Genomic DNA, 70,215 nt, shown 5'->3' with positions numbered 1-70,215 from the left:
TTCGGCGTCCTTGTATCTGCTTGCGATATCGACTACGGTCAAAGCGTACCTATAGGTCTTCTTTCTCACCTTATCGTGTGGTAAGAAAAGCAAATCCGCCTGATGAACTTCATTGGGGACATTTACGGTAAAGCTGGGTCTGGGGATGTACTTGGGCACGGGAAGATAAACCTGCCAGAGGGTTTGTTTTTTTAACCAGTTCTTAGCCGTTTCATCTGATACCCTGGCCGCGGTCGCGAGTTTCTTGATGGCCGACGCTCCTTTCCAATAGCCTTCAGGCCCATAGTAAATCCTTTTAAGTTTGTCCTCTACGCGACCCATTATATGAATAGAATCGCGCTTCGCTTGATTCAAGCGAAGGATAGGACAAGATTGATCTTACGTCCGTTAAAATCCACCGTCTTTCCGTCCACTTTAATGGTGATGTTTATGCTTTCTACTAAATTAGATAAGTCATAGCTTAAAGAAATTGGAGTGTATTCTACTGGGTCAAATGGATTACCTTTGGGTAGAAACTTGGACATAAGAGAAGACTTTTCTCCATTGTTGTAACTATGGACCAAGTCGCAATAGACTTCATAAGAGGATGCGACTTTCCATTTCACATCATATGTACTGCCGCTATTTATCGTGGTACTAGTAAGGCCCAGGAGTTCTACCAATGAACTGTCCTTTAGATTGGCGCTCCCATTATTTTTCTTGAATGTCATTTCATGGGGCAATCCTGTGGTAAGAGTATATCCATGCTTTGCTAGCTCCTTAGCCAGTGTTATGGGGGTGTAATGGGAATCTGGTATTTTTGGTTTGGTGCCGGAAGTCACGACGACAAAGCCATTAATTAAATTATACCAAGAATTATACAAAGAGCAACTAACCAACCGAACCTTACAGGCTTTGATGGGAGGATTCAAATACGTGGTAAAGTCATTCTTGTCGCTTTCCAAAAAGACGATCATTATATTAGATACGCCAAAGCCACGCCTCCGGCCAGCCCTGCGACTCCTACAAAGACCAATTCATTGTCTTTTTGTTTCTTAGAAGGCTGGTAGTAATTCTTGAACTGAGGCTTTTTCATTCTAAGGGGCACCGACCCCGTCGATGCCGCGGGGTGTGCTTGCGCATAAAGTTTGAAGGCGTAGTCTGTGTTTTCGAAGTTCTTGTCTGCCTGCATTTTGTCTTGGTAGTTCTTATCCAACCAATCCCTGTAAGCTTGTCTTTTTTCATTCCAAGCTGCCACGTCCCTTTGATATTTCTCCAGCGCTAAGTCGTGTCTCTTCCTTTCGGCGGCACCGCTTTTGTCGCCTCTAACTAATCTATCCAAATATTGACCACCATAATTAGCCCCTGTAAATGCTAAAGCTGCAATGACTCCACCTGCGACTAAGCTAACCATTATACATTAGGTAGGTACTTTTCCTTCCGTAGATAATCCTTTACCATGATAGCCCCGCCAACGGCAGCGGTCATCTTAGCAAAATTAGCGAAGCTCTTGCTTGGGTCTTCAGTAAAGTCTTCTTTGAGCACTTTCTTACCTACCCAACCAATACCCGCAACAATAGAAGTAATAATAGCTGCTTCTTCAACAGTTTTCAACAACGCGGTCGACATTATATTACAAAGCGAGAAGGTTATTATTCCATTTCAGGGATTTTGCTTTTTCTAACCTCCACAGGTGCGTGATATGTTGGGGCCTCCCACTTTACTTCTGGCTTCATATTCCGCCATTGTAAGTAAAAGCTGCCTGCTGCTATGGCGACTCCTAACGCGCCGATGACGTAGCCGGGATTCCAAAAGGATTCGCTTTCGTCCTCCACCTTTTCTTCTTTTTTGGCTTTATTCTTTCTGTTCATCTCCGCGAGCTTCTTTCCCGCGGCAACTCTGCCTGCAGATTTAGGCTTGGTAATCTTCTGCTCCTCCTGAAGTTGTTCTTCGGTGCCACTCATCTTATATCTAAGGACTTGAAGGACTTGATAATAACTTGACGGCGACTTGACAATGACTTGACAATGACTTAATTAAGTACTTAAGATGACTTGACTAAGTACTTAAGGATGACTTAATTAAGTACTTAAGATGACTTGACTAAGTACTTAAGGACGACTTGACTAAGTACTTGAGAATGACTTAAGGACGACTTGACTAAGTACTTGAGGTGACTTGACAACGACTTGACTAGGTACTTGAGGCGACTTGATCAGGTACCTCAGTAAGTGCTGCCTGAAAGACCTTTTCAACGTCTCTGTTCTTCTTGAAGTCCTTCCAAGAGGCCGTAAGTTCCTTCAAGTCGACGTGCTGAGCTACGTGAAGTGCCGCAGAGGCGACTGCCATTAACTTACCGCACTTCAAAGACAACCAGCCGCAGGTTATCTTAAGTTCTTGGGATATGACATAGTCATCTCTTATGTCCTTCCGCAGTTGCTCCACGTCGTCTATGGGCAGCGCAAGTCCAAGTAATTTAGTTGCAAGTCGGATAGCGGAGTCTGCTACGGCGTCCGTGGTCTTACTTGCGAGGGCGGCCTCGTACCTCTTATGGAACTTCTTAACCTCCTCTTCTGACAACTTATTAACCTGCTCATGGGTGAGTTCCTTGCCTATCATTTCCTTGCACTTCCCAGAAGACACAAGAATGTTAAGTTGTTCCTTGAGGTTACTTTCATCTAGCTGTGTGGGGACTTCATCTAAGAGCTGCTCAATCTCCATATACATTAACGTCATAAGGAAACCTCAAAGAGAAAATCATCTTGGAATGTTGGTGCGTTTTTAAATGCCGCATGTATTCGTGCAGCTGTTCCTTGGATATCTCACCGCCGTAGTCGCTTAAGATGGTTTCCAGGTCAGACTTGCTCGGAGTATAAAATACTACGAGAGAGCCTATGTTTTCCCTAAAGGGTTTAGAGACACTGGTAAGCTGCTGGGAAAGCAACCAAACGCTAATGTTGTCATGTCTGCCGCTGAAAGCGAGCTTCACTAATTCGGAGGTGCGCCTTTTTACGTCGTCCCCACAGGCAATGTCATCCAATATGAGCAAGGTTTGCGTATCTTTAGGGAATTGCTTATGCCAGAACTTCAAATGGCTGGATAACTCGTTGGGGTCCAATATGTCTACGAAGAAGTCGTCATCTTTCACTCCTATGCCCGTCCAGGTGCGGTTATTCACGTAGGTGGGACAAAGCAGCACTATGTAGTCGAAGCGGTATCTAAAGGGTCCTAATAGCTGCTCTACCACGAACTGGGTCTTTCCGCAGCCGGTGGGTCCTACTATCAGAGCATTGCAGGGAATATGATTCGGATCCATTATATATACAATGGACCCAGTGGACGCAGTAAGAAGAATTGCCGGCGACGCAAAGGATAAAAGAGACACCATAGAAATGCAAAGGGAAGAGATAGACCGGTTAAAAGAGCGCGTACAGGAATTGTACGATGAAATGTGTGGTCTGAAGCGTGCAGAACGGTTTGGCGCGCTTTTGACAATGGCGGGCTGGGCTAAGGAGTCCATTAAGGACTTCATTCGATATCCCCCATAGATATATGGACTGCATTACGTGCGAACTACCTGCTGACTGCATCATCGTTACCCCTCCGACGCCTCGTAAGAAACACAGCTGCTGTCACTGTAATAAGGTATTCTCTGAAGAAGACTTCGTTGGACATTGGTGTCCCGCGGATACTAAAGCACAAAGGACTTTAGACGACGTTCGAGAAGAGTAAGAGGTCGCAAAGAAGATCTTACTAAGCCCCAGCAAGAGGAATTAGCATAGGTCTTTCTTTTTTATTGTTATTTTGTTAAATGCTGCAAAGAGGTCTCAAGTAAGGGTCTATTTTTTATTGTTATTTTGTTAAATCATCACGATCGAAGAATGGTTAACATGATTATCTTTTTGCTGGTTTCAACAATGAGAAAGAATGATACCTCATCTTTTAATGGGGGCTTAACAAAACAACAAGAAATAATAGACCCTATCCTAAAACCCTCTTACAGGGTTTAACAAAATAACAATAAAAAATAAGGTATATATAATGAAGTGCATGCAATGTGATAGAACTTTCAGCTCCAAGCAACGATTACAATACCATCTTTCCAAGAAAGTCTGTCAAAAGACCATCAGCACTGTTTGCGGTGACTGCGGTAAGGAACTGTCCACTGTACAGGCCCTACGATATCACCGCGAGAACAGAGTCTGCCTCAAAGGCCATTGCCACCGATGCGATGAACCCCTCTTTGAAGAGAACTGGCATAAATACCGCTGCCGGCGTTACCACCTCGAAGAAGTTGTCTGTGAAACCCACGGCGATTTAGCAGGGCGATGTTGCCCCCTTGAAACCAGCCGGGCGCTTACGCGACGTAAGAAGGAAATAGACCAAGATTTCGTATGCTTTGACGACTACGAAGGAGTAAAATGGGAGAATAGGGAACACTGGGACGGCATCTGCGATAAATGTGGTTGTCAACGCAGCGGTCAGCATATTTGGTGTTGCCTGTATGACGGTCCCAAGCCTTTAGACCATTACCTGGCGATACGAAAGGCTTGGAAAAATGAGAAAGATATATGATTCCTCAAATCGCAGCGTTCATAGGAGGAGCCTTGATTACCGTATCCGCTTACCAGATAACAGAAAAAATGAGGTCCGACGTAGCAGACCAATACTTAACCGCCCATGAGGATGACTTCTAATCGCACAGAGGATTAGCTTCCGGGCGACGTTCGATGTCAAACTTCCATCGGCCGTTAACCTTACCATAGGTACGCAGGTGTGTATATTCTTCACCTTGCAGTACGTACCTTACACAGTCAGGTGCCCAAAGACTGTACTCTTGGCTGCCGTCTAAGAGGACCAACCTTAAACGGTTAATGTCCTCGAAGACGACGTAATTTTTTATTTTGTATGAAATGCCATGTAGCAAGTCGCGCCAGTGAGTTTGTTCAAGAATCATTATATCTATGGAATATCTTTTTGTGCGTTCGTAAGGTCTCATGCGATTTGAAAGCCTTAATGCACCAAGGACAAGGAATGCGAATGCCAGCAACATATTCATCTATTTCCCTGCAAAGTAGATCATAATCATTGCTTACGATGGTTAAATATCCATTTTCTTCATATCGTTCCAACATTACCTTTTGTTTCTCGGACAATACGCCGGTGCCTTTGGGTGTCTTCAATTCTATGCATAATCCATTGTATTTATTATGGTCGTTAAGGATCAGCAGATCAGGTTGACCTGCCTGGTAGCCTTTCCGCCAGCTTTTAATGCGCTTACTTGCGGTGTCCTGCAGTTCTCCAAGACCTGGAACTATGATTACGTGCGGGTGAAACCTACGCACCCTGTGTACGGTTCTGTCGTGTATATCTGTCTCCGTTTCTATCTTGAATGTCATTGGATTTGAACCATTGAATCGCTTCTCCATATCGTATTTACCTGTCTTCCTTAGCGTAGGTAGAACGTCACCCAACACCCATTTCCTGAACTTTTTTGCTTCAGCCTTTTCAGATCCGAATATCAATTCGTAAAGACCTTCCTCCGTCAAATACACGGCATTGGGTTGTGCGTTAAGGGTGTCACGCTGAGTTACACCCTTTAAAGACTTCAAAGTTACCTTGTTTTCCTCTGATACGTGATCAGACGCCGCTTTTCTGGAATTTACGTAACCCAACGCCAACGCCACCTCCTTCGCTTTGAAGTAAAGTTTATCGCCTTGCACTATGCATTGCAGTTTGGTTTCGTTGTTTTCGAATACGCGAAGCATTATATACCTAAGGAATATTTTTATCTTTTTTCAATATGCAATGCTCTTTATTTGATTCATTTCTACGCTCAACTGGGCGTCAGACACCACGAAGATGTATGCGTTGATCTTGTCTGAGTCGCCTGCGCTAGCGTTTAAGTCACGCTTGATTTCCAGGGTAATGCCGTCCTGGGTATTTACCAAACGCAATCCCTGTCCATGTAAATCCTCGTCGTTGGTGGTTCGCATGTCAATCCACAGTGCATACTTATCGGTAAAGAACTCGCCGGGTGCAACTTGATCCCCAAACTTTCTTTTTATTTCCCTGTAGATGTCTGAGGGCTTCATTCCCTGCGAATACACCTTATTTGGAACTCCATTGATGCTAATCCCGACGTTGGTGATGTTGGGGTTATGAAAGGCTTCAGAGTCGCGCTTACCGGCTTCATAAGGTTTGATAAATACCAACATCAGCCCTGTAAGACTACGACGTGGTAAATTAATGCTCTGAGTAATTACCGCGTCTGTCTTATCCAGGAAACTAAAGGTTTTGTACATTACCGCGTGGTCGTACAAGAAAGCCTTTCCAGCACTGTATTCCATGCCAGCGCTACGTGCTAGATCTTCGGAGTGTATGGTTTCATACTGCAATTCCAGGTTGGTAATGGCGTATGGATGAATACTTCCCGACAACGCAGTGCTTAACCCGCCAATGATGTTAGTCATGTTGGCTAAGGTCACTTCAAACTGCAACTCACTCAACTGTCTAGGATAATAAACCCCGTGGCTGGTAATAGCCTCAAAGTCCAATGGTATTACGTATTTAGTACCATAGGCTGTCTTGATGGCCTTTGCATCTGCCACGTCAGTTGCGTCGCCAGAATCGGTAGGTTGTGTCTTGGTGGGAGTCCTAACCTTACGTAATATTGCGCTACCGATACCCTGCTCTATTTTTTGTGCCCTTTCGAATGCAGTCAGCCACAGATCTTTGTAGGTGGTGTACAGGTCATAGTTGTTTAAGTCTAAGAGGGATTCCCCGGCGAACTTTACGCGCATCTTAGAAACAATGTTGCGACCAAGGTTGTTAACGATAATCCTTTCATCTGTGGTGGTAGGTTGCACCGCTAGGTCGAACCTTAAAGCCAGGGTACCAGGAACCAATACTAGGTTATCCGTTAGGCGGGGCACGCCTACGTACAGCGTCTCACCTGGCTTAGCGCTAGAAGGCGTGAATGTAACCCGGTGAAAGGTGCGTTCTGCTTTCAGTCCGCCAACCTGCTTAGGTAATACGTTGGGGTTTAACTTTGAGCTTATCATATATAATGGAAGTAGAAGGAACGGATTTCGATCCCCTTACCGAAGAAGGTCAAGTCGACATTAACGACGAAGAATACGACGCATGGACTAAAGGCGCGGAAACCGACCCCCTAATCTACGACATGGCCCTAGAAAACACGTACGGCAGTAGGTGGAAAAGCTTCAAGACCTCCTTGAATCGCATGTGGCACGAAAAGAACCCGGGTAAGTCCGCCCCCGAGTACATAGAACTTCGAAACATGGGTGAGCAGGGAGCAACCGCGCGGGAAACCGTAGAGTGGGCAACGCAAGAGCTAACGCAGCGCTATTCCCACTTCGATGCTGACGACGTAAGGCTCACAGAACGCGGAAACAAAGTCCTCATAAGCGTTCAAGACCTGAGATTTCCTGATAAAGACCGCTGGACGAAACCGCAACCCCTTTTTGATGAAGATGGTGAAGTTAGGGGTGACGTAGCAAGATTAAAAGGCTTCCAGCGTGCCACTAGAAGCATGTTAGAAAGATTGGAAAACATAAATGAAAGGGTCGCACTAGAAAAACGCGTCGAGGGGCTACAAGAAACGTTGGAAGAAATGGAAGCAGATTTCATGAGACAAAACCAACTACTTCTCGATGCTCAAAAGAGAGAACTTAACGACAAGAATCAACGCATACTCGAATTGAGGGAGGAAAGAGACGACGCCAAGCGCCGAATGAACCAGGCTGAAAAGGCCTTCGATCTTGCCCTGCAAGAGTTGGATATGAGCAAGGAAGAAGCTAGGAACTTACATATCACCATAACCGGCTCTTTGGAGGAACGGCGGCAGTTGGTTGCACAAATCAACACCATGGAAGAACAAATCCGGCAAATGCGTCAGGCTATTGAAGACCTGGAAAAAAACGTATCCGAAAAGCAGGAAATAATCAATGACCAAACTCGCACTGAAGAGGAAAGGGAAGAAGCTCAAAAGGAAGTAGAAACCCTTCAGGAAAGACGGGCGGAATTACAAACGCAAATAGAAGGTAAGAAAAGAGAATTGGGGCTTACCACCAAGGAAAAGGTAAAAAGAGCCCTTTTGAAGTATGGCATTCCGCTGGCATTTGCGGTCGCTATTTCAAGCGTAGTAGGAGTTATCCTATCCGCGCTTAAGGCTACAGGTGCAGGCGTAAAGAAATTAGGCAATGGGCTGACGGACTTGGGAAAAAAGATGGCAGCCGGCTTGCCTGGGCTGCTGGGTTCGGTCGTTTCCTTGGCACTTAGGGCCGGCGGAGAACTGTTGAAGTTCGTGGGGAATAACATTTGGATCTTGGTTGTCGCTATTGGGGTGGTCCTCCTGAAGAAGATGAAGGCTTGATCTTATCCTTCTCATCGGGCGGTGCCCTGCTTTGAGGATAATGAAAGACAGTATTAGCACCACCCTGGTAATTTGGAACCAACGGCAACACACTCATGGTAGAAATGGGCTTATGGCTCCAGGCCGCATTAGCGGGCCTGCGACCTATGCGATTTATCCCAAACTTGCCGTCATCAGAAGTGACTTGCAACTTAGCATATTTACAATTGGCTAGCATATGAAAAGTTACTGGCGTTAGGTCTTCAGAGGACCTAGTGTAGGGCTCCATCGAAAAATGGGTAACTTTCCTGGTGTTCGTTGAAGTTCGATAAGGAAGCAGGGGCTTATTATTCTCATCGATAAACCTAAACCCCACATTCGCATGCGTATTTGCATTAATGCTAATAGTGCAAATGACCAATGCAGTGCCCCCAACCTCAACCCACAGTCCAACGTCATGCCAAGCGCCGTTGTCATATCCCTCTTCATCTAAGCGGTGGGTATAACGCGTTTCCCTCACGTATGGATTCATATATTACAGGGAACAAGTTCCCTTCTAGAGGCTCATTACCGTCAAAGTGCTGATGGTCATGTGGTTATAGACAGTATTCCTTTGATTTTCTATGCTATTTATGCAAACACTCCCGGTGTCATCTACGCGTATTTGCAGCTTTACTTTCCCATGGCAGTCAGCAACCATGTGGAAAGTCCAAACGGAAAGATTCTCAGAGCTATTCGTTGGCGGCTCTACTGAGAAATGCGTAGGCTCCCTGTTGTTTGTCTTCGCGCGCATGGGCTGTAATACTCCATTGTCGTCACAGAAACGAAATCCTACATTCGCACTGCTAACGGCCCCCAAAGAAATGCTGCATAATATCAATTTCTTTCCGGAGTAGTTCAAATCCACGGACATCCCCGTGACATCAACCCAAGCTGCCTGGGTGTATTTTTTCTCGCCTGTGTAAGTCGTATAAACACAATCTACTCCAGCTATGTAGGGGTTGTTCATCGCCATATATAATAGCTCAGACCAATGCTTGCAGCTGCTAGACCGGCTTTTAATAAGTTATGGTCATATTCCTCAGGTATCGCAGGTAGGACCTTCTTTGATGGTTTCTTAACTACGGGTAGCTTCGTTTCGTGTGACTTTTTTGGCTTCTCTACGAAGTGAGGAATGTTCCTAAGAGTGTCAGAGTTCACGTCATTCACCCCAAACTTCATATCCTTAGTAGCTCGCTGCAGTTTATTGTTGTATCCTACTACAGAACCAGTATTTATAGATAAATTACTAGGCATTAACCAACAACCCGGGGCTACTGCATAGTCCAGTCGGGCCTTAGAATTTTGTATAGCTAGTTGGTAACGCTGTACGCCCTTGCTAATGTCGCCCTCCAAGATCGAACTTTCGAATAAGACCAAGGCTTCGGCTCGCGTCTCTTCTGCGGCGCCGGTATTTCCAATTATACTCGATCGGGTATTTACCTGAGCTCCAAGGATAGAATACACGTAAGCTTCTATGCTGCGGTTCAAACGGGCAAGGCCAGCTCTAGTTAGTCCTTTACCTTCTGGGGGTATGAAATTAAGATATTGCTTCGTTTGCTCGTCGTTGGTAATCTTAATAATCAGCGGGTTAGCTCCACCATACTTACCGCCCTCGTCTTTGAACAGAGGTCCGTCTCTGACTTCCTTAGTGGTCTTAGCGTTTGGTTCAAAGAAGGTGCTACTGTCGTGAGTTTCTTTGTGATACCCAGTGTCCCACTGCAACCGCAGCGTATGCACTTCCTTATCACTTAGCACATGCCCACCAATCCCCCAATAAGCCCAAATATGCCCCAAACCATTGTTAGCACCGGTAGTGCATCTAAAATCCTTCCCTACAACACCGAACTCCTTACAAAGCCTGTTATAGGCTGGAACGTCGTATTTGTTATCTCTAGGATAAAACGCAGCATCTCCCGGCAGCGCAGTAACACCCATCTCATGTAGTATTCTTCTAACCGTGAAGTGAAAATGAAACATAAATATCGAATTATTCATCAAGTTCGCACTCACACCACAGCCGCTAGTGGCACACCAAACCGCAAAGTTCAACTGCTGCGGCCAATAACGCATATTAGGACCACTTAACCATTCATGAGATTCCTTAGCGGTGGTATGAACAATGGGAACGTTTTTGAAGATATCTCGCACCTTTAACGGAAAGGAATGCTTGTTAGAGATCCGCATGTTCAGCGTTAGGTCCAAGCTTGGGTGTTTATCAAATGAAACTGCGGGTATCGGATAAGTACTGGTACCCAGCAATAATTCCTTTGACCAACCTTGTACCGGCTTATGCTGTACAGTAGGCGTGGGATGCTGTATGGTAGGTGTTGGATGCTTCAGCTGATCGTCTATTTGCTTCACCAGCGTTGGCTGTAAGTCCGCATTGCTGTACATTCTGGAGCCGTTATAGTAAATCCCATCGGGTCTCCTTTCGAACTTACTAGCATCCGCGTGCGGAAACATCTTCCTAAAGGCCCTCCAGTTCCAGTAATCCCGGTTGTCGTGATGTGGCTGCTCCTCTACGTTATTTCCAAAAGCGTCGTACATTAGTATATATAATGGATGTTATACCATCAGCACCTAAGTTGTACCCAGATGTTCCCTATACTACACCTAACGAACTAAACGCCGAAAACTTTCGTCTGAATAAAGCAAATCTAATCCTGGCTTACTTGGAAGGGCAGACAAAACACTATGAAAAAGTTAGAAAAAAGTACGTCAGAGCCCGGAGTACGCTACATAAGATTGCGATAACTTCAGGATCCATATCTGTTGTGTTAACGGGCTCCGGCGTTGCTACTTCGCTTACTGGACCGGGAATAATCGTTGGAGTTCCTTTGGCCGGCGTTGGGGCAGCCTGTGGTATTATCTCGGTTGTTGCTACGGGCATCATGAAACAGTTGTCAAGCAAAATATCAAAACACGATACAACAATAGCTCTGTCAAGGGCTAAAGTAAATACGATCACTGACCTTGTCTCAAAGGCTTTGCGTGACAGAAAGATAGACGACGTAGAATTCTCGCTTATCTTAGCCGAAGAGGAAAAGTACGAGAAATTAAAGACTGACATAAGGAATAAAAAAACAGTCGTAAGAGATCTTTCCGAGGAATCTCGCAAAAAGATCTATCAAGAAGCGAAAGAAGAGCTTCAAAGAAAGCTTGCTCAGTAAACATCTGCTTTGAAAAAATCGTGACAGGATTTCGTTTACATATCGAACGACAGTCTGGAAATTACGCGTAAGATTTATGCTAATTTCTCATCTTATGGCATAAGATCCACTATCTTCTTGGAATCCATTCTAACAGTGGGTGGTTGGGGTCAATTTCGTAAAATATTTCGTAGATTACGTCAGGGTAATAAGGAATATCCTTATCCAGCCGACAAAACATCCACTCGGCTTTTGTCATATCAGAAACCTCGGGAATAGACTTACCGGTAATTTCAGACAAAAGATAGGGAATAGCTTTGTAATATTTCCCTAGCTTTAATTTTTTCAACGTTTTCCGTAGACTTTGTGGGGTTGGCTCTTCTAAATGGTCTATGATTTTCTTCCTTACTTCGTCGCTTAAATATATCGGATGTAAACCTTGGATATGACTCATCCAGTCTCGGAAGTATTTTATTCTTTTGTATGGGGTCTTCTTACGACCTCCATTGGCGTAATATTGCTCTTTGGTAGCATTTGGTACGGCATTACGAATATTCTTACCACATTCGTAACACTGTGCTGACGTGTCGTCTTCTATTTGCATTTTCTTGTCACAACAAATATACTTATTTGGTTTAGTAGGTACAAACTTGGGTTTCAAGCACTTTACACAGAAATCATAAACAAACTCTTTACATTCTTCGCACTCCATATATAGACTAACATATTTGCGCTGTTGCCCCCAACCACACTTGAGTGGGGTTGTTTCCGTAGGTGGATTTTTGACACGGGTCTTGCCCGTGTTGAGATTGCGCTGGAACCCCCATTCCCTATACTACTATTTCAGACGGGGCTGGTCTGCGTGGTTCAGTTGACAATTAGCCATGCGTTAATTTTTTGTGCTACGGCGTTCGATATTACACATGTTTGGAGCTACATCTGCCTGATCAGGCTTCTCTTCGACGCTTGCCACATTTGTGTGGAGTAATTCAATGGCATACTCAGCACCACCATATTTGCATAGTGTGTCATCATCGAGGATCAATTCTCGCTTCGCAGAGCGCAGAGTACCAAGTACATCTATGTCAAGGTTTTCACCAATTACTCCATGAAACTTGAAATCTCTGTTGTCTTTAGTGAAGATAAACCGCGTCTCTCCATCGTTTGGTGTACAGACTGGGTACTTAATCAATAATTAATCAATAATTAATCAATAATTAATCAATCAATAATCAATCAATAATCAATGATCCGAAGCGGTTTGACGATAGAATGAAGTATTAAATTACCAGTTGCACCGCTGTCGATGGTAACTTGGATAACGTGGTTACCGTGGAATATATCTATGTATTGGGACTGGCGTGACTAGCTTGACTAGATCGACTTTTTCATCCTTCTTGGGGTCGTGAATTCTACTTCCAATTCTCAAAGTTATTGATGCCGGTTTTCAACCTTTACAAGGCACCACTGCCTCGATACCCTGTTCGAAGATGATGCTATCAATACCAATAGTAAGGTTAGAAAGTGTTGTCACTGCCCACCGTTTGCAGGTTGGGTAAACCGACTGCTGCCACCACGCGAATTGTGAAGAATACCAGTGCCGAGACACGAACTAAATGAACAAAAATAGCTTTATTGCCACGACGAATATAAGCAATACAAAACAAGTCCAAGATATGGCTGACCAAGCCACGCGTGACTTAAAACAATGTACCGCTGACCGGTAATTGCCCTCTCCCTCTCCCTCTCCCTCTCCCTCTCCCTCTCCCTCTCCCTCTCCCTCTCCCTCTCCCTCTCCCTCTCCCTCTCCAGGCTCCCTCTCCCTCTAAATCGCGTGTACTCGTCCCTCCAACTCTGGTATGAGGCTACTCAATTCACGCCAAATCTAGAGGTAGCCAAGAAAATTTGAAAAAAAGAGAATTAACGATTTCTAGTGAAACCTTTGAAGGGCGGACAGACAGACAGATTTTATTTGGAATATTGCACTGGTCGGTACCTAAACTTGGTTCCAAATAAATATAAATCCATATTTAACAAATAGAGCCGGTTTTTTTTCTTTCAGGAAGTGCGTAAGCACGAAAGAAGTGTAAGAAAAACACAAGCCGTTGGCGAATGCTTCTCACACTTCTTGAGTGCTTTATCATTAAATGGAGCACGGGATAAGCACGCGATCTGGTACGATATAATTTAGAGGGATTTTGAGCATTTCTTTGCATAATTAAATACATCCGTGATTCGTAAAAATACACAGCCGTATCAGATGCTCTATTTACTCTTTTTATTATCTACTAATATTTTTTTCGGTAATGAATTTTTTACGCAAAAAAAGACGCTCGCAAGATCTAGCAGCACTTCGCGTGCGAGGATAGCGTCGGGCTATGCTCCGTTCACTAATAAAGCACAGTTTTCGACCAATCTTATCAGCGCGCGCGTACTATCCTAACTATATGATAAAAATGTATAAAACATAACTACGTGCATAAACAATATAAGTTAGTGATAAATATGAAATCCTACGTATATATATCTATATTATAACAATAATTTTAAAGGGCATTGTGGTTCATTTTGCCGGCTAAAAGCAAATCAGAAAGGAGAAAAATAATCGATCCAGCCAATGAGACGAGGCATGTGAACACCTGGAGACGAGGGAAACCACTCAAATGTTAGTTAGCTTGGTGATGTTTTTTTGCTTTTTTTTTTTTTTCGCTCACTCGCGTCTTTGCATCTCGAGCGCTGCTCACAAAATAATGGAAGCAAAAATGACAGGAAAATCAATAGAAGAGCGTCTAGAAAAGCAAAATCCCACGTTCTCAGAACTATGGGGAAGAAAATCTAAAAAAAAAATAGTTTATAGTGGAAGCAAAACAGTTCTCAACCATGGCACCAAAATATAATAATAATAGTCTGAAAAAAGCTCACTCCAAGCTATCTTTCATGCCCAACAATTGCAAGTTTAATTGTATCATCATTCTATAATCCCATACAAACAACTGTTGTACTGTTTTCAATTTCTCTGTCCTAGGTAATAGGAATACATGTCTGTCCAATTTCAAAATAATTGAATTCAAAACATTTCTCTGACTGCCAAATTAGACTCGGCCAATTTTGTCAGTCCTCGGAATTTTTTCATCCAGTTATTTTCAAATTGGACAGCTGACAATGTAGTCCTATTACCTATACTAATAACTGCACAGTTAACATTAACTTTTCCAAATTACTTTTCTAAAGTTACTTCTTACTATTTCACCCTGCTGAGTACAGGTATATTTAGAGAGAAACCTTTTTTAGTTGAAGACTCAGTTATTTTTAAACTTGAGTAGATTGATTTGACGTCGGAATAAACTACGACGTAAAGCCGGTATTTTTTAAAAATTAAGAGAGGATGTCAGCAAAAATCGAACATACGCCGGCAACAGTCGAAAAATCGAATTTGCTCATATTTTAGTATTAGGAAGACCTTGATGCGATATAAACCGTGGTATACTTCATTTGCCAAAATATCGCTTTATTTCCGAGAAAAACGAGGAAAACCAATTTGTGCATAATTGACCCTCTGAGAGAGCCAAAATATCATCCAACTTCGAGTGCCTCGCGTGCCTTGACAAAAATATGTATGGACTTGAGTATTGAAAAACTTTTTTTAACATGGTCTTGGTTTTAAATCTGTGAAATTTTATTATTTTCCAATAAATCTATGTTGGCGAAAAATTTTTTATTACCAAGTTACTTTGATAAGTCATCAAATATAAAGAACTTTCAAAAAATATTTAAACCATGTGCTATATAAAATAAATCGTCGATATTTAGAATTTGAGAAGTTAAAACAATGTTCTAATCGTGAGTAAAGTGATTGTTTTGGGTATTTTGATCTGCGACGAGTAATAAGGGTTTAAAGTTGGAGAAAATTGCTCTACTTTACGAATACGTTTAATGGTGACTGTTCTAAAAATCGTTTATCAGCCAGCGATATACGGATTTTACTTTCATATTTTATTTTTTTAAAGCGTAATGATTGATAATGACTGTATATTAATATCCTTTATGGTCCAATAAAGCCTACTTCTAAAGAAGCTAGAACGTATGAGGATATTTTCAGGAGAATTCGTCTTTGTCAATACGAACGTGACATGTAAAGGTGTGACGCGGTAGCATCAAAGGCCACACCCACTTCTTTTAGAATGCCGCGCGTTCACGAACTTTGGGTAACGCAACGCTGTTGTTGTTAGTAAAAGCACTTGACTCTGAAAAAATGCTCCTTTATTGTGGATAATTTTAATTTTATTAATCCATCTTTTCAAACTATGTAGTTTTATAGTATTTCAAGCTAGTAGTTTGCATTTTTTTAAATATTTTGCTCTTTAAGGAAATATTTTAAATTTATTTGATCGTACCGAACGGCCGCTTTTTCTTCGAAATTTCTCCAATTTTAAATCTCCATTACTCGTCGCAGAACAAAATACCCAAAACAATCACTTTACTCACGATTAGAACATTGTTTTAACTTCTCAAATTCTAAATATCGACGATTTATTTTATATAGCACATGGTTTAAATATTTTTTGAAAGTTCTTTATATTTGATGACTTATCAAAGTAACTTGGTAATAAAAAATTTTTCGCCAACATAGATTTATTGGAAAATAATAAAATTTCACAGATTTAAAACCAAGACCATGTTAAAAAAAGTTTTTCAATACTCAAGTCCATACATATTTTTGTCAAGGCACGCGAGGCACTCGAAGTTGGATGATATTTTGGCTCTCTCAGAGGGTCAATTATGCACAAATTGGTTTTCCTCGTTTTTCTCGGAAATAAAGCCATATTTCTAAAAACGAAGTATACCACGATTTGTTTTGGCTATATGTCTACCTTATACTTGAATATAAGCGAAATCGATTTTTGACTGTTGCCAGAAAATTTCGATTTTGTTTGATTTTTGCTGACATCTACTCTTAATTCCTTTTTTTTTTTTTTTTTTTTTTTTTTTTTTTGTTTTGATTCAGGTGCGAATGTATCTAAAGGATCTCCATGGCAACGTCAAAACTCGTAGACTTTGGTTCTTCTAAACGATTACAGGTAACAAAAAAGACGGAAAATGACATGCAGAACAGCGTTATTTTAAGCGATTTATAAAAATAAATTTCAAAGGAACTTAGATTTTGGGAGGAACCCTTTTCTTCGATTTAAGTCTTACTGTTTTACTGCGATTCGCTACAAAACAATAATATTACAATAAATGTTCTAACCCTGAGCCAAAATGAATAATGATCTAAGTAGAACAAAAGAAGAATAAGAACCTACTACAAGTACGTTGTTGTATTCTCAACTAGCATTCTTGACATCCTTTACACATTGATTAAAATGACGATGTTTAACAACAGGTCCAGCGAATTAATTAACAAACAAACAAACAAATATATATATCTTTCTGACCGGAAAGTTTGAAAATAAAGGTTAATAATTGTATAATTTCAAGGATCGTTAAAGAGCTAAAAATGGAAAACAGGAAATTTGATTAATCGAAACAACTATAATACTGAATCACATAGCAAAGAGGCTACGTGCTCCTAGCTTCCTGCTCGCGCCTGTTTGATCTTGGTTCGTCAAACAATTCAGATATATAAACAGGAATTACAACAATCTTCGCTCTTCTCTTCTCTTCTCTTCTCTTCTCTTCTCTTCTCTTCTCTTCTCTTCTCTTCAATTCTTGTTTCCGTTTTTTCTTTCTTTTCTACTTTCTTCCATTTTTCTTCCATTCTCTTCCTTTCATAGCTTTTATCTCATTTTCTTTTCATTCATTCCTTTCTGTTCCTTTTTTTTTTTTTTTTTTTTTTTTTTTTTTTTTCTAGCTCATACCAGTTCTTTTAATCTTAAATGATTTCTTTATTAAACTGATCGATTAGACATTATTAACTTCGGTAAATAGCCACTGGCGGAAACCGAACAACCTTGAGGTAATCGTAAACTCCAGCTATGTGACCATCAGACGATAAGGAGAATTTTGAATGTTTTGTTTCAAGTAGTAGTCTAACTTTCCATGGAATTGTTGATCAATCACCAGTGGTATGACGTTTCATGTCCATAAACACCCACTTACATCAAGAGGAAAGAGGCTCTATTTAACACCTACTTGTGCCTTTCAAGCGTCATGTGTAGTCAATATCCTAATTTTGCAGGCGCCATGGACGTCACACAACGCCTTATATGGACTCATGACAAGCAATATAACGTCATCTCCCCAAACCTGTTTAAAACAACCCTCCAAAATAACTTTAATCAGGGAGGTGTGGAGTGGAGGTGTGAGGAGCATGAAATGTTAGCAAAACGCAATTAAAGAAATGTTTTTAATTTATTGACTTTTGATTCTATAAATAATAATGCTTGCTTGCTTGCTCGATTAATAAAAGCCTTTTACTCATAACAGCCTTTTTATCAAGCATATACTATGGTTTCTTCATTTAAGTAAGAACCGAAGTCGCTTACTGTATACACGTATTATAAGGGTGAGACCATGCAGATACCTTACTTTATCAGTTATAGAAGATACATTAAATCTAAATTCACGAGAATAGATTTGTAACTGATGTGCAAGCTTTACTATGGTTTTAAGCCTTTTTATCAGTTTGTCAGTGATTTAAATTTCTTATTTGTGGATGTTATCTTTAAAAAGGTAAAAAAAAAAGGAAGGAAGGAAAGAAGGAAAGAAGAAAGAAAGGAAAAAGAAACAAACAAACAAACGAACAAACAAACAAACAAACAAAAATAAATAAACAAACAAACAAGTGAAAAACAAACAAACAAACAAACAAACGAATAAACAAACAAACAAACAAACGAATAAACAAACAAACAAACAAACGAATAAACAAACAAACAAACAAACAAACAAACAAAAACAAAAAAAAAGCAAACAAACAAACAAATTTCTAGCAGCAATTAATCAAAACATTTCATTCTTTAAGCTGTTTATTTCCAGATATATTAATATGTTCATTTATTTAAACTTTGGAAATCAAAGCTGAGGTCATAATGAGCACCATTGATGAAAACCATACCTTAGACATAATAAAAATTTAACCCCAACATTATGAATGATTGACAGGTGTCGCTCACAACAGAGTAAACAAATGTTATTGATTGACGAAATTTGCTGAATTATGCTAGCAGCGCTATTTTGAACATTATAATACACTCAACAAAATTACTCGATTCTGATTGGAGAAGAGGAGTAAAATTAAATTGGACTAATCAAGTTGCTCAGTTTTATTGAGTGTATTATAAATCGCACAATGTTCTCGTACAATTCGGAATTTAGATACTCCTGATGTTTTGAAAGTTTTCAAAATTGGTCGAGCCTTAAATTCCGAACTGTACTCAAGATCCTATACAAATTTTACTCTGTAAAGACCCAATCAATTCGCTCAATTTTGTTGAGTGTATTATTGTTAAAAAAACGCACATTCTTCGGAATTTAGATACTCGAGATCTCGTGTGTTTCCCTATACAAAACACAGATCTGTACAAAACATAAACTGGAAAGAAAAGCTGGTTCAGCTAACCTTGTCAAAAAAGGTGCTAGCACAATCGGGAAGAGACAACTTGAAGAATAAGTGCGATTGAATTTGGCTGTAGTTTAATGGATCATATATTTTTAATGTTAATGATCTGGACTCAAGGAATATCGTCAAAGAGTTTGTGTGTGTGTGTGTGTGTGTGTGTGTGTGTGTGTGTGTGTGTGTGTGTGTGTGTGTGTGTGTGTGTGTGTGTGTGTGTGGGTTTTTTTGTTTTTCTTCTTCTTCTTCTTCTTCTTCTTCTTCTTGGTTTATTCAGTGTAAGGAGATGTTCAATCTTTCTCAGTAGCACAACACCACCTACACCACCTGATCAGGGCCGTAACCAGAATTTTTACAGGGAGGGTGCACATCAAATAAAATCAGACCATTGATCGGTTTTTAATATTCGTTTTTTATTACCAACTGTCAAGTTTTTCGCACAGTCATAGTGATTTTCAAAAACCCGTGAAATGACCTTTAGCGTATTACAGTTTATTACGCTTATTACGCTTTACTCTTCTTTTGATCTGGTATAAAGAGTGTCGGTTTGTTGTGCGGGAGGTCGTTGTTCAAGCCTCGGCCGGACCAACACTCAAGGTCTAAAATAACTGAGGAGAAGGTGCTGCCTTTATAATTACATCTGCAAATGGTTAGACCTTCACGTGGCTCGGATGATCACGTTAATGGCGGTCCCGTCCCTAATTAACGTACTAGAGACGTTAAAAGAGGATCACAAGTTTATTAGTTGAATTATTGTCAAGTGTTATCCTCTATAAACTAAGTTAATTAATTTTTTTGTTTTTTTATAGATGAGCGGACCCTGAGCTCTCCCCCTGGTCACTGCCGTGCTGATCTGACTAAAATACTGCGGGCTGGCTGGGTTGAAGAGAGTTATTGATTTAATTGGAACTTGAATTCATTTCCGGATCCATCTTCTCAAAAACAACACGCCCACTGAAGATAAAATGAAAAATGTTCTCGACGATTAAATTTTCAGGCCTTAAATCCTGTCATGAAAAAATAAGAAAAATTATTAAAGAACTGAAGCTTTTAATTTGATACAATTGACATCACTGCACACTTAAAATTAAAAAAATGGAAAGCTCATTTCTTTTCAATGTTAACCAGCACTCATGAATCAATATTGTCGAACACCTTGATTTTTACTTAGTTTATTCAATTGTGTGTGAGGTGACCATGAACCTTTCTAAGGGCACAACACGAAATACATACCTGACCAGAAAGATATTCACATCCAAAATGAAAATTGAACACAACGCGTTCACGAGAAAGAGATTAAGATCGGTAGAAAAAATAATTAAAAGTTGAAGAAAAAGTAAATAAATTAAAAACGTTAAGGGAAATTATAGAAAATTGACTCTCGATTGACATCCGGATATATTCTGATTGGATGTTTTCAAGTGTTTTAATTGATTGATTGGTCAGATACATAAACTAGATCATGTACTTCAAACTAATTATCATGTGCATGCACTTCAAACTAACTAATATATAATGAATTTTTGGGAATAATAATTGAACAAGCAACAAATATTGCCTGTTATATAACAAGATCAACACGTGAGTTGGGTTTTTTCCTACTTTTCTATTTCCATTTCAATTACCATGTTGATTAATTACACTAACCAAAAACCTTGAACTTATCTACAGTCTAACTTAGAAGCTGAGATTGGCTGTAGTTAAGGCGACCTTATAAAATGTGAAGAAAAAAACAGTTAACAGCCGCTCAGCTCGATTAGCTTGCTATACTGAGCAGCTATTTAATAGATAATTACTGAGGCACGCAGCATTCGTAGGTATAATGCAGGCAGCTGAGGGCGTACGCCCTCAGCTGCCTGCATTATACCTACGAATGCTGCGTGCCGAAGTGATTATCTAGCATAATTATTGTTCTTATCAAAATCCAATTGTTTTCTTTCTAGCTTGTTTATCATAGAAACAAAGCCAATAATGAATGAACTAAATATGTCTGATTTTCCTCTATGCATTCGTTGGGATAATGCAGACTGAAAACAATGGATTTTGATAAGATCAGTAATTATTAACTGAATCTTAGCTATAACCATTAATGTTGAAAAGCATAATTTGATATATATATATATATATATATATATATATATATATATATACATATATATGTTTTTATTATTGGTAATAAGGGACTTTTTGTACTCTACACCAGCTGAGCGGTGAATTTTGTTTCAGCCAATCACAGCTCGTTTAGCTGATTTGCTACCGGCCGCCCCATTCCCAGGCTACTGGAACATAATGTTTTGCATATTTTTCTGTGTTCTTCAAAATATGATAAACTGGCCTACGAGAAGCAGAAATATGGAATGAAAGAATAAAAACAATTTAACTTTACCACCATAACTGCTTTGTTCTTTCAAGTTCCAAAACTGCTTAAGGCCGGTCATTTTGTCCACTCATGCTTCACGCGCCGCGTCCACCGCTCACCCCCTCTTGCCTCCCTCCCTACTACTCTAGTGCAGTCATCAACACCAAACAATTAGAAGAGTAAAGAGGTACGTACACACTCATTTGCGAAATCATTGTTAGGTTCAAAAACATAGAACATAGAAACTGAGACCTGAATGGTGCATGGGAAGTACGTTCATTAGATGTATCTAGTGATACAACTCGTTATATATGTAGGAAAAAAGCATTGGGTTTCCCTGTGTTACGGACGTGCGCTGTAAGAAAGAGAATAAAGAGTTGAAGACCACGTGCAGTCTAGTTCAAGTTTCTAGTACCTTTTCCCAGGGATACAACACAACTGGCGCAATGCTTATGAATTATTCCACTCACAGAGAGCATGGAAGCTTTTTTAAAAGACGTGTTTCATATTAACTGTGTATCTCAAATGAATACTTCAGAGGATAGTTCGGTCTCAGCTCCTGTTCTATGACTTTAAAATCGACAGTATTTTCAGTTAGTGCAATAGAGTGTCATCAAACAAACTGCATGTGGTCTTTTTCAAGATCAGATTTTAGTTTCTGTGATTGTCATTTTTCGTAATTATGAAGTTTAAGATTAGTTTTGTATTATGCGTAAAAAAACCATGGATAAAATGAGGATGTTCGGATTTCTTAAAGCAAAAATAAATATTAAATACAACAACAATTAGATTAAATTATTATATGAAATTATACAAAATAAAATTTAGAAAACAATTTGAAGTACATTTTATGAGGATAGAATATTGTATTTTGAAGAAACTTTCGACGTTTCAAAAGGGGCTTATTGACACCATTGCAATTACCGGTCTACAGTAAAAATACAGTGTTCTTTCAACAAACAAACATACTACTTCTTTTGTGCTCTACATCTCCCACGGCGGGTTTACATCAGAAAACACAGACAATGCATAGATTAGGGGACGAGAATTCAATATTTTGTTTTTAAAGTGATTACATGGTCTGACTAATAGGAGGCGAGTGCAATTAAAGAACTTTCAAAACAATACGACTGTCTATTAATTCCAAATTGTACGAGAAGATCGTGCGATTTTTTGTTTATAGTTCACTCAACAAAATTTCAGTAAAAAATGCAAAGCGACGCCGTTCATCTTTGTCTATTTGGCGGCCGATTTTCAGTCCATCGCGCAACTGAAATGCATAATAAAGATTAGCTCTTATTAGTTTTTACGGCTTTTTTTTTGTTTTTGTTTTTTGTTTGTTTTTTTTTTGTTTGTTTTGCCGCTGTTGACATTGTTTTGGCCGTGTTTCCATAGCGACTTAATTCGGTACTCCTACGGAGTACAATTAACGCTATAATTGTACTCCTCTCGACCAATCAGAGTCGAGTAATTTTGTTGAGTGTACTATAAGGAGAGAAACATCTTGGTCTGAGCAGCAAGGGCGCTTGGTTAGAAATTTGCAGCAATTTTAATTCATTTTGAAAAGGGAATAAAAAATACGAAAATATGCTGAAATGTGTTGTATTATATTATGGTACAAAAATAAATCACTTACTGGAAATAGTTTAACGGCTGCTATGCCATGCCGACCGCTAGTGGGTGTTCGACTGGATAAGTCTACTACATACTAATTATATCTGCTGCATTATATTCAAATTGTTTTTTTAGAATCAAGGGTTGAAGAACGACACCATTGTCAAGTTCAAAGCAAAAATAAAAACGTTAAATGACCACAACTTTATAAAATCATAATTCACCAGTGTTATTTGGTTGAAAATCTTTGCATTGATTTAGTCTTGGGAAAGTGGGGCGTACCTGAGTGCTTTACCTGATTTGCAGCTCCCAGTATCAGGTCCATATCACAATACAGCAGACCATAACCAGCCGTCTAATATTCTTTTCTTTTTTTTTTTTTAATTAATAGCCTTTTCGGAATTCCCGAATGCTTAATGCATTCATCTGTGTCTTTTGATCATTCAAGTGACTCAGGAAAGCTCTATGAAGGCCCCTGGGGTTAGAGTGCAGAGACACCCTTTTACGAAATTAACTCAGTGCCTAAAATAGATCAAAAACAGCTGTTGATGATGGGATGACAATCAAAAACTCACTCGCTGACTCTCATCGAACTTAGAGTCTTCTACGTCAGGCAATAGGATCACAGTTCACCTGTGGTGAACAATTTGACATAAAATGATCAAGTTTTTTTTTTTCGATTCTTTATTAGAGAGACTTTCTTTCTTCCCAGACACAATTCTTCATCAGTCTTCACTGAAAAAGGTTTAAGAAACCTCGATTCTGGAGGGAAAAGAGGTAGGTACACTAACAAGAAGACAAAAAAGGGAAATTTTTTTTTACGATGACTGACATTAGTAAAGTTTTGTGATTAACTTACTTCTTATCTATCCATCAACGAATTTCCTCAATGATGTTGTTTACGTACTTGGCACACAGTAAATCGAACTTTGTTTTTATGATATTTTTAAACTTATTTTGAATTATATAACGGCACCCTGATAAACCGAGGTTTTGCCTGGCTATATGCTATAAACTTTTCAGTGGTCTCCGTTTCATGAGAAAACTCGATTTTTTTATCGATCTTCAGGTTGTTAGAAAATTTAGCAGTCGACTTTATTCCAATATATAGCAAATGGGTTTTCGCCTTCGCAAAGTCATGAAAATGCTAATTCTTTCAATGGAAAAAAAAAAAAAAAAAAATTAATATTGGAGAGGAAAGAGCGAAAAAGAAGAATTGATAATCAACTTCCTACGTTGATTTTAATCAAAGGTGACGACAAAAAACAATGACGTTTTGACATTTAGGAAATTACCGATACCGCTCAAATCAACAATTAAAAAATCAAATCGTTTGGCTTAGTCAAAAAGCAAGTGACTATATAGAGTTATGTTTGATTAGATGCATTGTTATTTGTAAGACTATTTTGATGGATACTGTGGGGCAGTGTGCCTCAATGCCGGAACATTTACATAGTAAAAGACATGGGAAATCAAGCATGTTTACCAAGAATACTGCTTTTATAATTACTTTCTTTTCTTAGTTTTTGTTAAAATAAGAAAGAAATATTTTCTTGTAAATAGGATTTTTTTTTTTCGGTTTTCTTTTTATTCCTGAGTTTGTGTATTTTTCCATATGGGACAGGAACCCTGATTTATCATTACAAAACAATTTGCCTCACGTGGCTTTGAGCCATGGGTCCCATTGTATTCACCTCCCCCTCTTAGTTATTTTGCCAGTATCTCATGATGCATGATCTTTTAGACGCCATTCGCTTCAAGCCACTGACAAGCTAGCATCTGTGGCGTTTTCCACTCCCAGGCCCTTAGCTTTGACTTCAGACTTGGGTGTTCCGTATAGAAAGACAGCGGTGAGTACATAGTCGAAAAATATAACTTCAAGGTTTTTTCGTTATAAGATGGAGGGGTGCCTTCGTACCACCTACCCCGTACGATCCCTGCCTAACTTTCACTGCCCAGATTGACATTGGCACTTCGTAACCCTCACTTTTACTGAACAAATAACATGGCATATAGTTTATTTTTAATGTTGTGTTGGTGTTTTTAAAAACGGTACATACGTACTGGTTTGAATTCTACAATTTTGATTGCTTGCAATCTTTGCATATATGAGACACTGTGTTAAGGCGTGGTTAGTAAAAAGACCAACCGAACGAACCTAAACTCCGTTGCCAACGCGAAATTGGATTGCATGGCCAGAAACTCCGAATCACTCCACGGGAAGAGCTAAATACGTCATCAAGTTACTAACATCAATCATTATATTTTATTCCTTGTATTCTTATTGGCTCAATCACTTTGTTCCATTTGCATTTTTCAAAATGGCAAAGAGAAAATAAGAGAACAATGTTTCTATAGCGTGCTAAACAGATTATCAACAGAAAATATACTAACATAGCTGCGTTACTTTTCGATATCATTAAAGAGTGACTTGGATAAATTGTTATTAAATCCGTAATGACAGTCTCCTCTCCCGTCTCTGTTAAGAACCATCTAAAAAATGGAACATGCTTCATTTGTAAGAAATGCCATGGTCTCTTTTCCTTAGGACAAACCGGTGGACAAATAAAACAAAAAAACTATATTATCCCTGCCGTCATTACTGTTGGTTAAGATAACGATCGGAAGCAACCCTCAGGTCTAGCCAGGGGCGACGGAGAGTAGTTCACAGTGACGTAGACACCGAAAACAGATCATACGATTTCTGTGGTTCCACATCTTTCGTGCGTGGTGTAGCGGTCGGTACTTGCCTCTCGCCTCTGGGGTCCGAGGTCCAATACATTATTGGACTCGACATCACATGTGAGTAGAGTTTCATGAGTTCGTTAGCTCTCTCCTTTGCTTTTGAGGTTTTGTTTCCGGGTTCCCAGTATTGCTCACCTCTCAACTACAGTGTAGCCTTGATTTTACGATACTCGATCTAACGATATCCTTGAATTTACGATAACGTTTCTTTCTCCCGACGAAAAATACAGCAAAATGTATGAAAAATACCTTGATCTAACGGTATTCGGTACAATGATATCCTCGTTTTTACGATTAAAAACTTTTCTCCCAAGCGTAAATTTGTCCTCGATACAACGATATAACTGATTCCGTCTATCAACAAGGAGTGACTTTTGAAAAAGTTGTAAGCAACTACATGGTAAGACTATGAAAGGACACAAAGCGTTTTGTTTTTGAATACTGTACAGTAGTACAAATGATATATATATGAATGTACAATATTACACAGCGTGCAATGTTAAATGATAATAAAAAATCAGTCTTATCAGTTGAAAAGTGGCCCGACCTCGCTACAACGATATTTTCAATTGGTTCGCCTTTATATCGTTAAATCGAGAGTTTGTTTGCAACGATATCTCGATTTTACGATACATTTTCCTTCTCCCGAGCCATATCGTAAAATCGAGGCTCCACTGTATCACGATAAATCAAATTCGATCTGTGAGCTGTCCGTGCCCTGACTTAGATCATTAGCCCAGAGGTTGCGCTAGGGTTCGATATCTTCAAGCTATAGACTGCCCTGACTTTGGTTTTCCGAGAGGTTGTTTCAGGGCTCTATCTGTGAGTTAGCCATGCCCTGACTTAGATCAGCCCAGAGGTTGTTTCAGGGTTCGATCTGTGAGTAAGCCGTATACCCTGACTTAAATCAGCCCAGAGGTTGTTTCAGGGCTATATCTTTGAGTTATCTATGCCCTGACTTTGATCAGCCCAGAGGCTATTTCAGGATATCGATAAAATTTGAGCGCTTTTTCCCCTCCACCTAAGTTCCGGTCATAAATACGGTCGCTACACGTTTCCATGATTTAGAAGCTTGAACTACTTTCCAGTGATATTAGATACAGTGTATCTTCTTTAATATTATGCTTGTCAAGACGTTCGAAAAATGAGATTTCTCCTGATTGATAACTGAGGACACGAAGCGATTCAAAAAAATTTCATTAGCAAAGGTAGAAATCCTTCTTGGAGTTCGTAAAAGATGGATCATTATTATATGCATGAAAGCTAACATTAGAAACAGGCTTCACAATAAACCAAATTATATTATCTTTATGATGAATATAACGTAGAGGAAATTAAAAAAAGATATATCTATCATAAATTCCACTGTTTTTCTTTGCCGAGGTATCGATGACGTCTCTTAAGATAAGATTCCTGTTGATTCTAACCCCTATAACAGATATACCGATAAATACCGGTATGTCCTACCTCCCTTCCTGGTTCTTTTACAACTAGTCCGCTTATTCTGACTCTGGCTTATTCTGACTCTATATTTCCCGAGTCTATTTGACAGTATGTACATTAGCGTTGGAGTTGTAAACCAGCTACTAAGAAAATATCACGATTTGCATGTACGTGTTAAGTTGATGGTGTATTGGTCCGATAGAGTCATTATCTTTCGTATACTAAAAGACCGGAAACATTCGTGGATCCATACGTTTCTCTTGAGGGGTTTTACTTATGTTAGGTTTTGTTGGGCACAGTTTGATGCTAAAGGACCTAAGAGATGGGAGCTGTCAGAAAGGTTCTTTATCTTGACTGATTTAAACGCGACAAATAAGAAGAGTATTGACTGCATATGCATTTTCGTTTAATAGCATCCATATCACAAATTATCATTATCGCCAAAAGTATAAAGGATTATGGGTGCTGTCTGGTTGAGGTAAAGCTCTAAAGAAGCTGCTTTAAACAAAAAATTGCAAAAACAAAACAGTTCTTTTCTTCTAAAATTAGTCGAATCGCCACGTTTTACGACTCACTAACGACAAGGCTTACGGCAAAAATCGAGGTAAAGTACAGTCTCAATCATAAACAGATAAAGGAGTCAAACTAAATGGTAAACTGATGCTTTTCGTAGTAGTAATTTGTTAATTATAATATTTAACTTAAAACCTAGGCCTTTTTACAACCCGTTAAGTGTGTATATCTTTATTTTAAAAAAACAAAAACACTTGATAATATCTTTGAGGCTTTCGCGTTTTAAGTTTGGAAATGAGAGTAAAACTCAAAAAAAAATAAAAATAAAAATGAAAAATAAAAAATTTAAAAAAATGGCGGTTTAAAAAATATTTGACGTTTTACGTTTTCATGCAATGAATGCAATGATTTTCCTTTTCCTTTTCCTTTTCTTTTTTTTTTCTTTTCTTTTTCTTTTTTCTTTTTTTCTTTTTTCTTTTTTCCCTTCTTCTTCTTTAGCAGTTTCAAAACATAAAAAAAATTGCTTATTTTTAATTCCGAAGATACTGGTAAGACAATAATAATAATTTTTATAACTGGCTTAAGATAATAATAATTTTTTTTTTTCGGCGTCGTAGCTGCAAATAATCGTTTCTCCCTAAGGCGAAATCAGACGGGTAAATGAGATAGCTTACTAACTAAGCAAACACTATTTAAATAAATTCGTAAGACTGTTTAATTTAGTGTCATTTAAACAGCTGCGTTTCAAAATGTTCACTACTCGAGCTCAAATGGAATAAATATAATACTGAGCTGTTTTTGCCTTTTACCTTGGAAGTGCCTCGAAAATAATTATCATCGAGGATCAGATAAAACTCAAAAGGCTGCTTTAAATTCAATCTGAAAATACAGACGTACAGATATATATTTTTTCGTCTGGGTTTCCGCAAAATTCTCGAGGGATTTGATAAACTCAAACTTTGAGGTAAGCCTTCCAGGAGAGAAAAGCTAGAAGTTTTGCTGTTTTAAATCGATATATATATATATATAATTACTTTTTTAAAAGAAATTGTACAAATTTAGGAACTTAAAAATTGTCTCTTTTCTCTTAATTCTACGCCAGTCTTAGTTTGAACTTAAAGTTTAAGCTCAAAATATTTTTCTTTTCATTTAATATATTTTAACTTTCTAATTCTTAAGTAATATCTATATAGAGTAATAGTTTGGTGAAGACGGAATAAATAGATAATTTAGCTTTTCTATTTCTTTCTCAATTATTCAAGGTTTCTAATTTCCATCGGAAAAAGAAATTTTTTATGAGACTAAATTCAGAACGATCGCCACAGGTACTACCCACAAACTGAAACTTGAACGTTATCAGAAACGTGAAGTACCGTAGTTTATTTTGGTAAATTGGAAAGGTTTTAGCAAAACACATCTTTTTTTTTGTCTTTGAGTTTCTTTTCCAAGATCTAAAAAAATGCATTTACACCTAATTGCAGGAACGTTGTCATATAAAATAAAATAATAATAACAAATTGGAACTTAGGCTAATTCCATGTAAAGCTCCCCATATTGATGAAAATAACTGTATTCTTTTAGTATATACTAATAAGGTAATATCAAAATAAGTCGTTTGTCTATACTTTCAAAACAATGAAAAAATTACTCTCATTTTGCTCAAAATTAATTAATTCCTATTTGTTGCTTTGTTATTTTCTATTTTTATATGACAACGCCTTCCTACGACTTTAGGCGCAAAACTAATTTTAGAGACATTCGTTGTTTGAGTTTTTAAAATGTCAGAAGTGATTCAGCTTGTATCTATAATACTAGGCAAACAACTACACATTACTTAAGATTAGAAACATCAAAAAAAAAAAAAAAAAGCGGAGAAAAGCTATAAAATCTAGATTATTTTAGGTTTTTATTAGAAGTATTTACTTTTGTAGAGATTAGGAAAAATGAAATATCTAGGACTGCACTTTAAAGAGATTGGACTTTAATCGATCCGTGGGAACACAGGAGTAAAATCTCGAAGAAGCAACGATATTTTGTCCCTGGGTTCTCGATGATAGGACTCATCAAATATTTACTTCAAGCCTTCCGAAAAACTGTCAAGTGTTAAAATAGCTAAAACCACTTTAAGCGGCTGGACAAATGGAGTTTGATCATTAATTTTGAAGTGGCGTTGTGTTTCTGATGAGACAATGCTTAACGAGCAAATTCTTAATTTGATGAGTTAACGTTTTTTTCATTTTCCATTTCTCTTTCTTTCTTTAGTTTATTATTATTATCATTATTATTATTTTATTTTATTTCATTTTATTTATTTTATTTTTTTATTTTTCTTTTTTTTAAATATTTATATTATTATTATTATTATTATTATTATTATTATTATTATTTTGTTCGGCTTTGGTAAGCTGCTTCTTTTTATTCTATATTATCTTTTTTAAGTTATATACTATTTCCTAAACATCTTTTACATTACAACTTTTTATTGGTTGAAAAGCCACCAGGTCATCGGAAAAACAACAAAAAATAAAAACAGTTTAATGTTCAAACAAATTCTATATCTTCAGTTAGTGCTGAACAGCCTCAAGGATAGATTGCGTTCATTAATCTCTACGACACAACAGAATGGCACAGTAGAAAATAGTTTTGAAAGTTTTTATCGTAAAGCGGTTCAACAGATATCATCAAAAAAATATTGAATTTGAAATATCTTAAAGGAACGAAGTATTGTCAGTGGATCGAATATTTTAGAGTAGGATAACCACTTGAATGTTCGCGTGGGTCTTCGCGTCAGAAAAGAAAATTGATGGCTAGAATGTTGAATGAAAAGTCTACCGGTATGAACAGTGAACACTTTTAGTCGCAGCATGAAAAACGGGAATAACTCTGATTGGTTTTCATTAAAAACTAATTCTAGATCATCTGCAGAGCTTAAAATCCTCACATAATTGATTTATTCGAGGGAAGTCTTCATTCTTAATAATCTTTCTTTTAGGTTCTATCGGAAGAGACTGAGTCATTCACACCTTGTGATTCCTAGGTTCATATTCTCACTTTACGAACGTGTCATTATTGTGTGACAAATAGTGTCAGTTCTTTCTCAATTCTGAAAGTCTTTTAAAGTCTTCGTATTAAAGAAAGTTTATGAGCAAAAGCTAGAGAGAACACATAGTCTTGGTGAGTGCCTGAATGAGTTCTACATTTTTATAATACCGAACGCGACGATTATATTCAGCAAGACTTCCATTTGCAAAGAGATATCAAATGCCCGCCAGAATTAAAATTAAGCAATCAAAAAACGCCTCTGCATTCTCTAGAAAGAAGAAAAAAAGAAAAGGGAAGTGAAAAATCGAAAGGGAATTGGCAACGGATAAACAATGCGTAATCCAAAAGCGAAACCTGAAGATTCCGTAAACAGGAAAAACAAGAACTTGTTTAACAAGTTTATCACCTGCTATCATTAGGATAAAGTCACGTGACCTTATTTTCGAGGCACGCAAATCCGTGATGATTTAATATTTTAAGCGGGTGGTTTGCCAAATTGCCCAGTATGACGACGGCTATTATGATCTTAAGGTAGTTTCATCCGGACCTTTTACTACTGCGCATCCATTTCGCGCATCTCGTTTTTATAACTACCATAGGTATTTTCAAAGCTTTTTCAAAATACTTTGAAAAACCAACATCAAATCAACAAATGCACCAATTTTTTATTGACTTCAAGAGTTTTTTCCTTTAAGAAACATACGATAACGGTCAAATTCTTGTGCGGACAAGAAAACGTGAGTATGTTTTGAAGATTTTTTCTCGTTTATTAGCACGGTGAGCCCCTGCCTTTTTTCTTATCGTTCGAAGGTTTGATTTTTACTCCTTCGATGTAAGAAATAAAGATACGCTGTGAATTACACTGATTATTTAGCATTTTTTATAAAACGTTTTTAGGAACTACTTTGAGGTGCAATATATCAAGAAAACACGTATTTCGCTGATTCAAGCTACTCTTATGCCTCTGAAAAGTCGGTGACAACAATATATATTTAAGGAATATAAAATATGAAAATCATTTGGTTAATATTATTTGGGTGATCTGTGAAAAATGGGACGATCAATTTGTTTTTAAGTAAAATATGGCTTTTTTGACAGTTTTCCATGTTTGCGTTGTTCGCGCGTTTTTACCGCTAGAATAGTGAACTTCCACGCTATCTGATTGGTAAACGAAGTCGGGTCACCCGATTTTGTAATATAAGTCTTCATTTTACTTTAAGAATGATGTAGTTTCATCATGCAAAAAAACATCTGACGATTCAATCTTTTGCCCGCGAACGAATCGATTACTGACATAACGCAATAATTCGATAAGTAAGGATTTTGAGATTAATGTATAGTACAAGAAACGATACAGACAGTAATTCACGACGTCGTTTCTTATATTATTAACGCAATAATTATATTCAAAAATGTTTCACAATTTTCCTATCTTTTTTATTTACGGCGGGTTAGTTTTCATGAGGGTAGCTATGGCAACCGTTTGTGTTTACATAGGTCTTTATGCTGCTGTAAGTGATATGTTAGCAGCTGCTACAGTTGCTTTTATCCTTCATCTCGATCTCCGCGCTCGGTATAGGAAATAGTTCCGTCAATGTAAAAAAAAAAGATTTCAATTTAATTTGTTGCATGGGAAAGCAAAAATATTGACCTTGTTAAAACAAATAATTATCTATACTTCTTCTCAACACGATCGATGCAAATAACAGTGAATAGAAAAAAATCGGTATTTTATGAATGGTTATTGATTGAAAATATTAATTATCGTATATTTACCTGGTCACCTGTAGTAAACCGGCCGTAAATACCCTTGTTTTTTATTCTGTTCCTCCCCGCCAAAATGGACACTGAATTGCGCAATAGTGGGTCTTCATTACCTTACCCAAGAGAGCTTTGCAGACATCCGCTATAGGGTTCCCGACTATAGTCCATTCAATTATCATGTACGCCAAACTAGAAATGTTAATTTACTGCTGATTGTAAACAGTTTGGATTTCAAGCGAGAAGATTTTTAGGACTTCTAATAAAGCGAAGATTTCTAAGAATTTTCAAACAATTAATGAGCAATAGATTATTTTGGTTAACTGTTCATGCTTTGATTCAGCTATTCAAAGCAGTATTTTCTGTAATTGAAGATCAGTTTTAACGGATAAACTAGTCATTTAATGTGTTATATTAAAGACTCTACGCGCCTGATCAATTGCTTTTAAATTATTTTGAAAACTGATCTGATTCTAATCATGATGCTATATTTTAAAGGTATTTTGGGTATAAAGACTACTACAAATCAATACGAGGTTAACATAAGTTTATTGGTCAGAAGTTTTCTTTTATTATTACAAGTAATAATACATTTTGATCTTCAGATTGTAGCTTTATTCAACTTCTAGTACTATGCGAAAATTCGAATTTCGCTTTGAAGGACTACTGTGAATTGGAGTAGAAATTGTTGGGTTTTTTTTCGATGTGATTAGTAGCTCTATCAATGTCTTTCGAAACTTTGCAACTTATTTCCACTTCCTGTCTCTGGATTCTTGGACACTCAGATAATAACGGATCTCTGGTGAGAGTGGGGTAGTTACTCCGTGAATCAGCGATAAGTTCTGGACATCCTAATGCAGTCGACTGAGAAGAATCCACTCTTGATGCCAGTGTATATAGTGGAAGTGTAGTAACTGGACAGCCTGCCCAAAATACATCCATACAGGTTGTGTGACTATTACACAAGGGTGTGTCCCTTCCTCTCTCCCTCCCCTCCCCTCCCATCCCCTCCCCCTCCCCTCCCCCCTCCCCCTTTCCCTTCCCCTTCTCCTCAGAGAGCCGTTCCCAGGCTACTCAGATAACTGAAACCGTCCCAACCAGGTAGCCCGGACTACCCTGCCACCAGGGTCTTGTTTGTCCCTTTTTATTCCTCATCGTTTATGGAATAAGGATAAAAAACAAACGAACGAACGAACGAACGAAAGAACGAACGAACGAACGAACGAACGAACGAACGAACGAACGAACAGACGAACGAACGAATGAATTCCTCTCCGAATTAATCCCTCAAAGAAGAACATGATACCAAACTGAAACTCGAGTACCCTAACTATATACTTACTCATTGTTATTCTTGATTATTCATTTCTGTGTATTTGCAGGTGTTTGTTTTGTCATGTGAATATTTTCTATAAGAAACGAGGCCAAACTTGAGGAAATGAGTCTGTGATTAAGGATCACAGCGGTATTTTACGATTTCGAAAAAAAGGTTTATTTGAAAAATGTGAATTGCTAATATGCTGCCTCTAGCAATTCTTGAACATGCCATTGTTGTATGTGAGTAGAGTTGTCTGAGTTTTCTCCACTTATTCCGGTCTTCTCCTTCCGCAAAAATCAATTTTCAGTGACTTTTTTTTAAAAATACAATTCCATCTAGTTTCGGAAGCTTAATCACAAGCCTCTGGTTCGTGATACACAATAAACACACTCTGAATTTCGAGAAAAATATTTTAATAGATTTTAGATTTCCGAGGCCCCCGTGACGTCATTGACGCGCCCGCCAACGCAGTACGTCAGTGCCGAATCTTTACAAGTTGGAAAGGGCGGGAAAGTAGGGAACGATAAGTGTATTGGATGGTTTGAAATTCTCGTGTTTTGATTGACTAATAGCTGACTAAAACGTCTGGTCTTTACCTGAATAAATCTGCTATTTTGGCTGTAGGAAAGACAAACTAGTTTGAGAAGGCAATATGCGGTTTACGCCTTATCATTAAAGGAAGAGTTTTCAAGTATCGAAAATTAACTCGTTTTGTAATAACGTTTCCAAACGCGTAAAAGCCAGGTATGATATTTTTCCCCAAATTCAGCACGGGGAAAGGATTCTTGTTCTTCATTAGTTTTCTTGCAGCATGTTTGCTTATTTTGCTAGTACTTCATGAGGAATTCTTTGAAAAGAGAGAGAGACATGATTTTAGGGGACAGCGCTGAATAACAAGTACTCTAAAGTTGTGAGGAAAGAGACAAGAAACGAATGAGAAATAAAATCTGATGTAACAAAATTAGACTTGCAACCAAGTGCTCAGGCTTGTTGTGAAACTGGTCGTAGGCGCATTATCACTCTTTAGTTAGAAGTAGTCGTTAGAGAAAGAGAGAGGAGTCACAATACAGAGATAAAACGGAGAGAAATTGATAGAACATTCATTGAATGTTAGGAATACATCCAAAGATTACTTTACGGAATACATTAAAAGGAGTTCATTCAAAGGAATATTATTCGACAAGGAGTCATCAAGAACCTGGGATCTAGAATACACTAATTCAACTGCCGGAATAGACTCAAAAAGTAAATTCATATCAGAGTATAGCAATGACTATTAATCTAGTCCAAATTATATTATAACTACACTCAATTGAAGAATCGTCGTCGGGTTCAGAAACATAGAACATAAAAGCTGAGACCGACATGGCACAATGTGGGAAATGACATAATTATATTATAATTTATTCATTTGCACCATCCATGCAGTCGGTTTTGAATGCCAAAAGCGTATTAAAGAACATTGGATGATGCCACGGGTCGCCTGTCACAGCATGCATCTAATTAATGTACTTCCCATGTGCCATTTCGATCTCAGCTTCTATGTCCTATGTTTCTGAACCCTGCAACGATTCTTCTATTGAGTGTATATGTAATTCTAATCATCAGCAATAGATATACCTGGAAAACACACGAGTATACAGAGATCTTTTATAAAATCGTACAGTGCTCCGTCAAGTTCTTATACAGAGGAATATTCGGCCTTTTAATTAAGCCAAGTTCTCATGAAACACTTTTCTTTCTTTATATCCTCTTGATCGTGCATTAGGAACCAGACAGGTACACTCTTAGGGCTCAAAAACAAGAGTTTAATTATCATAGTGCCTTTAGAAACCTACCTTTAATTTTATAACAAATAAACATAATCACGAGGTCTAAGTGGGCTAGGCATGCCCCAATACATTTCTCTATCAATATAATACAAGCTGGCGAGAGGGATTTAAATTTGATTAGATGAAATAGTGCTATTCGTATAATAATGATTTTTTTTTTTTTCACTTCTTTCGGCGAAAAACATTTTCGACGTTAAAATAAGTCAGTTGCCATGTCCGGAAAACGTATATAAATGGTTTGGAGCTCAAAAAGTCTACGTTTCAATCGTAATTTTGATTTTAAAATAACAAATCAAAGCCATCAATCAATCAGTAACGAAGAAGAAGTCAGTAAAGAAAGCGCGCGAAGCATGCTTTTCAGCACATTGACAACCCCGGAAGTCCTAGCCTTGTTGATATATTACACAATTTACGAGCTGTGGGGTTCATCATTCCATGGAAAGTAATTTCCAAACAAGTGAGATTTTGTTGAATACATAAAAGAAGAGCGAATTTTCGTCAGTCATTGGTGGTACTAAATTTATTGGCGCGTAGGAGTTAGAGGAATGACAGAGGAAATAAAACCCTCATTTTTAGAGTGTATGTGCACTAAAGCAATCAAATTGCTTGAAAATGCTAAACACCACGGGATATCTTGAGGCTATATATTTAAAATGTTGGATTCATTGTAGGAATATAGTGGCATGACGTTGATGAGATGCTTTTCCTCAAGTTTATTAGAAACAAACGATATGATCCCTCAATCGAGAGTTTATTTTTTGAGTATAACCTATGTAATTATCTCTAGAGACTAAAATAGTTCATACGTTTTTATATTTAAAGGGTCTCTTTTTATCTAGCCAATTTGTAAGGGAGACGAAACTTCTACCATCGGCCCGGATATGTGTCATTAGCCGGATAGATATTTTTGGTTATGCGACAACTGACAAGGAAAGGTATCTTTGATTCATATCAAACCTTTTGGGTTAATGTTTTCGTTGCAGCAAAGCTGTTTTATGATGACCAAGATGTTTTGGGTTATGTAGTTATATTCGTTGATCACTTATTCTGCTTAATACGCATCATTCTGAGTATTCAAACTGGTGTTAAATTCACGGAAACTGATTTAGAAACGAGAAACCATAGAATCGAATTCATGGATAATTTATGCAAGAGTATTCAAGAACCACAAAAACAGAATTCGGTCTTATTTCTCAAGTTGTATAGGAAGGAAAGTTGGAAAATAACCGGGTCCGTCATAGTAAGAGGATAAGGGAGACACTTCTGCTACAAGTACCATTACCACTGTACCACTACCACTACCACCACCACTACCACTACCACTACCACTACCACACCACACCACCAACACCACCACCACTACCACACCACACACACCACACACCACTACCACACCACCACACCTACCACCACCCTCACCACACCACCACCACACCACCATCCACTACACCGCCACACCACACCACCCCACTACCACACCACCACACTACCAAACACTACCACCCACCGCCACTACCACTACCACCCCCACTACCACTACCACCGCACACTACCACTACACTACCACGCCACCACCACCACCACCCACCACACCACACCAACCACCCACAACACTACCCACCACCACCCACCACTACCCCTACACCTCCACCACCACTACCACTACCACCACCACTACCACCACTACCACTACCACCACCACTACCACTACCACTACCACTGCCACTACCACCAACACCAACCACTACACCAACCACCAACACTACCACCAACACCAACACTACCACCAACACCAACACCAACACCGCCACTACCACCAACACCAACACCAACACCGCCACTACCTCTACCACTCTATTAGTAATCTGTATAACGATACAGAATACTAATCAAGCATTGTTATAATTTATCAGCCCCAACCTTTCGCTGGTAGCTATTCAAACCCTTCCCCCATGCTTTTAGTTTCTTTGGATATATTTTGTATACAAGTAAGTATAAGTATACAAATGGTGAGTCCGGATTGGCAAAACGCTCATGAATTGACTAGACAAATGTGATACGACTGAAAAACGTCTGCGCATGCTCTGAATCCGTATGCAAATTAGTCAAAACATAAGTAAATTTGACTTTCAAACATGCCTTATAAATTGGGCTTCACAAATGCCAAAACTTAGTGTCCATGCTTGAGACTTAAGACTAATTCTTTCATATTGTGTTATTTAATACAGTATCTTGGTCTGACAAAAGTATACTCTCGAATTTTTTTTGTATACTTGGAGAAAACAAACATTTATTTTCTCACTCAAACTCTTCAAAATTCTTAGAAAGCGTGCTGAAGTGAACGAATGCGCAGACGTTTTTCCCTTGTGTCGACAAATGCAGCTCGAGTACAATTCTTTTGAATGGAAAACTTGACTTCTCTTCTTCGATTGGAAATAAAAATGCATCCGTTCTATTAATTTCCTACAAGATCTTTCAAACATTACTCAGCGTTAGGCTTACTTGCTATATAACGAACCAATGAAAACGGACCGGAGCATGCTCAAGTGGCGGGAATAGTGAATCAACAATGTGCATGTTATCTGATCTTCCCGCCAATGATACAGCAACATGATCTTAATATTCACTTAGGTAGAGCCGGGCAAAGTTAAAAAGGATACTCGAGATTACAGACTTTGCAAGTCAGAGTGCGTCTTAATTTTCAATGGATTTCCTATTTATGATATTCTTTTACACCCGCCTTGTGTAACCAAAAATATGTACATGCATCAGTGGCGGATCCAGAACTTTAAGAGGGGGGTTCATTTCTGAAAATCTCGGCACAACAATAACGTTCTCTTGCACATCACTGGCCTAGGGGCGCTCCTGATAAGGATAACCTATCCATCAAAAAGCGGACCTACCATACTTTTATTTATTTATTTTAAAAAATATAAAAAATCCAAGGTACCAGCCGGTGGGGGGGGGGGGGGGGGGTCATTTGCACCCAATGAACCCCCCCTAAATCCGCCACAGTGCATGTTGGGTTTATTTTGGCCGTTGTTATCGATTTTTTCGTATAGTATTTCTATTTCTGAAGCGGCTTGAACATAAACACGTGAGGTAAATTTTCATGTGCAACAATTAAAAGTCCGGAATAGGATACTTTGCGATTACTCAAATAAGGATCTATGACGGGAGCTATTTTAATCAATACCCGCTGGCGTTGGATTGAGCTCTTTCAAAATTACGGCTCTTTCAAGAAAGAATATCAGAAATATATTGTACTTCCTCCTGTGTGGCTGTTACTAGTGAAAATTTAACTGTACCAAGACGCAATGTGGCTAGTTTTTTATTGGGCTAAGGAAATTCATACAGAATAACTTCGATAAAGCTCATAAACCGTAAGTTAAGAATGATATATAGGTTATTTTTTTTAACTTTGTCGATCGAAAAGCTGTTGTTTGTCCTGGAGCCACCATTTTGGTGCTAGCAGCGGGCAAGTGGTTTTTGCGACTGCGATAGAGTTAATTTGTGAAGAAAGGTGTTCGTATCATTTAATATTTCATTCATATTTAATATTTTTGATTATTTTCTAGTTAGCTTTAATCGAGTTGCTTTTTATTCGATTTTAGCTTTTAGTGATTGAGAATCGCACCAAATTAGTTTTTCTTTACGTTCTTGTTTACGATAACACATCTCTTTTGGTCTTTGAAATTTCGTTGATTTTCTTTCTTTCTGTTGATTTAAAAAGAGATGTTATCTTTTCGCCTTTTAAGTTGTCTTTTTCTTCTTCCTGTTTCGGCATGAACGCGGTGAAAAAAATACAGGATATAAAAAAATCACTGAATTGCTTTATTGTGATCGTCTTCAAATTTTTAAGAATATGCATTTTCGTAAATCGTTTGAAAAATTCAATGTCCATTAAAAGTAAGTGTTGCTAAGTATCAGTGTTTGAGTTTTTACTATCGCAGGAACATCAGATATCTAAATCTAATAGTAGTTGGAACGTTGGAAGAATAATACGCCGAAAAAATTTTATCTGAAGGGAACCCGGGTTAAATGTTCTTAAGTTTGGGATGCGAACTGAGTGGAGAAAAGTGCTAAGCTGTTAAGAATAGGTGATTGGAAGCTAACTCTTGATAACCAATATAATGTTGGCGAAGGTTTAAGGATTGTAACAAGAGGAATATGTAATCTTAGTTTTCGATATTTTTGTACTTCAATTTGGTTTTATCTTATTACCCTTACCACTAATTTTATTATGGAATGTAGGAAATTGCCGGTTCGATGAATTTAGCAATTTCATTCACTATTAGCTACGGCTATTCATCGTACCTATTCCCTATCGGGTTTAAAGGTTTTTTATCGTTATTCTCTGAGAACGTGGACCGGGAATAACATAGGAAATTACACCCACACTGATCAATCTTAAACCTGTCATCCGGTTTCGTGTGGTTTCTATTAAGGATGTTCTCGTAGTGAGACAGCCGTTTAAGCAATTCCTCGACTCATTTTCGCTCATTTCCCGCTTGCGTTTTGCGTCTAAGTCACCCTAAAGGCAATTCAGAGTAAAGGACAATGATTTAGACATAATATATAGGTTTTTAAGCTCTTGTGAGGGCTTTAATTAAGCAAAGCATCGCTACTGACAATTTACTCAATTTTATTGCTTTCGACTACACTTTGTAGACACCTGCCGTTATCTTACATGCATACATTTATTTTGTCTTTCTTATCTTGGCAGAAAATATCCAGCAACAAGGAAAATTCGTATCGTTACAAGTAAAAGGAATGTTCTACTGCCTTCTGCGCATTGACTAATGGGCAATACCGCTGACACCATCCAAGTGATCTTAACAGTCATAGTAATGTTTTTAACCTTATTTGGTAATGCATCCATATTTTATATTATTTTTCGAGTTCGACGACTTCACTGTCCTTCTGGATTCTTATTGGCTAATTTAGCAGTGACTGACATTTTGGTTGCTTTGACTTTACTTCCATTTCGAATACCCGGCATCCTCCATGAAAAGTTTGTTTTCAAAGAGAGTGGTTGCACTGCTATTGGATTTCTGCAGAATTCTTTGAGTTTTGCATCAGTTTTTACACTATTGGCTGTTAGTATTGATAGATATTTAGCCATTGTTCTCCCTTTACGTTACAAGTCATTTGTGACCGCAACAAAGACTGCAATTTCTATCCTATGTATCTGGGCTTATTCCCTGTTCTCAGCATGTTATCCATTCTTTGGATGGGGAAGATATACCTTTATGCGTGGTCTTTGGCTCTGTGAGACTGACTACCTTGTTCTCTCAAGCTTCACCTACTTCAAACTCTGCAATATCTATTTTCTACCTTTGATGATCATCTCTTACTTGTACGCTAAAATCTTCCGCGTGTCGCGGCGACATTCCAAGCAAATACGACGAGAAGTTGAAGCCATGGTTTTTCGAGAATCTTCCACGGTTGTCTCAGTGGATACAGCTGTTGGCAAAATTCAGGACGTGTCTGGTCAATTCTGTCTAAGAAAACCTCATTCAGCTATGAAGTCAGAGATCAGGACAGCATTCACTTTAGGCTTTGTCGTAGGCGTGCTATTCCTGTCGTGGACACCCTATATTGGGTTGAGCATATTGTCAACTTTCACGAGAGAAAACAATAATATCCTTGCAATAGAAATATCGACGTTTTTGTATTACATGAACGGAATGATCAATCCATATCTCTATGGATATCTCAATCGAACAATAAAAGGTCAACTGAGAAAATATTACAATAACTTTGTGGAAAAATCGATCCGTTTGCGAAAGAACAGGGTTAATCCAGCCATAATAGTCATTACACCGAAGGAGTAAATATCGCTAACTAGAATAACTTCAATAGTCTCAAACAAAGGGGACGTCAAGTGTATAATATTCCGCCATTTTTTACATGTAAGTGAATTTATTTCATTTAACCACAGGGAACCCGGCTTTCGGAACTTTATGATTTCCTTTTTATGAGTAGTTGGATTTGAGATCGGTTTACGGTTACTTAAGATGTAATTGTAGATCTGGACTGGTGGATATTGCTCTTTATGGGTTGTTCTGCGTACCCATCAATTTACAGTCAAGATCAGTTAACAGCTTCATGTATCATTCGATCTCAAACCGCAGGACCCATAAAGATCAAAGTTACCATTTTTACTAAAAGAAAAATCTAGATCGATATAAATATGGTAACGAATTTGACTAAATATTGTTCTGGACTAACTATTTCAAATTGGTCGGCATATTTGAACCAGGTTGTCTCTAGACTGCAAGTAGTCCCACTTTTACACCTTACCAGAAACGACGAGTGTCTAAGGATTGCTTTGTACTCCACATGAATCCTAAAACACTCGTCTTTACTGAGTCTGGAGAGAGAAGTGGGACTACTCGCAGTCTAGGCTGTCTCCGAAAGCCGGGTTCCCTGTGATTTAACTTGAATTTTGAACTATATTTAAATGAGCAAAACAACACACAAATAAGTATTTTAAATGCACTATACTGCACAGAAACGAAACATGACGACCAATTTGAATAACTATTGTTCTACACTGACTAGCGACTGACTAGCCTCGTGGAAACATAAAGCATTTCCACATGTATGAGAGGCTAGTCAGTCTCTAGTCAATGCAGAACGATTGTTATTCAAATTGGTAGCCATTTTTCGACTCGGCGTATAACAAACACTATTCTCTACTTTCACATCCCCATAATACTTTGGCGTCTTTGGGGGGTGACCAGAGGGTAAAAACCCACTTATTTTGCTGAAGGCTAATCAGACAATGTTGACAATACCTTGTTTGGTATCCAAAAATAAATTGAAGAAGTAAAAAACAGAAAAAGATAGAAGTTTGAAGAGGTTTAAGGTAAATTTTAAAACATTTTTCTTAAGGTGGCTGCCTACTTTTGAACGTTTGAATTGAGCCCACGATGAGCGCGCGCTCAAAAACCGCTGAAAAATCTACAAGATTTTATTGAAGAACCATACGCGTTTTAAGCTTCAACAGAGCAAAACCCTCAAATTTTGCACGGGACTCTATATTTTTTGATAGCTCATTCGAAAAACCTCCTAAAAATCTAGGTTATATCAACATTTTAGGAAAAGTTTAAATCAGGAACACGTGAAAAAATAGATTTTTGTAGGGATTTTTGTTCGACTTTATGAGATTTTTTAAGAGCACCGAAACTACAAAATATGACAAATCAATGTATCTCTCTGTCTTTTTGTCTAAAATATCCATTTATTATTGTAGAATGATTGACTAGCCTACATCCATGCAATCATATAGTCTGCAAATAACTATTATCTTATTCATCTTAACTTTTTTCCAATCACTTCCGGTGGTACAATTTTTACTCCAAAAGCTCGTGCGTAGGCTTCCATTAAATGCTGATCATCTCGAAAACGAGCTCGGGACACCCTATTTTTCTTTCCAGATTTGGAATCAGCATTAAATTTCAATTCGGATAATCGAAGTTTTAAAAAAAGCTTAAATCAATTTCCAAAAGTAGGCAGTCACCTTAAGTCAATACATTTTCTGTAAGACCAAAACTCTTGATGATCTGTACACGCAAAAATAACTTGGAGTAAACTAATAATCAGTATTGTACAGATAAAAGCAGGTAAAGTATAAATTCAATTAAGAAACCTTTCAATTTGGGACAGTTTTTTGATTGGTTAACCCCCAAAGAAGCAAGGCATTATGGGAATGTGAAAGTAGAAAATACTAAGGCCCCATCCACACATCCAATCCGCAAAGAAAGTCAGATTACAAAAATATCCTGGTACGTGGGGTATTAGTAAGATATTTATCTAAAATTCCCCAATCTTCCCCACGTTGATCCGGATATTTTTGAATCTGCAACTTTTTAAATACCAATTCGACGGTATACATAAGTTAGGCTGCATTAACAAAGTATTGCAAAAAAGCACCGATTCTCGTGCATGTGGATGGTAAATATTGGCCTTCTTGAATTTAGATTATTTTGTTTATTTACTGTTATATTTTGAATGCCAAAAATCAACAGAAACAAATCAAAAACGTCTTTCATTTGTCGAAGCAAAAGGATATAAGCAAACAATAAGAGAAGGAAACGGGCGGTAGTTCCAATCCTTGTATTTATTTATGGGTTTTTAGCTGTTGAACCGATTATCCTCCTCTTGATTGCATGCATGCCAGCCCGACTTTAACCTTCTTAGGTAACAAAGTGGGCTGCACACAGGTCACGGATGGTACCTCACCCTCTCTCTTTTACCTTTCAGTCTTAAGAAAGAAAGAAAGTGAAGAAATAGAAAACGCGCGCGCGTGCTGTGTGCTGTCATAAAGCACGCGGGGGTTGGCAGAACACGAGAGAAGTGTTAGGAGAAGCACGACGCATAGCGGAGTGCTTCTGGACACTTCTCGAGTGTTCTGCCAATCCCCAAGTGCTTTATGACTGCACACAGCACAGCAAGCAAGTTTTTTTATTTCTTTTATAAAATACAAATTACAATAATAGATAGGAATGACGCAACGGAAAGTGCGCGCGCGTGCAATGTGCTCTCATAAAGCCGACGCGCTCCAAACCAATCAGGACGCGACATTCGTAACAGTTATTTTGTAAAAAGGAATAGAGAAAGGAAGAAGGAGAAATAATGAAAAAGAAAAATTCGGTTTATTCCAATCTTATCACCACAGGTATCCCGTGATTTGTTTATGGGCCCAAAAGAAACAAGAGTGATTGCCCTGTAAATATACCACAGCAAAACTCACTCAGACAAAAAGAGCTGCAAAGAAAGATCTGTACATATTAGCGATATACTAGCCCTATACTAGCCCTATATTAGCCCTATACTCTTTGCATATGGATCCAGAATGCAAGGCGGTATTGGTATGTACGGGCTACCATGGTTACTGTATATAAAACTTCGCTCAGACATTCGTTTCGTTTTCAGAAATTGAAATGTAAAAGTAAAATTCCTACGTAATGTGAAATGAAGCTGTACATATTTGTATTATTATTACTATTTATTCAAAAAAACTACTGGAAGTCCGGTGAAATCATCGAGGGTCGACGGGTTGTGACCACAGGGACCCCAATTTAGATAAAAGTATAAGAAAACTAAATCAGACGAAGAACATTCAGTTACGAAAATCAAAACTTTGTGCGTTAAAATGTGACTTGGTATTAATATTCTGCTCACTTTTGGTCGTAAGCTTCTAAACCGGGCTTCCTGTGGTAATACTAAATAGCACTCGCATTTCGGTCTGTTTTCTGTTTTCAAAAGCGTTTTTTTACATGATTCAATGAAACTTTTTTTGCATGTTTAAATGTAATTGGTGAAACCAAACGGAAATCTTTAGACTTCAAGGAACACTGACGACGTGTTGACAAACCCGGCATTAAATCTAAACAATCCTCCGTTATAGCGTACGTTTCAGAACACTTTCTCTCTAATAATCACTTTGCTTCTAACATCAACTTATTCCTATAGACATTTTAATAAATGCCACAATGCTTCATTTTTCGCGCTTGACACCAAACTTATTCTTTTCGATTTTATTTTCTGATTTTTTTATTTTTTTATTTTTTCAAAACTTGCAATAAACTAGACATCAAACGCGGAAAGTAAGGCATCGTAGTATTTATTAAAAGGGTCTAAATTACCACTAATATTTTCTTCCCAAGACTAACTATTCACGAAACTAGAGAAGCTTTTAAAGAAGCTTATCTTATAACCAAAGCTAACACTCTTGAAACTAACGAAGTCGAAACTTACTGGTCACTCTAATTCATAATTTATTTTATATTTTCTTATTTTAGCCGATGCAGGGTTTATCACATATATTATCTACTTGTTACGTATTTTATCACACTATTTATGTTATTATTTTATTTCGTCATTTCCGTTTTTGTTTTACATATTAAACCGTTATATAAACCATGAGTATATGTAAATCATCCATAAGACAGTATCTGATAAAACACTAGTACTGGGTAGTCGTTGTTTTCGTCTTTCTTTTCAAAATTTCCTTTGCTTAACCAAGACCAACACTGACCCTAGAAAGAAGGATTTTTGCTATGATCGTCCTCCTTTTTAGAACTTATAACTAGAGCCACCGTTTACTGACCAAAAAGCTTTGTCCTCGTTTCTACACAGGCAGCCCAATCAGTGTTCCTGTGCTGACTTCCGCAAATGTTTGTAGAGAACAAAAAAAATGGCTCAAAAAAGATCGTAAAATTTAAAAAAATAAAAAATAAATAAATAAATAAATGAACATACCTTGATCTTTTGTTTTTCTCATGTTTTTTATCGTGTCATTGGATATTTTTTAGCTATTTTATTTATAACTCAATCACCTACCTAAAAGTATTATTTCTAGCAGGTTTCGGTACGAGGTTACGTGCTAAGTATAATGTGTTCTTTTCTCTTGCTAAAACACTGAGCATTATACACGAACCCTGGCACTGAAGGCTTTGTGCGCGAAGTACTGTAGAAGCATCTCTTTATAGTGAGGGAGCTAATTTAGGCTTCCTGTGGTTGTAAATGCTCCATAAAGATTATTTACGCATCAGACCTGATTTCACATCATGGGGGACTGGGTACGAGTTCCTGAATATTGGGATAATCGACACAAGCGCATTGACCTATAAAAAATCCCGAGTTTGATCTATAAATCCCGAATTTGACAAGATACACGCATTTAAAAACTCCAAAATTTACTAAGACATCATGCATGTGTTACCGGAAACTGTGTGCTCTGTCTTGATTATCACAATATTCAGGGGCTCACGATAGGAAATCAGGCAATGACGCGGATCGATGATTATCGGTAGTGGAAGGGAATGGTGAAAGACAAAGGATTGAAAGACTAATTCTGGAGTTTCACTTGACGTCGTTTTCTGCCTCGGAAAGAATGCTAATCATCAGCTCAAATTTACAGAAAGTTAACAGGCGTTTCTCCTGCAAAACAGGTAGCCCAGTACCGGTAAATGAATAACAGTAAAGTAAGCAATACCCAATATTTTAAATATGCTACCAAAGAGAAAGGATGAGCAAACTAATAACAACATTGGCTAATTTCTTTAATATATGTTGACAGGTACAGCGTTTTGCAATATAGATGCGAAGATACGAAAAGGGAAGGGGGGGGGGGGGGAATGATACAAATATAGATACTTGTTCTGAGGCAAGGAAACCGCAACAGCTAATGACAATTACTCAATATGTAAACTAATGTGCATATTTCCAGATTCTTTGAATAACGTATTTGCAACCAAATCCGTGTCGAGGGTCCTTGAATTTGAATGCTCGGAAAAAATTCGCGAAAAGGTTGAAATGGATTTTTGTGATAACTACAGGTGATATCTATCTATTGATGCAACAGAAAATGAGGAAAATCGAGTTTTGAAAACGGAAATGATTGGTCGGTTTTTACTGAGACAGCCTCTTAATCGTGCCTAGTTACGGTATACATTATGTATGATTTAACGACCAAATATTGATCATTCATCGTAAATCGACACTTTTCCGTCGGCCGTATTGGCTTACTTCCGGCATACAGTCAGTCACTAGATACCTTTAGCATCGATACTTTTTCGTCGGCCGTATTGGCTTACTTCCGGCCTCCAGTCAGTCACTAGATACTTTTAGCATGAGGCAAACTGCTAACCGCTAGCCGCTAAAACGCTAGGGAACAGGCTCGGAAGCACGCCCGCAAACACAGATTAGCGTACTTGGCATCAGTGAATTCATATGGCGGCTTTTCCAGCAACATCTTCGTTCTGAAGCCTTCCTAAATGTCGAACGTTTGACGGAAAACACCTGATGTCGAACTCGGCAGTTTGAAGTTTGCGGTACCTAGCAAGAACGGCGTTCATAAAAGTGTCTACTCAATAAAACTCGACCAAACTGATTCCCCGCCAAGACATAGTATCCTCAGAAGACGATATTCGTGATCGATACGAAAAAGTACATGATCTCTGCTGAGGAGGCTAGCCAAGATGATGACCGCGATAAATTGGTGATTCATGATTCCAAAATTATTAGAAAACATTAACCGAGGAAAATTCGACCTGTGATAACAATTATGGAAAATATAAAGGAAGAGGTAAAGGTGGTATCATATGAGAAAGTTGAAGTCGGTCATTGACTTCCATACAGCAACTCTAGTATTTTCTAGACTGTAGAACATACACGTTCCAGACACGTTTCATGAAAAAAGGGTAAGATTTGATCTCAAGATTGCTATTGCTTTAGCTTTCCGTTCAGTTGCTATGACAATACCAGCGAAGCTAAATAAATTGGTCACACTGTCACGTCTTTTGTTGACGTGTGCTGGGATGATACCATTGCACGATTCAACTGACTAATTATCCTAAAATCCCGCGTTGGGTGAGTAGCGTGCTTGCAAATACTCGCTCAACTGGTCGCGTTTATGAATTATCACAAATAGTAGACGATTTGACGACAATAAACAATTTAACCGGCTTTTGAAAGATTTCTTTTCTCTCTGCTTTGCTTTGTTGATCAGCACGAATTGTCGAAGCACGATTAGGCCTGGTGACTAGGTCTGTCCTGCATGTGCTACAGTGCATGTGAAAGGCACGAAACTGTGACATCTTTATGTTTGACAAACAGAGGATAAATATACATTCAATATACTACATTTCATATTATTATTTCTTGGAGGCCTGAATAACACAAAACCTACCCTTGAAATGCTTCTGGATTACTCACTGATTGTTTATATAATATTATTAATCAGTTTTTTTCTTCAAATGATAAATTTTCTGGCATTTTATGATCCTCAAGGAAATTTGATTTCAATGATCGAAGAAAGATTTTAAAGGAATTTTTGGCGGTCTTTTTTGGTTGCTATAGGTCATGACGTCATGAACTTCTTTCCTGATGACTTCAGTCTGAGTTTGGATTAATTTACTAGAGTACTTTAAAAAAACATGCAAATGGTTGGGTTTCCTTTCATGAGACCTTTCATGTTTGCACAACGTAACATTTCTTTCGATTGAAGAGCTAAAGATCTTGTAACTCGGTCAGACGCTTAATTTGACATGATTTGGAAGATATCTTGTCTTGTTTTTAACGACACTCGAGTTTGTCAGAGTCATGAGGTTTTTTCTTTCTTTCTTTCTTTTCTTTTCTTTTCTTTTCTTTTCTTTTCTTTTCTTTTTTCTTTTTTTTTTTTCGCATGTAGTTTTAATTTTAACTTTTCCTTGATTCACTTTTCCTTTTGTTTTTTGGCCTTTTGTTTTTTTTTTTTGTTTTTTTTTTTTGTTTTTTTTGTTTTGTTTTGTTTTGTTGTTTTTTGTTTTTCATCCAGATTACTATTATTTCATTTTTATTTTCATGTCCTCATTTTCTCACTTTGGTTAACTGTTAGCCTCTCACAACGTTAATTTTAAATTTGCATTCCATCCTTAAAACCTTTTCTTCTGTAATAAGACCTTGCTAAATCAAGCGAAAGACAAAGGTACATTGGAATTGGAAAAAAAAAAACTACGGTAAATGATTTTTTTAAAAAACGTTTCTAGCAGCATATTCCTTTGTGGTTAGCAACTGAATATTAATTACTTAACATGTTAACAACGTGCGCGAGTAATTGAACTTCTCTTGCCTACAAAATCTTACAAAACTAACAACAAGTAAATATCACGAAGAAGGCCTTACTATTGAATTCAAGAGGCTACATTATCTAATGACCATCATGATGTATATATTGTCATTTAGTATGAAAAACATGACTTGAAGCACGAGTTCAGTGATTCAGTCCCTTCATGGGGTCTCAAAGATGTAAGCCACTTTTTCATAATAATTTCATCGATACTTACTCCTACTCATAAATTTTTTCTTTAAGACAAAATTTCGTGCTTTGATTTATTTTTTCTTAAATATTTATTTGATTATTTTGATTAATAAAGACGTTTTTTTGAAAATAAAAGTCATGAGTGAAGATGCTCAAATCTGCCAGGCGTTGCTTTCCACACCAAATCATGAATGTGGCGAGACGTGCATTTGTACATGACTTGTTTTGTGAGCTGACTTATAACAAATGGTCGCATTGAATTCAGGCAGTCTGACCATCAACACGCAAAGCGTCGCTCAAATTGAATATAAATCCAATCCTCCAAAGCTTAGACTTAACTGAGAAGTTCATACTTTACATCGCAGCACTCAAGAATAGGATTCAGTAATTCTTGTTTTGGGAAAATTTTATCAAGAACGAACTTTACACACAGTACTAGTCACGAAGCGATGGCCTCCAGAAACTACCGCAGTCAACTACCACTGCCACTTCGATACCAAAGGCTACTAAGACTACATCGCTACAGGCTATTCATGCCAAATCAACTTACCCCAGAAATGTTGAAATGTGAGTAGAAAATTTGTATCCAAACGTTCATTCATAAAAAGCAAACGACTTTTTCTCATTTTCTTAGGGAAAACCCGTAGTCGTTTTTGTGTGTGGAAAGATCATGTAAACGCAGAAGTGACTAGCATATATTTTCTGGCGTTTAAAATCTCCAAGAACTGATCAAAATCATTACATTGGTGAAATTTTGGGCAAATATTTGGCCAGGAAATATTTTTTCTTCTTTTTCCCCCTTGACTTTAGTAACTTTCTCAGACTGAAAAGTGTACATTTTTCCAGTTAGTCCTTCAAACGTAACAGCAGCTTTCTAATATGATATTCGCAATTGCGAATGATTTAATCCAGTAATAATATTTCTATGTTCTCATGAAATATATTTGTAGTATTATAGTCACAAAACAAAAAAGGACCTGGTGCGCGTTCAGTTCACAGCACTTGTTACGACGGCACTGGCTCCCCACCCACCTCTTCCCTCGCGATTCCTTTGCTGTGAGAAGAGATCGGTTGGGTTTCTCCCTTAATCCAAACTTTTTCTCCAGAATCTTCGGTTTCCTTTCCTTTCCAAATTTAAGACAAAATAATGTGACTCAAAATTTGAATGGCATTTATTTCTTTGTGTATATTGACAACTACGTCGCACGTTCTGCCTCACCCTTCGAGCCTCTAGTACTGTTTAGCGGACATCATTAAGGGGTTTTATTGACCGATGTCGGGAACTTCCAAATCTTAAATAAGCCAAGAATATTGCAAAATGGTTGAAGACAAACAGAATCGCAGGCCTGACGAAACCATGGTTTTCGCACGTTTGGCCAGTTGATGTTGTAATCTCAGTTCAAGAGTTTTCCCGAAGGAAATGAGAAGGAGCATGCAGCATGCACAGCTGAAGATATCATTATATGTTTTTATTCCAAAACTTAGAAGATGGAGTGGACTAGAATTTGATATGAGATGATATCCGCAATCGTTTTAAAATTCTGTTATTTTTCATTAGCTACTAGACTCATTTTTCTTAATGATATTGAACCTTGAATTAATGAATTTTGCCGAAAAGAAGAGGGGAGAAGAGAAAAACCCTAAATATCCTTTTCGTCATAACTGGCTAGTTTTCAAAATTTTCATTTTGGTTGTCTATTTGATTGTTTGTGCCCTTTTTTTTTTTTTCTTTTTTTTTTTTTCCCTCATTAATATGTTTTGTGTTTGTTAGTTTTCTTTTTCTTTTTAACTTTTCTTTGGTTCTTGCTTTATCTTTGCTTTTTTTTCTATTGTTATCTTATTTTCCTTTTCTAATTTTTCTCCATTTTTTCTCCACTCTACTTTTTTCACTTCTATTTTCTTGTTTTTTTGATTACTTTTTTCTATTATACATGTTTCCTTTGCATTTCTTGGTATCTTATCTTTATTTATTTATTTATTTTTACACTTTATTATTTTCTTTTTCCTTATTTTTCCTCCCTTTCTTCTCTTTCATTTGAATATTTCTCCTTTGTCATTCCTTTTCCCTTCCATTGTTTTCATTTTCTATTATTTTCTTACCATTTATATTTTTTTTATCTTTTACTTTTTCTTCTCCTATCCCTTTCTTTTCTCCTTTTCCCTTTTCATCTCTTAGTAAAGGCATTGAATGGGTGCACACCTTCCCTAGTGCTGGTACCAGGTTTGTTTTGGCCATAGCCGCCAGGCGTTCCATGTTTCGTTTGAGTATTCCTGGTCTCCCAATGTTGACATGTGAGTTAAAGTGAAAATGTTAGCCTTGACGTTGTGTTGTTTTTCTGGTTTTCAGACCATTTAAGGTGGATAAACCAACAATCTAGGATCCCAAAAGGAATGATCTGTGATCACTGTGAACAACTAGTCCCTGATAAAGCAAAGGGACGATATAAGTGTGTCCGCTGTCAAGCAAAATATTGCAGTAAAGAGCATCAAAAGGCAGCTTCAAAGTTCCACCACAGATCATGCAATCGCTTCCCAAGAGATCCCTCTCCTAGAAATAATAATAATCTTTCTTCTAAAGAAATCCTACAAGATGAAGACCAGGCTGAAGTGATCTACGGAAATCCTACGAACCTTAACCAGAACTTGAACATTGCAAAATACGTTATAGAGAATTTAAGAAAATATGGACATTGTGTTTTGGACAATTTTCACGGGGAGAGAATTGCTAAATCAGTATTAAACGAAGTGAAGGCTTTACACAGTCAAGGTTCGTTTAATTATGGCCAACTTCAGTCTACTTCAGGACATGGGACTTCAAATAGAAGAATACGAGAAGATGAGATAACGTGGATGAACGGAAACGAAGCAGGCTGTGAAAATATCTCCCATCATATGAGCATCACAGATACGTTACTACAACTGTGTAACTTCTTCATCAAAGAAAACAAGATTGAGATGCGATCTCCGGTAAGATTCTCTTTGAATTCAAACTCCTCTCTCCGTAGAAGAATATTACTTTGAGTACTCAAAATAGGTTTTACAATCTGTTATTGTTTTGGTGTCAATTTAGCTTATGAACCTCAGCTCACTGAATGTCAAGTTGTTTTAAAAGACAAATGACCGTTATTATTCTAAGTTTTTGGTACTAAATCATATTCTTTAATCTTAGTTTATTTTCAAGTTATTTTGCAATATTTTCGGTGTTATAAAGGGTTGGTTTTGCGTCATGAGAACCAGCACGTCCTTGTTAGTAAAACACCTCTCAACAAATCGTGCCTATTGACACGTAAACCGTCCCATTGCGTGTAGTTTATCTTTGAACGTTTACATTCTCCCTCAATATTCACTTCGACTTCTCAAAAATTCTCATCCTCGTCAAATGATTCATTATACTACACAAAACTCTATTCAAAAATCTTTATTTTTCTCTTAATATTTTGCTTTGTTTGAAAATTTGGCGAGTCTTATATTTCATCCCCAGGGAGGGAGGGAGATGGATTCCGATGGAAAATATTTATATAAATCTAAAATAAGAAAAACAATTCCGATAAAAATTTATTTGTGTAGAAATCATCTTAATCTAAAAGTCTAGCTTATTTATTTTTTTGACTTTTTTATTGAGATTTTTTGAGGGGATTTTATTAATGGTATGCAGTGTGTATCATAGTTCAAGGAGCATGCATGGTCCAATGTAGGCTAAAGACACGCGATGTCGTGAAAGGGTGGAATATTAATAAACGTGAAGTGTTCAATCAGCATGTATGACCCTAGAAAACAGTCACATGAAAACCACTTTTTTCTCATAATAAGCTTATGTTTATTGTAAAGAAATAAATTTTATTTCCCAACTTACTGTTCAGTTCATTTCGTTTCAATAACAATTGATCTAAGTAGAGTTGTTTTCTCTCTCTCCCTTTTTTTCTCTCGACACCTCGTCATTAAATAAAAATAAATAAATTTCATGTCAATGACTTCAATTTTAAAACTTGTTCGTCTTAGCTGTATTTTCGATTTTAGGATTCACAATTTAATCTTAAAGAAACATTTCCTCCATATTTTCCTGGATATATTCCAGAATTGGACCAAAATAGATTGTGACTGTTTTATTTAAGTGGCATATCTTAAGTGAGTCAATGACTGGAATAGTACAAATAGGTTGGAAGCATGCAATCTCTTTATTATTCTCATATCATAAATACAATAACTTTGGCTTTAATCCCAATATAATAAATTCAGAATGAAACTAAAACTATTACATTTAGGTATAAGTAATGCTGTGGTTAATTAGCAGAGTTAACAAAAAAAACAACAAAGATTCAGATTTAGGATTACGTGCTTCAAGGCTGTTTACATTATGCCAGCCATTGATTCTTGGTATTATAAACTCAATGAATTTTGCTTTAATCCTGATATAATAGATTCAAAATTAAATTATGATCTATTGCAAAACTTTGAAATGTATCTGTTAAACTCTGCTAAACGACTACAATTTTAGTCATACCTAATAGTTTTAGTTTCATCATAATAGATATTAAAGGTAAAATAACTGATTCTTTGGAATTTGGTCCTTCGCTGGAAATAAAGAAAAATAAAGGGTGTGAAATGGATGATGTGACTGAATAGAAAAAGTTATGTAATAATGAACAAATGTAAGGAAATAGCCATGTAGAAGATACCAGACAACATGGGTTACGAGGATTAACTCATACTCTAAATGTTAAAGCCACTGAGAAAGTTATGACACGCTATATACATGTGGGTTAAATTACTATATAATAATTTAAAGCTTGTTAGATTAATGGTGTACACTAATTAAATACAAACTATAATGACACTGGTGGGGCCAAGATGTTTTTAAGGGGGTGACTATTACTTGGAAAACCAGTAGATATTATACCTCCTTCAGATGTTATTTTATTATTACTGGGTTACCTGTAGTCAAACTGGACCTAAAACAGCTTTGGTTTTTTTATTCCTGTGCAACAAAATCAAGAAGGCTTCAGGACCTTACCCAAGGGATTACCCAAGGGACATCTTCCCTCCTCCCCAGTCCCTCTCCCCTGGGGCCTGATGCTCAGGTTAGAAAAAAGACACAATGAAAAACTGAGAAAATGAAAAAAATATATATAGACAACAATAAGATGTTGCTATGGGATGGAATAGGATGTATGAAAATGGGAATATGAATTTAAGCATTCATTTTCTCATTTTATGTTGAAAAGTATTCAAGTATTTGTTCATTCATTTATTTTATTTTATTTCCAGGCCATGGTAGCTTGTTATCCAGGCAAAGGGACAGGATACAAGCGACATATTGACAACCCCAACAAAGATGGTCGTTTGATTACCACGCTGTACTATATAAACCCTGGATGGGATGTTCAGGTAATGTAGTAGAGAAATCTTTCTTTAGCTTTTTTGAAGATGGTTATTGGTAGTGATAATATTATCATCACTACCACCATTATTACCACCATCATTGAGGTTGGTTATATTGGTGGTGATGATGATGATGATAATGATGGTAATAGGCCCTTTGCAGCTAGTGGTCACGTGCTTGGATACCGCTTAGCAACACAAAACTGGAGAGCAAGCCTTCCAGTAAACAAAAGTTGTAATAGGTCAAGCACGCGTGGTTTTATACGATAGTTTCATCGTTCAAAACGCTTAATCCTTTTGCCCTATCTACAAACACAGTAAGATAATCTTAAATTCTCTCCTTTGGACTCGATTTTTGGTTCGAAGTAACGATATTCTTCGCGTTATCGCGAAAAAATTGTCACCGCCGGCCCGCTCGACGGCTGAAAAACATGGCGACTTCGCAAGGTATGTACTTCAAAACTCTCCTTTTTTTTGGTTTCTTTTCAATTATTGGACTTCTAAAATCTCTAAAATAACAGTTTAGATTGTGAATGGTGATCGATTGTAATTGGACGGCATTTTAATGGACGATTTGTTTATTTTTTGTGAGAGTGATTCCACGTCTAAAGTCAAGACTAACCCATGTTTACATATATTCGCTGTAGATGTTAGAACTCCCGACGAGCCATCACATACCAAGAAAAATTCTTCGTACCATTGTTGTGTTCCCTTGTGTAACGGAGATTCTCGATATCATCCTGATTTAAAGTTTCACCGCTTACCAGGCCGTGCAAGGGATGAGCAATTGAAAAAGGAATGGCTGGTGAAGATACGAAGAGATGTGGGCCCACACTTCAAGGTATATAGGAATCTAACAATATCAATGCACAATACGAATTGCCTGTGGATCTTTAAAAAACTGTAATGAAGATAAAAATAGTTGAATACAGTTACATTGTTATTAAAAGGACATTTGATTTATAATAGGTTAACAAAAGTACCAGAGTGTGCTCAAAACACTTCACTGAGGAAGATTACAATCCTCCCACTGATTCTGGACGTCAGTTGCTAAAAAGAGAAGCTGTACCATCAATCTTTGACTGGTCAACCAAATCCAAAGCAAGAAGAAAGATAATTCGACAAGTAGATAGGTAATGAATATCACATATTTCTACTTCAATACATTTCATTTAGACTTGACTGATGGAATTGTACTTGATGTTTATTTTGGTTTAAACCAAAATAATTTTATAATTTTAATAATTTAGTCTTTTATAATTTTTTATTTAGTGTGAACTGAGTGTGAACTGAGTGTCATCATGATTTCAAAACCTTTTTACAGAGACACTCAGACAGATGAAAGTGATGACAATGAAGATAATAGTCCCAGCACTTCTACAACCTTCAGCATGGATGACCTACAAGCACAAGTCCAGTCACTCAGAGCACAGTTCCAAGATGCACAAAAGCAACTTGAACAAAGTAGAAATGAAACTGCAGCTGCCCTCACTGAAATAAAAAGGGTTAAAGTTGAAGCTGCAAAAGAAATTGAGGACATTAAGAGGCAAGCTGCAGAACAATTAGCACTTAATAAATTTGGGCTTGAGAGATTTGGCACAGACAATGAGATCATAAGATTTTATACAGGTTTCCCATCCTATTTACATATTCAGTTCTTTTTTAAGTTTTTGCAGCCATGTGCTGCACAAATGACATATTGTTATGCCTCTGGAGAAAGAGAAAGTAGACCAGACTCAAGAAATATGCTTCTTGTGGATGAATTGTTTATGTTTTGTGTACGCCTCAAACTAGGTCTATTCGGACAGGATTTAGCTCATAGGTTCCGAATACATAAATCGTCAGTTTGCAGGAAATTGATCACATGGACTAATTTTTTGTATTTTCTTCTTGGTAGTCAAGTGATCTGGCCTTCAAGGCAAGATGTTGATAGGTTTATGCCAGAAGGTTTTAAAAAGCTTTATGCAAGCACACGTGTCATTTTAGATTGTACAGAGATTTTTGTTCAAACACCTACCTCCCTACTACTTCAGTCGCAGCTTTATTCTAGTTATAAGAGTAATACTACACTCAAGGGTTTGATAGGCATTACCCCTAATGGAGCTATTAGCTTCGTTTCTAGCCTTTACACAGGGGGGATTAGTGATAAGGAAATCACAAGGTGCAGCGGCATTCTAGATTTGTTAGAACCTGGTGATTCAGTCATGGCAGACAAAGGGTTTGACATTGAAGATTTACTTAGGGAGAAGCGGGTAGAGTTAAATATTCCTCCGTTTCTTGAAAGTCAGGAACAATTCTCTGCCGCAGATGTTCAAAAAACAAAGACACTAGCAAGTCTTAGAATTCATGTCGAGAGGGCAATAAGAAGAGTCAAAGAGTACCACTTTTTTGATTCAGATGTGCCATTGTCCACTTTAGGTTCAGTCAATCAGTTATATACTGTAGCCTGCCTCCTTACAAATTTTCAAGGCCCACTTATTTTATCCAATGGTAATAATGAGGCATAGTGTCTGTAAGAAGTTGGTGAATGTATGATTAATGTGGCTTACATAACCCATTAGATAATCTTTAATGCAGGTTGGTTTATCATGTGTCTTGGATTGCTTTTTGTAACTATTTCAATTTGTTTGTAAATGAAAACTCAAAAAAAACAACTAATGAACAAACACAAAATCTAAATAGCACAAATAAATATAATACTAATATGATATAAATATAATAAAAAATAAATTAAGATTATGAATTGATTTGTCATTAATAAAAATAATATAATATTTGTTATCATAAGAAATCTGGCCATGGTTTGAGAACAACAACAAAAATCTTAGTGTATTAATGTAAATAGTAATTGAAGAAAAAACTATCAACTTTGTCCTTTGCTTGCTGGAAAAACACTGAATCAAAATTAATTCTAGAGCAAACAAACAAATTTTCGTCAATGTAACTGAAAAAATCACACCATTCTAATCCTGTGAGTCCAAGCTGGCACTGGATCTGGTAATAATAAATGTCTGTTGTTTTCAGTTTGTACTGGTTAGTGTTCTGGTCCTTGGTGAGATACCTCACATTGTCAAATGATGTTTCCCCCTCTTTAACGACCTTTATTTCTAACAAGCCAAAGGGATTCTGACCATTATTTACGGCATCAAGGTCATAAACTTTCCTGTCTGGGCTACAACCTAGCCATGGGCACTTTGGGTGGACAATCAGCCCAGATGGGAAGAGGTTTACTCTTCCACCCTTTGCATTGCTAGCATAGACCATGGCAGCATGTGGTTCAAGTTCAATGCCTCTTCTCATTGCTGCAGTTTGTACAAATCTGGTGGGGTTTAGCTGATTGACAAGGGTGTCAAAATGTGACACCCGGCGAGCGACAATGCCAAATTTGCTTGCTGTTACCCTTTTTTTTCTGAGCAGGTGCCATACATCACTCTGACTTTGAGTGACTGTTTGCTGCTGCACTCTCAGTGATGACTCTGTTGTCACAGACAATGTTCCAAATATAGATTGTTGACGACTGTCAAGACAGATTGACACATTGTTATTAAATCTGTCCTCTGCACTTGAGAGGGGAAGCTCTGGGAAAGAAGTGCAAGTAAAATCATTTATGATGTAGTCAGTTGACATCTTTTGTTGATATGACAGGACACAGCCTTTTGGGACATTTCCAAACTTGCTCTGTACAAATGGGATATTGCCAAGTTGATCTTGATTGGGCAGAATGGTTGTAAAGAGAGGATAAGGTGGTTGGAAGCCATTAAAGTGCTCTTTTGTGAGGGTAGGATACTGGGTAGATGGGGAATACAAATTACTCTTGATATATCTACTGTACGAAGCGCCAAGTTGGGGTTTTTTCACTAGCACGTCTTGTATTTCTTTTTGTGCGATTTTGGATCCTCTAGGTATGCTCCAACGCTGCTTCATGCTGGTACATGTTAGCTCATCAGGCAATGTCCGATGTCCCAGTTGCTTAAGAAGGGCTAAATAGTAAAGAAGCCCGATCACATGATGGCAGTATCCACCTGCCCCGGCTACACATGAGCACAGCCCAGACAGCAATGTCAAATTGTTGTTCTGGACTGACACCTCTAAAATGTGCGGTGGTTCAGACTTCCTCATTGAGCGGTAACACTTGCATTTAACTCTCACGCACTGGTCGGTATATATCACTAAAAAATTGGAAAAATTAGTGTGAATTGTCTGCCATTCATATCATAATGAAATAGAAAAAACATTTTGGCTATCAAGTACCTTTAACGTCATGTAAATAGCCTGGTTCCGCCATAAATTTGTACGCTTTCGAAGTGCTTGTGCAGCCAGACTTCTCTATAGCGTAGCTCCCTACATCATCGAAGGTGAGGGAAGGAAAGATAGAGATGTCTTGAGTTTCTACTTCATCTAAAACAAAAATAAATATAAAAATATCAGTACGAAGAATTTTTCTTGGTATGTGATGGCTCGTCGGGAGTTCTAACATCTACAGCGAATATATGTAAACATGGGTTAGTCTTGACTTTAGACGTGGAATCACTCTCACAAAAAATAAACAAATCGTCCATTAAAATGCCGTCCAATTACAATCGATCACCATTCACAATCTAAACTGTTATTTTAGAGATTTTAGAAGTCCAATAATTGAAAAGAAACCAAAAAAAAGGAGAGTTTTGAAGTACATACCTTGCGAAGTCGCCATGTTTTTCAGCCGTCGAGCGGGCCGGCGGTGACAATTTTTTCGCGATAACGCGAAGAATATCGTTACTTCGAACCAAAAATCGAGTCCAAAGGAGAGAATTTAAGATTATCTTACTGTGTTTGTAGATAGGGCAAAAGGATTAAGCGTTTTGAACGATGAAACTATCGTATAAAACCACGCGTGCTTGACCTATTACAACTTTTGTTTACTGGAAGGCTTGCTCTCCAGTTTTGTGTTGCTAAGCGGTATCCAAGCACGTGACCACTAGCTGCAAAGGGCCTATTGGTGGTGTTAATATTATCATCACTACCACCATTATTACCACCATCATTGAGGTTGGTTATATTGGTGGTGATGATGATGATGATAATGATGGTTATTGATAGTGATAACATTATCATCACTACCACCATTATTACCACCATCATTGAGGTTGGTTATATTGGTGATGATGATGATGATAATGATGGTTATTGATGGTGATAACATTATCATCACTACCACCATTATTACCACCATCATTGAGGTTGGTTATATTGGTGGTGATGATGATGATAATGATGGATATTGGTGGTGATAATATTATCATCACTACCACCATCATTGAGGTTGGTTATATTGGTGGTGATGATGATGATAATGATGGGTATTGGTGGTGATAATGATGGCGGTAATAATGGTGGTGATTATGTTGATGAAGATGATGGTGTTACTGATGGTGATTATAGTGAAAGTTTGTCTTTTTGACTGTGTATTTATTTTACTGCTTCTATCTCTTTTAGAGTGATGGTGGAGTTTTGAAGCTGTACCCAGAATCAAAGTTCTTCCCAGATTCAGATAAGACAGAGGTAGAGATAGAACCAGTGTTTGATAGATTGCTGCTTTTTTGGTCAGACAAGAGGAACCCACATGAAGTATGTCCTGCTTACAAAACCAGGTAACTACAGTAACCACTTATATTAACCAATTCACACTTGAGGCTGGCTTTGCATGTCACCAAATGTAAGGGACGGTTCATTTTTATTTGGGTTGGGGGAGGGGGTTGCAGAAGGATTAATTTGCTTGCTAAGCCTAGCCAGAAATATGACCCTATCTCTCTGTTGTTGTGTATAATGAAATGATCACCACCCCTTTGTTTTATTCTGTTTATTGTAAAGATGCTGTTCTGTGTGCTGCTCAGGTTATTCTTTGGGCCCTCACTTCCCATCATCTTGGGCCTGAGTTTTTCATAAGCCCTCTAAAATTCCCACTGTCCCCCTCCTTGGTAAGAAATATAAATGGTCCCTATTACGCTGTTTGCATGGTTGCATCAGTTTACCACCACTACTAAAATGGTTCACCATTTTTTTTTCTTATTCAAATTTCTATTTCCTCATGGAAATAATAAGACAATTGGTGCTAATTAACTGAACAAAAGAAAGTGTGCAAGAGAGTCCCGTAGTGGTAGCAAGTGATGCAGCTATAATGCAAGTGACCTATTAAATGAGGGACTGTCATTACTTTTGATCTTGTTAGAGGGATATCTGTTATACAAAGAGGTTAGGTAAAAAAAACAATCAAAGAAAGACAATGACTATCCACAGTATGTGGTCTTTGCCTCGAAGAATTTAATTGTAAGTTTGTAAAACTATTAATTTCCTTTGATTATACGTTAAGGTATGCTATTACCCTGTGGTACTTTGATACGGATGAGAGAAAAAAGTTCTTTGAAAAGTGTAAGTAAAGCAGTTTATTTACTGTAATTATTTTCTTCAAATCATGCATTAAAAGGTCTAAAATGTACAATATGTATGTTACTTTTATTCTGGCAAAAGCAGAAACTATATTGAGTCTGTTGTATGTGTTTACATGTAGTTTTGGTTAGTATAGGCCACTGAAATTATCTACCTTTTCAATATAACGTGAACTAGGCATCTTCCATCAATCAAATTACATTGGGCAACTTTCAACTAAAGAGTAATTCACTTTGCATGGCTTGTGTCTAATTTTTTGTGCCCTTTTCTAATTTCAACAGTGAAACAGAAATCTCAAGTGAGTCAAGCCAAACCCACTGAGGTATGCATATGAACTAAATTGATCCAAGATGTTCTTGACCACTTATCTGAGTGTCTTGATTCCCCTCTTAGGGAGTGTTCATAATTTATCAGGGTTGGGGGGAGGGGGGGCAGCCATTTTCACAGATAACAAACAGGGGGCCTATCAGTTATAGTATGAGAAAGCCAGGATATATTTGGTGTCAGTAGTTTGGAAGAAGGGGACACTATTTGTTTGGGTTGGGAGGCACCCCAAATGTAAAATTCACAGCACCCCCTCTCACCCCCATTATGGATTATGAATTTTGCCTTAAACCACTTCATTCCCCTGATAATCATTTCTTAGTTATGAGATACGAAAAGTTTTTAAAATGAATTTTGTAAACTTCTAAATTCCTCATCAGGAACTCACTCCACTCAAAGAGAAGGAAGTAATAAGAGAGAAAGAAAGCAGTGAAGCTTAGTGGTGAGTTAACATCACGCATGAAAATTATTATTCAAGCAGTCTTTTTCATTCCTATGTTACAGTAAACAACACGGTCTGAAATGGGAAAACAGTATGCCCAAAATTAAAAGGTTTATTTTTTCGTAGAGTAGAGTACAACACTAAAAGCGTGCAACACTTTGCACTATTTAGTAGTAAATAGTGCTAATTAAACAATAGAAAACAATAGGATTAGCATAATTTAGCATTATTTAGTGGTATTTGTGTTACACACTTATAGTGTTTGTACTCTATCATTTCTTTGTTTACTAGCTACTAAGTTGTACATGAGAAGACACAACGATAAGATACAACTCAAACAAAGAATATTTTTCTCAAGAAAATGATGTGCTCAGGAAAATGGGAAAACATTACACCTAGTAAACTAAAGACCTCTACTTACAGCTCTTTGCATTAGAGTGTGCACAATGCACTTTTTTGTCTTTGTTTGTGGCCCGACAACAGTGCGTTTCTAACGTCTGAACAACCGGTTTCCACAGGAAAGTTTTGACGTTTCTAGGAGTAACCGTTACATTTAATTTGATGGTTTGACTACATTCCTGAAGTTCCATGCATACATTACTGATGTAGGGCGGCTAATTAGCTTTGAACATAGTTAATTGATTGACTATGCTTTGAGCCTGCCTTGAAGTAACAGTGGAATTATACCATGAATTCAAAGCTAATTAGCCCCCTGGATCCATCTATGGGTATTAGTATGTATGAAGTGAGGGTCACGGATGAACTCGCAATGGGGTGATGAATGCTATGATTGTGATATAATTATAATCATTGTAACAAGTCCTAGTGAGGGTGAGAATCATTTGCATATTACATGTATGCCATGTATGCCATTGTTAATCCATTGTTTATACCACCAACATGGTTGCCATGCATAAATGCTGATGAATTTATTTCCTATTTAGGTTTGTGATGTTTCTTGCTATTTCAATCAAGCATAATTGATAAATGGTGGTTACTTCCTGATGCGTCCACCACAGAGCAGTAGAGTAAGTTGTACTCATAAAGACAATGTTTGGCACTACTGTGCCAGGAGATTCAACCTCATGCAATTAACTGAAGCTAAATATCATAAATCTAAGATTTAATACTCTATCCTGTTACCAGATTTTACAGAAAGGTAATATTCTAGACGTTTTCAGTTTACCTCATATTTCTGTGTTACAGTCGGTTTCACATTACTTTACACCTTTGGGTCCCGAACTATGTTCGGAAATTCCCATGTTGGCAACCATGCTATTTCAGAACTTTAAAACAAAGTTTGTTTCAAAGTTTAGAATTTGGTTTAGCAATAGAATTTAAAGTTCTCGAAGGAAATCCCGAAGCTTCTGGTTGAAAATCAAGATTGTTTGCTGCAAAATAAGCCAACCAAGTTCTGAAATTTGGCGTAAAAGTTCAGAAGTGAAACCGACTGTAACTTATCTTTTAAATTTCATGTCTTTAAATGTTTTTCATAACTACTACCCAGAATATCAGTTGAAATTTAGTACAAGTTTCTAAAGTTTATGTAGAAGCATGAATTTTACCTCAAATGTGAAGCACTTGCATTTGTCAATGTTGGTAGCAGGGGCGTATCCAGGGGGGTCACAGGGTGGCCATGACCCCCCTTTTAAAGCCAAAAAAATCTAACTGGCTGTTGATGCAGTGTGTGAAGATTTGTTTAGACTTAACTTAGGCAGTAAAGAAAATCAGTTTTTTGCGCTTCTCGGAGCCGTCTTTTCATTTCGTTTCCCTTCTATCGACCATGATTCTTTTTTGTCAAAGCAATAGATTGCTATGACGTCATATTGACGTCATATGACGTCATAGTGACAATTTGTTATGTAAGGATCCCCCAGTTACAATTCCTGGATACGCCCCTGGGTAGTATGAATTTGTTGTGATATCCATTCTGCCACCATCAGGACAGGAGTTCAGGGAGTGGGTGAGTTGCATGGACTTAAAATGACACCCTGATCTGTTGTGACAGTCTGTAGCTCTCCCATAACCTAAGCCAGTGCGACTACCCTGTTCTTTCAAGTCCCTTAATATATAGGCTAGATGTGCTATAAGTTCACAATGAGAATCAAAGTTTATGCACATAGAAATGATATCAATTTCGGTCTCCAAAATGTAATGTCATGTAAACTGAGAAAGCCTATTATTGTTGAGTTACAAATCTATCCTTACCAGGAGTATCAAGGGTACAGCTGTGCCTTTTTAAATAAAAATAAGGCCTATTGTCTTGGCTAAAAGTGGTCACTTGGGAAACTGGTACCATACAAGCCTTCATTTTTCACTTGACTGAAATGTGGGTTTCAGAACTCCTGCAAATCTACTGACTCTGTGCATACCCCTGAGTACCAAGTGAGACGTGCATGTATGGTGCCAAACGATGGGATCCTTGATGTGTTGGCAATAGTAAAACATAGAAGCAAAGCCTCATTACTAAATCAAAGTTTGGAGGCACAAACGAAACGAGTTTTCTTAAAATTTTGAAATCGATATCGAGTCATTCAATTGGTATAAGTATGTAATTAAAAATGAATATGCTATGCTGCGAATTATATTTATATTTCCTAGAAGAGCATTCAGTCAAATCTTTTATGTTTTATTATTTGAGCACAACAACATTTCAGCTGCAATGTATTATGCATTCCTGGAAGGAGATAATCTAATGTATACCTATTTGAAAAAGGTTGTCTTAGAGAATACAGAATGCTGCATACTGAATTCCTTACTATGTTAAAATGATGAAGGCAAAGTACAGAACAGTATTCATATTCATGCCAAAAAGATGCATTGGCAATAATAGTTAACAAGAGAATATTGTAGTTAGTTTATTTTGTGTTTCGAAAAAAGCTCATAATTTTTACAAGAATTCAATTTCCTTTGTATCGCAACCTTTTTTGAAAAAATAGTGTATATTCCTGTATGAACCACTGAGATGCAGGTCGGTGAATGCCACAAGAAAGGATTATGGTCCTTAGATAAAATTACCTAGGCTAAAATGATTTACGCTGTGTATAAAAATAACCTTGAACAGAATTCTAACTTTACGTATATATAAAATATTGAACATACCAGGAAAAGTCCTTAAAGAACTATCTGTGCATATAGGCTATTTGTATAATTACATTTACTACTATTACCAGAATGCTTTGCAAGCGTTTTGTATTTAAGATGTTATTCTCTTGTGACTGGTAGTCTGTCAGAATTCCAAATAAAATGTGCAAGGAATTCTGGTAGCTGTAGTATATGTATCCCTTGTGGCAATACACTATGATGTATCAAAACATTGGTATATTATGTAAATATCTAAATGTAAGCATATTGTGTTTTCTCCCACATATACGTATGAACAGTATAAAATGATCCTATTAACTTGTAGTAGAGTTAGGATCAAAAGTTGTACTATTTAGTACATTTTTAAAGGAGTAAAACGTACATACATGCTGTTTGTAGTTTAGTATATAGCACGCGGGCCTTGGCATGAACCCAAGTAGAAGTGTTAGCGGTCTCTCGATACATCTCGGAAATCCTGTGCTAGCGATTATAATCTATTCCCATTCCAAATAAACCTAATCTCCAGAAATCCCAGTGTTTTCGCTGAATCTCGCGCGCAGTCATGTGCCCAGTAAAAACATGAACAAATCTTAGTTCCACGCATCTTTACACCTATGGGAAAAGGTTTTTATTTAACCATGAGTAAGCAAACGGATAAATTACAACTTAAATATCCTTTTACCTTGGGCGTAATGTTTTCCCATTTTAAATTATAAATAATCCTTTACAAGATGACACGTGATATGAATGGGAAAACATTACGCAACAGCTTAAAGACTATTAGTCACCAACAAAACCATCCATCCTTGAATCTGTACATCGTGAATATTCCTTATGATTATATGCACTTACTTCAAAAATCTTTGTCAGTGGGAGATCTGAGGGAAAAATAGGGAATTCTTGTGTCTATTTTCTGGCTAAGAAACGAAAAATCACATTTCTAACTCTGAGGTTATTTTTTCATTTTCTACAGTAAAAGGAAACTACGTTGTTGGGATGTGAACACATTACGATTTGCATCGTGCGTCTCAGATTTTCAGATTTCAGATTTCATCTCTCCGTCGACCGTCAACGTCTTTTGGAATAGGCCCTTTGCAGCTTATCAATCACGTGCTGATTTATTCACTGAGAGCAAATGAATGAACATTTTGATTCTCATAGGTGAAATTTACTGGACTGCAAACAAACTTTCTACAACCTGTTTAGAGAGATCGTAATGAAACTACATTTCGTTACACACTGGATACACATGCTTTTATTCCGTTCTTCACAAGTAGCTAAAAAGAATCAACAATTTAATATAAAAACAAAAATTTTGCATTCCAGTACAGACACGTGACCGTTAACTGCAAAGGGACTATTGGTGTATAAAACGATATTCTCTTTAATACTGTTCTTTTGGTATCAGGACATATGCATTAGTTCCTTTCGGTTATATATTTTCTATATATGGGAAGCACGGGTGGCGTGCGCTGCTAATGCGCCGCCTCTCACCAATGCGACCCGAGTTCGAGCCCCGCCGTGCTCGGTTTCGTATGTGAGTAGAGTTGTTTGTTGGTTCTCTCTTGTGCTTCGAGGGTTTTTCTCCGGGTTCTCCGGTTTTCCTCCCCTCGCAAAAATCAACTTCTAAAAAATTCTAATTCGATCTGGGGCTTTCACCTAGCATGGATCTGTGGTTCCGTTCGTGATTGTCCCACTCTGTGATTACAGACAAAACTGGTAGATTCGCCCATTCAACCTCTGTATATTTGGCATAATGTATTGTGGAGTTCATGGTATTGGAGCTACGCTAGGGTAGATAAAGTTGTGTTTTACGGGGATCCATAGAACAAAATGAACTTTTTTTACAGCTCCAAAAGAAAGTTTGTTTGATTGTGTTTCTTTATTGATTGAGTAGGACCATACCTCCAGCCATCGAGTGCTGAAGCGCAGTATGGCAGCGCGAAGCATTTACGGCTACGCCGGAGATTTCGGCCCCGACACCGCTATCCAGTGACTAATCAGGAGGCTCGGCCGAAGCCTAAGGGAGAGGTTAGTCGGCCCCTAGACCATAGATGATTAACCACTTGCTATGATTAGCACTGTGTGCGGAGTCTGTCTGGTGGCTACCTTCCTAATGTTTTCTTAGACCGCGTGGGAGGTGTTTTGAAACCTTTCTTGAAAAAATAGACATGCGCTAAAGTTCAACATCGAACTTAGAAATTTTATCATTAAGACTCATTATAAAATAACTGTTATAAATCTGGCATTCCGATTGTATGCAGTCTCGTTTGTATGCAGATGACAATCATCTAACTTTTCCATCTAATAATGTCGATAGCATTAGCCATCATCTGAATCAAGATTTGATCAATGTCAATGACTGGCTAATCGGAAAAACATTTTACACTAAATACGTCCAAGACAAAATTCATATTAACGGGATCAAGGCAAAGGTTGGCGACTTTTGAGAATGCCCCTTCACCAAATGTCAACGGTCTTCCATTAAACATGTCTCGAAATCACTTGGATTGACTATCTAGTCTACTTTTATGTATGTTATATTTCCCAGAAATGTAAATATTTAAATTGTCTTACTAATAAGTACTGAAATAAAATATTGATTGATTGATTGAGTACTATTTGACTTGTGGAAGGATCTTTTCATTGTTTTGCTATTGCTTTTTTTTTGTTGTTGTTGTTTTTTGTTTCAAAAGAAATTTTAGTGTGCTGGATATATATTTTACCTTATTCATATATTGATTAGGACCATACCTCCAGCCATCGAGTGCTGAAGCGCAGTATGGCAGCGCGAAGCATTTACGGCTACGCCGGAGATTTCGACCCCGACACCGCTATCCGTTGCCTAATCAGGAAGCTCGGCCAAAGCCTAAGGGAGAGGTTAGTCGGCCCCTAGACCATAGATGATTAACCTCTTGCTATGATTAGCACTGTGTGATGGGTCTGTCTAGTTGGTACCTTCCTAATGTTTTCTTAGTCCGTGTGGGAGGTGTTTTGAAACCTTTCTTGAAAAAAAAAGACATGCGCAAAAGCCAACTCGACCTCGAACTAGTAATCTTTTATCATTTATACTCAGTCCACGATGCTAATATTTAGTATTGATATTGGTATGTCTTGGTTTTGACAAAAGCAATGGGTCGTACAGGTACATTGCTATCTTATAAGTAATGTTTAAAGGCCGACAACGGGACTGGACGAATTTCAAAGTCCGTGCAGTTAGTTCCAGTCCAAGGCGTAGGCGAGGACTGGAACTAATTGCAAGGACTTTGAAATCCCGTCCAGTCCGATTTGGAGGCTTTTGAGCGACTTCTCAGACTCATTAATTATTCACGAGGTAATCACGAGATAAAAGCTAAAAGCGAGGGTTTTGAATGCGGCAGGGAAGATTTGGGGGTGAAGTTAAAATCATAAATTTCTGCAGTTAAAAAATATCAAATATTTTTGTGTTGACAGGCATAATTGTCAAAACATTTCAAGTAATACCATGATCACCTCGGATTCTTTTGTCTTACGAGGGCTTTACGAAACCGAATTTCCCGCATGCATAGAACATGAGGGAAATTAAGAAGACAAAGAAATCCTTTGTCTTTTACTAATTAATTGTAGAGAAATTTAGTAAAAGACAAAGCATTTCTTTATCTTCTAAATTTCCCTCATGTTCTATGCACGAGGGAAATTTAGAAGACAATGCCTTGTCTCCCTCAGGGACAACTCAATGCCCCTGCAACTGAATCGATTACAACGTATCCTACTTATGATATTAGGGACTTTAAGATTTGTAAAATCTACGACGGCAACGTCAACCGGAAGTGTAAATAATTTCTCTTTGGGGTTCTGTTCATTGGAAATTTTATTCAAGACATTGTCAGTAAAGTCAACTCATCGACAGGGAAGAAATAATTTGAGGGCGCGAAACTCTAAAGTGAAGTTATTTACACTTCCGGTAGACGTCGCCGTCCCTATTACTTCAAGGTTTCCATGTGGGACGCGTTCTCAAATCTGCGCATGCTCAGTCATAAGATAAATTGAAAATGACAACTTGTTTTTAGATCCTATTTTTCTTTTATTCCACAAATTTTCCCCGAAAGACTAATTTTCCTCGTGCCATGGTATTACTTATAAACCATATTTTCATTTCATGTATGCTAATGAGAGTTTGTGAATGCTTTCGTTGTTTACGCTTCCATGACCTAGAATCTCGAACATCTAAAACCGTAATTTGTTTCTGTATTTCCTCGGTGATCATGGCATTACAAAGTAATACCATGTTACTCGGGAAATTAGTATATGTAATAGGACTCCATGCTGTCCAATTAAGAAATAATTGGACGAAGAAAATTCCGAAGATGAGGCCGTAGGCCGAGTCCAATTTGGCAGTCAGAGGAATTTTTCGAGTTCTAATTATTTCTTGATTGGGGAGCATGAAATCCCATTACCTATTAATTATATAGCTGCGTAATTAATTCCATATCAACAAGACCTGTCCAATTAAGAAAATAATTGGACAGTTACCTATATGGGATTAATGAGAAGCTTTATAATTAATGATTAAATTTCCCCTAATACCTTAGGAAAATTTGTAAAAGTTCCTTGGGCTGCGCTCTCGGGATTTTTACAAATTTCCTCTCGTTATTCGAGGAATTTAATCACTAATTTCCCTCGTGCCATGGATGTTATTACTTATAATTATTCACTGAATATTTGCAAACAGAGTGGAAGGATTAAAATTAAGATAACGGGAAAATGTAATATTACTATCAACCAGTCTAAAGTTTAAAAATCAAAAGCAATAATTGAGGCGAATTCTGTATAACTGATGAAGTGGTGATGTAACAAAATAATGATGTATTCATTCTAATAGGTTAGTAATTATTTATGTACATAATCTATTTCAAAGTCCTTTTGAGTGACCTTTCCGGGTTTTCAAGGTCTAGCATGTGACCCAAATACCTGCTCATGATTGGATGATTACCTCGTGAATGATTAATGAGTATGAGAAAGAAGGGCCAAAACAGGTC

At 37.5% G+C, this 70,215-nt stretch overlaps 4 protein-coding genes across 7 annotated transcripts; 3 read left to right on the top strand and 1 right to left on the bottom strand.

The window, feature by feature from the left end:
• Window positions 1-38,984: 38,984 nt before the first annotated feature.
• Window positions 38,985-44,712, top strand: LOC116300726 (adenosine receptor A2b-like). The gene is made up of 2 exons (XM_031709644.2): window positions 38,985-39,112; window positions 40,456-44,712. Exon 2 carries the CDS (start codon window positions 40,532-40,534, stop codon window positions 41,564-41,566), a length of 1,035 nt encoding a protein of 344 aa, XP_031565504.2. The 5' UTR covers window positions 38,985-39,112; window positions 40,456-40,531; the 3' UTR covers window positions 41,567-44,712.
• A 5,065-nt stretch (window positions 44,713-49,777) lies between these two features.
• Window positions 49,778-65,588, top strand: LOC116300727 (prolyl hydroxylase EGLN3). 2 transcript variants are annotated; one of them, XM_031709649.2, is made up of 8 exons: window positions 49,778-50,109; window positions 51,890-52,509; window positions 54,808-54,927; window positions 60,397-60,551; window positions 61,271-61,329; window positions 61,629-61,669; window positions 62,052-62,113; window positions 63,058-65,588. In XM_031709649.2, exons 1-7 carry the CDS (start codon window positions 49,992-49,994, stop codon window positions 62,109-62,111), a joined length of 1,173 nt encoding a protein of 390 aa, XP_031565509.2. In that variant the 5' UTR covers window positions 49,778-49,991; the 3' UTR covers window positions 62,112-62,113; window positions 63,058-65,588. The 2 variants fall into 2 exon arrangements, 1 of the variants encoding a protein (XP_031565509.2); XR_004197650.2 differs by lacking the exon at window positions 61,629-61,669.
• On the top strand, window positions 54,934-57,660 carry LOC148906764 (uncharacterized). 2 transcript variants are annotated; one of them, XM_089038490.1, is made up of 4 exons: window positions 54,934-55,368; window positions 55,569-55,762; window positions 55,891-56,054; window positions 56,246-57,660. In XM_089038490.1, the coding sequence occupies exons 1-4, from the start codon at window positions 55,353-55,355 to the stop codon at window positions 57,426-57,428; spliced, it is 1,557 nt and encodes a 518-aa protein (XP_088894616.1). In that variant the 5' UTR covers window positions 54,934-55,352; the 3' UTR covers window positions 57,429-57,660. The 2 variants fall into 2 exon arrangements, with proteins under 2 accessions (XP_088894616.1, XP_088894615.1); XM_089038489.1 differs by having other exon boundaries at window positions 54,934-55,762.
• On the bottom strand, window positions 57,739-59,888 carry LOC148906763 (uncharacterized). Of its 2 annotated transcripts, XM_089038491.1 has the most exons (3): window positions 59,599-59,864; window positions 59,173-59,319; window positions 57,739-59,090 (listed from the first exon to the last, which is right to left on the bottom strand). In XM_089038491.1, exons 1-3 carry the CDS (start codon window positions 59,612-59,614, stop codon window positions 57,754-57,756), a joined length of 1,500 nt encoding a protein of 499 aa, XP_088894617.1. In that variant the 5' UTR covers window positions 59,615-59,864; the 3' UTR covers window positions 57,739-57,753. The 2 variants fall into 2 exon arrangements, 1 of the variants encoding a protein (XP_088894617.1); XR_016121449.1 differs by lacking the exons at window positions 57,739-59,090; window positions 59,173-59,319 and adding an exon at window positions 59,349-59,398 and having other exon boundaries at window positions 59,599-59,888.
• Window positions 65,589-70,215: the final 4,627 nt, after the last annotated feature.

The sequence above is a fragment of the Actinia tenebrosa genome, unplaced genomic scaffold (assembly GCF_029948245.1).
Source record: "Actinia tenebrosa isolate PJP-AT-01 unplaced genomic scaffold, QUT_ActTen_1.0 PGA_scaffold5__44_contigs__length_20552954, whole genome shotgun sequence".
Taxonomy (NCBI): Eukaryota; Metazoa; Cnidaria; class Anthozoa; order Actiniaria; family Actiniidae; genus Actinia; species Actinia tenebrosa.
This window is presented reverse-complemented; position numbering and strand designations above follow the sequence as displayed.

Coding starts and splice junctions, on each gene's coding strand:
- LOC116300726 (XM_031709644.2), top strand. CDS start 40,532: ATGGGCAATACCGCTGACACCATCCAAGTGATCTTAACAGTCATAGTA.
- LOC116300727 (XM_031709649.2), top strand. CDS start 49,992: ATGGCCTCCAGAAACTACCGCAGTCAACTACCACTGCCACTTCGATAC. Junction 50,110..51,889: donor TACCCCAGAAATGTTGAAAT/GTGAGTAGAAAA, acceptor TCTGGTTTTCAG/ACCATTTAAGGTGGATAAAC. Junction 52,510..54,807: donor AGATTGAGATGCGATCTCCG/GTAAGATTCTCT, acceptor TTTTATTTCCAG/GCCATGGTAGCTTGTTATCC.
- LOC148906764 (XM_089038489.1), top strand. CDS start 55,487: ATGGACGATTTGTTTATTTTTTGTGAGAGTGATTCCACGTCTAAAGTC. Junction 55,763..55,890: donor ATGTGGGCCCACACTTCAAG/GTATATAGGAAT, acceptor GATTTATAATAG/GTTAACAAAAGTACCAGAGT. Junction 56,055..56,245: donor ATAATTCGACAAGTAGATAG/GTAATGAATATC, acceptor ACCTTTTTACAG/AGACACTCAGACAGATGAAA.
- LOC148906763 (XM_089038491.1), bottom strand. Junction 59,091..59,172: donor CTATTTACATGACGTTAAAG/GTACTTGATAGC, acceptor CCAATTTTTTAG/TGATATATACCGACCAGTGC.